At 43.4% G+C, this 72,089-nt stretch overlaps 1 protein-coding gene and 1 long non-coding RNA gene across 3 annotated transcripts; both read right to left on the bottom strand.

Annotated features, from left to right (window-relative positions):
* Positions 1-27,694: 27,694 nt before the first annotated feature.
* IGF2 (insulin like growth factor 2) lies at positions 27,695-49,882 on the bottom strand. 2 transcript variants are annotated; one of them, XM_053393913.1, is made up of 4 exons: positions 49,421-49,882; positions 37,627-37,789; positions 31,182-31,369; positions 27,695-30,385 (listed from the first exon to the last, which is right to left on the bottom strand). In XM_053393913.1, the coding sequence occupies exons 1-4, from the start codon at positions 49,865-49,867 to the stop codon at positions 30,143-30,145; spliced, it is 1,041 nt and encodes a 346-aa protein (XP_053249888.1). In that variant the 5' UTR covers positions 49,868-49,882; the 3' UTR covers positions 27,695-30,142. The 2 variants fall into 2 exon arrangements, with proteins under 2 accessions (XP_053249888.1, XP_053249898.1); XM_053393923.1 differs by having other exon boundaries at positions 31,182-31,348.
* Positions 49,883-51,337: 1,455 nt separating this feature from the next.
* Positions 51,338-52,043, bottom strand: LOC128402577 (uncharacterized). The gene is made up of 2 exons (XR_008327746.1): positions 51,910-52,043; positions 51,338-51,567 (listed from the first exon to the last, which is right to left on the bottom strand). It is a non-coding gene; the product is annotated as an uncharacterized LOC128402577 (long non-coding RNA).
* Between the last annotated feature and the right edge of the window lie 20,046 nt (positions 52,044-72,089).

The following is a 72,089-nucleotide window of genomic DNA, read 5'->3' as shown; positions in this document are numbered from 1 at the left end:
GCGTTTTCAAATAGTCAAACTTACTGACTAGTGCCAGGGCATGCTCACATCCTACTTTAGGGATAACTATTTGCAGAAGTTTTCTTAGTCCCCAAAGGACTATAAGGATTACAGAAGTGCTGTGTACATTTTTCCTTTGGAATTTGGTGGCTCTGAATGGGTGTAACTAGGAGGATTTGGCCAGCTCCTCAGTGTTCACAGACCCCAAGCTGCTCTGTTGTGAAGCAAAGAGTCAAAATGGCAACTGTTTCCTTACTCATGTTTTTAATGGGATGAAGGCAGCTGCTGTCAAACGTTGCCATGGCTGAAATCTGCCACCCAAATAAATTGTTAAGAAGCATGTGGCTTCTTGGGGAAGATTTTCTGTTGGTTAAAATTTTTAATATTTTAGCAAATGCTTAAATTTGACTGAAAAAGCATGACCATGTGTGAAATGAAGCATGCCCCTGCAGGGTAATCTGGAATAACAAATTGAGAATGAAAGACCAGGAATTGGATCCAAAGCAAATGTCAGGAGCTGTGGCAAATCAGATTCATAGTCTTGGGATCCAGAGGCAGATTTTGGCAATCCTTGATAATATGGCGCCCTGAGCGAGGCCAACATTTGGCACCCCCAAATGGGTCTTCTCAATTATGGATCTTCTCAATTTCGTGCTCCCTCGGCTTGGCACCTTGTGGGGAGGGGACCGCCCACACCGCCCTAAATCTGACACTCGCTGCAGGATATGTCCCGTGTGGTACCAGATTGTATGCATACTTGTATAAAATCTGTGTCCAGAGATGTTGCCCTGTGCTTGCACTTCAGCATGAGCCCACCACCACCACACAAAAAGCCCCACAAAGGGAGTAAATATATTGTGGGAATGTGGAGTACTGTATGAGTAGAACTTTGTGAGTCCACATATGTAAGATTTGTGTCACAGGGGTCTATGAAGTTCAGCTTGAATAAGTGAGGCTCCTTGGGAGGAACTTCGAACTGGTTAAAGCAACACTCACATCCTGTGGCGTGTGGACAGCCCTGCTCTCACTAGCTCCCTGAGTGATCAGAGTGCTTGACAGCTGCAACACCAACATGGGCAAAAGCAGAAGCAGCACCCAGGGCTGGTCCAAAGTCATGGTCTGAGCAATCAGAGTCCAAAACAAGGGGTCAGGCGACAGGCAAGGGCAGGGCAGCCTGAGGTCACATTCAATTTGGTCTATGGCCAAACAGGGGCAGAGGCAAGAGACAAACTTGGGGGAGTCCACAGTTTGGTTCCAAATTGACAGAAGGTCATGTTGCCATCAAAGCACAGTTCAGGTATGAAGATGTTGTACCAGAAGCTCTTCCAACCAGATACTGGGGGTTTTGAGCTTCAGCTGCCTGAGCCACATCCTGAACCCAGCTAACTCTTGTCAGCTCTCTTCATCCAGAGGTATCCTAGAAAAGTGGGTCTTACATCCAAGGAGGTCTTGACTTTGGAGGACTCCTTGCCTGCAGTGTGGCACTTCTGCTGATGGGATGGGTTTCTTACTGGGATGTGAGGCACCATCGCTTCCTTGGACCTCATTCAGCTGAGTGTCAGAGGCTGAACACCTCCATGTTGTAGATGACCCCCCTCCTCAATCTAGGGACCCTGACTCCTTAGTCCCAGATTAAGCCTGACCTATGGCTTGGTGCAATGCTGAGGCCTACAGGCCATCATCTGATGAGGAATCCTCCGGCTGAGACATGACAAGGGGGCATTGGTTCAGAAAGGTCTGTAAAGCAGAGTTGGTTTGATTCTAAGCAATCCTATCATGAGACATATGGGAGAATAACAGGGAACACTGGATGCCAAATGAAAAAAGTGAGTGAGCAAAGGACAGCAGTTCCTGATAACAAGAACTAGTGTGGAAGCAGTCACAGCCTGCAAGGGTGATCAATCAACTTCATTAATTTGAATTCTGGAGAACAGGATCTCTTCTGTAATTTTGTCTGAATAATTTACATTACCCATCTCCCTGATTATCATATTAACTGCATTTATCCTTTGCTGGTGCATTACAGCTAATCAGAAATGCAGGGGTGCAGAGTGACCTTTTTCTGCCAGCATAATCCATTACTCAGCAGCATGTGAGAGGTTGGAAAAAGCACAAGCCTAGTTAGCAGGGCTCGTCTTGCAGAGGCTGCTGCTGTGCTCAAAAGCTCCGATTTCCACAAATGTTTCCGGTCCCCTACAGCACTCACCTGTATTACATGTGGCCACTTGCTATAGCCCAGGAGCAGAATTCCACACTGGGAAGGGGAGGGGGAAGGGCTTCTTAGGACACCATATCAGTGACCCAATAACTGGTCCATGGGCCTGCTGCAATTGAGAGGTGAAATATTTTTTTCCCACACCCCTTCCGAGGAGTGCCAGGAAGCTGAATGCCAGCATTTTTGTCTGCTTGGCATTCGACAAGGGGATGGAATTTAGGACGAGACTGCAAGCAGGACACAGACCGGCCGAATCACATGGCTACCAACACAGCATCCAAAGAGCAGGCAGAAATGAGAGGCGGAAGGTACAAGCCCAGTTGCACAAAGTGAATGGGCGAGACAGATACATTAGCTAGCAGGACAGGGACCATCAGGGTTTCTCCAATTTACCAGCATTATATAATCTGATTTATAGGCTTGTGAAAACACTCCGCTGCCGTTATTACTGCTGAAACGAGAGCAGTCTGCAGCTTTCCCCCATCCTCCCACTTGTTCCAAGTGAAGTAGCAGGAAGTGTGAACAAGTGTTCCGAGTTATTAGAGGAAGTATAATTGCAAACATTGGAATCTCAAAAATCAGTACACACAAGCAAAAAAGCAAAAGCTCCCAAGAAATATAGACAGGCTTGTAACAGGCCAAGTAAATATGTTTAGCAGCTCAGTGCTAGTATATCTGACACTTTAAATGTTCACAGTAACAACTTATTAAACAGATAAAATAGTAATGTGTGGTCTCCAGAGTAGGTGATTAAGGCCTTTGTAAAAGGCGTTTCCGTGTGCTGCGCTGGTGCTGGCTCGCCAGAGCAGCTTCGTCACGCTGGCCACGTGACCCGGAAGTGTCTCTGGACAGCGCTGGCCCCCGGCCTCTTAAGTGAGATGGGCGCACAACCCTAGAGTCGGACACGACTGGCCCATACGGGCAGGGGTACCTTTACCTTTACCTAAGGCCTAAGTAATGTCATTTTGAAGGATTTCATATCTCTTTGGAATTTTGTTGATGGAATTTGTCACAGATTCCATAGCTTTGACTAAACAGGAGACTGGAACAAGTAGATTTTCTTCTATATTTATAATTATTATTTATTAAATTTGTCTACTGCTCTTCATCTGAAGATCACAGGGTGATTCACAACATAAAAATACAAAATCACCCCCCCACACACACACACACATTTTACCAAATTCTAAAAATCCCTCCGGACTGAAAAAGAGGACATATCTGGGGAAAACTGAATGTATGTCCATTCTATGGCAAACCTACCATAGAATGTTAAATCAGTCCAAGGCCAGGTTATAGAGAAATGTTTTCCTCTGGTTTCATCCTGTATATAAGCAGGTGAAGTGGGATTCTGCTCTGTTAGGGGCAAGGAGGAAGATGTTAGGTCCTGTTTTTCGAACACGTAACTTGGTCTTAAAATTTCATCCTATGATAGACCTCCTCATAAGACACATCCCTGGTTTTGGTGTTAAAAATATATTATTTTAAAGGGGGAAACGACTTAACAGCAAAATATGGTGTTTCAGCCTCTCTTTAGAAGCCACATAACTGAAATGAGGTTGCAAGCTTTGATGGCAACATGATAGAAAGAAAACTTCCTGAAACCAATTAGAAGGTGAATGAACAGTTTCTATGACGTCTTTGCCCTTGCATACAGCCAATTGGAACTCATATGCTTTGCATACAAATCACCCATTGGAATATTGGAACAAGAAGTGCAGCTTTCAAACAATAACATTTGAACCCTTTTTCCATAGACAGTTAAAACAGCATGCACATATTGCTGCAGCTGTTAGGGGACCGTATTTTGCGAAGGTGGTCGTGTGTGAATCATGGCTTATGATTCTTCAAGGAAATCTAATATCTAGAGAGCTTCCTCTAAATGGGCAATTAACCTGCTGTGGTGTGCTTTGAGACTGGGGGGAAGAGAGAGGCGCAACAAAGGCGTTTGCAGTTTGAATCTGGAGCAGAGGTAGAGAGAGCTGAGACTTTAACTGCAGTTGGCTAAAGGTGAGGCGTCTGTGGGCTGAAGTTCCTCCCTCTGAGAACCAAATGCACGATTTGGACCTGCACCACCTGTTTGCTAGGCGGCTGTATAGGCCTGAATACATTGCAAACAAAGTCAGGACTCGAACCAGTGGCTTCAAGTTGCAGGAAAGGAGATTCCGACTAAACATATGGAAAAACTTTCTGACAGTAAGAGCTGTTTGACAGTGGAGCTTGGGAGATTGTGGACTGTCCTTCCTTGGAGGTTTTCAAGCAGAGGTTGGATGGCCATCTGTCATGGATGCTTTAGTTGAGATTCCTGCATTGCAGGGGGTTAAACTAGATGACCCTTGGGGTCCTTTTCAACTCTAAGTTTCTGTGATTCTTGGATACTTTAATCTTCCAGTAATCATTCATACAAAAGAAAATTGGGCTGTGTACACACCATACATTGAAAGTATATTTCCCCCGCCAAAGAATCCTGGAAATTGTATTTTACCCATCCCAGGGCACCCTTAAACTATAGTTCCCAGGATCCTTTGCAGGGGTGATGTGTTTTAAATTCTATAGCAGTACAGCTGGACTTCTCACCAGTTGGGTTTGAACAATACCTGGTATATAAAGATGTGGTACATCAGAGCCTGACTGATTCACAGGAAGCATCAGAGTTGTTACAAGGTTGTGGACTTCCACAATAGACAGAAAGCTGTAAATAATAATAATAATAATAATAATAATAATAATAATAATAATACATGTAGATTTCCTCAATTAGTTTTCTCCCAAGTCCTAAAACATTTCTGTAAGCCTTCCTTTTCACACAGCACTATCAAAATCCCTGAGCATAAATGGAGCATTGCATTGATTTTGCCTCAGTGCCAGACTATAATCAGTTTTACAAGCTCAGGTCTATTTCCTTTCAGAATAAAATTGGTCTCCCTACCCCCCCCCTTTCAATGCTATTAAATTTTGAATACTAAAAGACTGCCTTCCATTGTCTCCTTGACTACGACTGAAATTATATGGAGAGGGATACAAGGAAGGACCTTATACTGAATCACATCAATGGAGCATCCAGGTCCACAAATACAAGGAGTCGCAAGCTTTCTGTACGGATCATTTGTCTTTTTTTTTTAAAGAATATTTATTAAGTTTTCCAATTTTTTTAAACAAACAAACAAACAAAACAAACAGAAACATTAAACACAGACATAAAATTCATAAACCATACTTTTAAATAACAAATTTCTCAGACCTCCTCATACTTCTCCTTCTTGTATCCCAATTAAGATTATTTGTTCAGCAAATCCTTCATTTAAAGCATTACAGCTTATAACATTACCTTATTTTTCAAACCCTTTCTTTTCCCCATCTATGTTCTTATATATTATTGCAGCTAGAAACCTCTCAGTTTCAATCCAACACCATCTAGCTTTCTTAAATTTTACAATGTTTCTGTAAATAGTCCTTAAATTTTTTCCAATCTTCTTCAGCCGACTCTTCTCCCTGGTCACGGATTCTGCTCGTCAATTCTGTCAGTCCCATACAGTCGATCATTTTCATCTGCCATTCTTCCAGAGTGGGTAGATCTTGCGTCTTCCAATACTTTGCGATGAGTATCCTTGCTGCTGTTGTAGCATACATAAAAAAAGTTCTGTCCTTCTTTGGCACCACTTGGCCGACCATGCCCAAGAGAAAGGCCTCTGGTTTCTTCAAGAAGGTATATTTAAATACCTTTTTCAGTTCATTATATATCATTTCCCAGAAAGCCTTAATCTTTGGGCACGTCCACCAAAGGTGAAAGAATGTACCTTCAGTCTCTTTACATTTCCAACATTTATTATCGGGCAAATGATAGATTTTTGCAAGCTTGACTGGGGTCATGTACCACCTATATATCATTTTCATAATATTCTCTCTTAAGGCATTGCATGCCGTGAATTTAATCCCGGTGGTCCACAACTGTTCCCAGTCAGCAAACATAATATTATGTCCAACGTCTTGTGCCCATTTAATCATTACAGATTTAACCGTCTCATCCTGAGTATTCCATTTCAGCAGCAAGTTATACATTTTTGACAAGGTCTTAGTTTTGGATTCTAGCAATTCTGTTTCCAATTTAGATTTTTCCACCTGGAAACCAACTTTCTTGTCCAAATTATAAACCTCCATTATTTGGTAATAATGAAGCCAATCTCGCACTTTATCTTTCAATTTCTCAAAACTCTGCAATTTCAATCTGTCCCCTTCTAGTTCCAAGATTTCCCAATATTTTGGCCATTTAGCCTCCATGTTAAGTTTTCTCTGAGCCTTAGCCTCCATTGGTGACAACCACCTTGGAGTTTTATTTTCCAATAAATCTTTATATCTAGTCCAAACATTAAACAGTGCTCTCCTGACAATATGATTTTTAAAATCTTTGTGTGCTTTCACCTTGTCGTACCACAAATATGCATGCCACCCAAAAACATTGTTGAAACCTTCAAGATCCAAAATGTCTGTGTTCTCAAGAAGCAGCCAGTCTTTCAACCAGCAAAATGCTGCTGATTCATAATAAAGTTTCAGGTCTGGCAGGGCAAATCCACCTCTTTCCTTTGCATCAGTTAATATCTTAAATTTTATTCTAGGCTTCTTGCCCTGCCAGACAAATTTAGAAATGTCTTCCTGCCACTTCTTGAAACAATCCATTTTGTCCAAAATTTGCAAAGTTTGAAACAAAAACAACATCTTAGGCAATACATTCATCTTTATAGCTGCAATTCGACACAACAAGGAAAGCTTCAAATTTGACCAAATTTCTAAATCTTTTTTTCACTTCAGCCCAACATTTTTCATAATTATCTTTGAACAAATTCCCATTTTTAGCTGTCATATTAATCCCCAAATATTTCACTTTCTTAACCACAGTCAGGCCTGTTTCATTTTGGAACTTTTCTCTCTCTATCGGTGTTAAATTTTTCTCAAGTACTTTGGTTTTTAACTTGTTCAGTTTAAATCCTGCCACCTGACCAAATTCTTGAATTAGTTCTAAAACTCTTTTAGTACTAGATTCTGGCTCCTGTAGTGTCAAGACTAAATCATCTGCAAACGCTCTTAATTTAAACTGTTTGGCTCCGACCTGTATACCTTTAACCATCCGGTCCCTTCTAATCATGTTCAGCAAAACCTCCAGGACCGAAATAAAAAGCAGAGGGGAGATTGGGCATCCCTGTCGTGTCCCTTTTTCTATCTTAAACTGTTCTGTAACCACATTATTTACAATTAGTTTAGCCATTTGTTCTGAATATATTGCACCAATACCATTCTCAAAACCATGGCCTGCCCCCATACCCTGTAGGTTCTTCTTCATAAAGCTCCAAGAAATGTTATCAAAGGCTTTCTCCGCGTCCACAAATATCAAAACAGCCTTAGTGTTTATATTCACTTCCAACTTCTCCAAAATGTCAATTATATTCCTTAGGTTATCCGAAAGATGTCTACCCGGAAGAAAGCCCGCCTGGTCTTTATGAATCTCCTCAATCAATACTTTTTTCAATCTCTTAGCTAAAATGTCAGCAAAGATTTTGTAATCCACATTTAATAGGGATATGGGACGGTAGTTCCTAAGTTGAGTCTTTTCAGTCTCTGTTTTTGGTATTAGTATAATGTAGGCCTCTTTCCACGATTCTGGTGCCCTTTTCCCCTCCATAATTTCATTACAAACTTCCTTCAATGGTTGCATTAGCCACTCTTTCAACAGTCTATAGTAGTCTGTACGGATCATTTGTCAATCTCGCCTGCTGCTGTCCACTTCGACTGCAAAAGCTCTTCAGGATCTCCAACAGGTCTCCTCTTTGACCACCCTATAACTTGAGACTCATTACTTTTTTCTTGCCAAACAACAACAACAAACACCTGGAGTTGCCAGCAATTAATCTGGGACTTTCTGCATGCAAAGCATTACCTCTACAGCCAAGCTGTAGCACTGGTTATCCAGACTGGCAGGGCTACCCTCCAGAGCAGCCTTCCCCCAACTGACTAGTGCCCTCCAGATGTTTTGAACTGTAATTCCCATGAGCAGCCCCAGCCAGCACAGTCATGTTGGCTGGGGCTGATTGGAGCAGTATACCAAAGCATCGAGAAGCTGGCCCAGCATATCAGGCAGGAGACCTATGCAACCCTCCTGGCTCCCTACTGCTTTTCAACAAGTTGGACCAATAGGATCACATACGTGTAAAGGAGTGGCTTGTGAAATTTGTGTTGAAAAGTGGTGGGCCCCCTAAGGCAGGAGTGGGCAGAAGGTAGGAAGAGATCAGCAATGATATCTGACCCCCCAGTTGCTTAACAATGCAACAAGAAAATCACAAATCCATACACAAAATATCCTGCTGAAAATATTTATTTATTGTTTTCCACAAATGTTTCATGGTGGTTTACAGGATGCAATCCAAACAACTTAAAAGAACAGTTCTATATACAATGGTACCTCAGTTTTTGAGCATAATCTGTTCCGGAAGACTGTTCGGCTTCCGAAACATTCGAAAACTGAGGTGGAAAGAGAAAATTGGGGAGGGGAGACTCAGCAGAAGCTGTTCAACTTCCAAGGCACCTTCGAAAATGGAAGCAATTGCTTCTGGGTTTACGGCGTTCGAAAACCGAAACGTTTGGCTTCCGAGACACTAAAAAACCGAGGTACCACTGTAACAGATAAATTTGTAAACAATACAAAGCAGACACATGGCAGAGAGTTGGGAAAGCTTTTCGGAGGATGGGGGAATGTCTTCGTTTCCAGAAGATGGAGATAGTGGGCACCTGTCATATCTCAACAGGGATGCTATTCCACAGAACAGAGGCAGCCACACCAAAAGCCCTGTGGAGTGGGCTCCTGAGATCTTTGGAATTTGAAGGAAAAGCTTTCCTGCAGAGCGTAGTGACCTACTGTGTACATAAAGAAAAAAGAAAGTTGCAGGGAAGGGAGTAACCAGGAGTATGTGTGGTAGGACTGTGAGCTCTGTTCTTCCCTGACCTAAGGTATTGCTTTAAGCACAGGAATATGGGTTATAATAGAATCTGCTGTGTGAAATTTGCACTTGTAGAGGAAAGACGTGTTCAATACAGATTTTCATTTCCCAGCTCTCCCATCTCATCTCTAGTGCCTCTTGTTCCTCCTTCCCTAGTACCAGTAAAACATAAAACATGCCCATGGGCATCTGCAGTACATCATATCTATTACCTACTCCTAGGTAATAGGAGTCACCCTGTTGCCTAGTCTCAATTACATTAGAATACATCATATCATATGATAGTTGTTGTCTAAGTTGTATTCTTTTAAATACCATATTTGTATGGAGGCTGATATAGTTGGCAACTTTATAGTCACACCATGTACACAAACCCTCCTCTAGCCGCTGTACTTCCCCCAGTGGTTGTCTACTCTTCAAGCATTACTGACAGTGCTGCCTCACCTTCTCTGTTTGGTCCCACCCAGTCAAAGATGGGGAATCTGGGCGCTGTGTATACTAATATTGGTGCCATCCTATCCCACCTGCTCAGGATTTATATCTGACCACCATCTTCTTGCTGACCCTGCCCACAGATGCAGCATGGCTACTGGCCTTAGTGTACTGCTGCTCATGCTATCTGACCCGCCTACCATTTTGAACCTTTTGGAATCTGCAGCCTTCACCCACTTGCTATTCCTCACCATCCCCTGTCCCGTTCAGGCGTGTCCTTTCCACTCATTATTATCTCTGGGAATATCTCAGGGAATGGCCTTCCCTCGACTCTATGCCTATATCGGATCCTGATGTCAGCTTGCGGGTAAAGTCATTTCCTCTCTGCCCCATGTTAATAGTTTCCTTCTTTCACGCCTCCTCTTTTTCCAGAATTTAAAGTAGTGGGGGTGGGGGAGCTGAACACACCCTCATGGGGAAGACAAGGAGGGGATATGAGCTCAGAAGTCTGGTGCCAACTTCATTCTTCTAATCTTTTACTGATTGCAGTCAGAGCTGTTTCTTTGTCTTGCCACTCAGTACTCAAAGTCAGGGTTAAAAACCTTGCTTCCTTTCAATCCCTTCGTCGTCCCCCCCCCCATCCATTTACAAATTCCAATGCAGGCACACTTATTTCTTCTTTATTTGTTAAGCTTATTTTCAAGCCATAAGAAGACCTCCCTCACTACCAAGAAAGCTAACAATTGTAATAGAAAGAGCATACAGCCATACCCTGGAAGTCGAATGAATCCGTTTTGGAGGTCCATTCGGCTTCCAAAACATTCAAAAACCAAATTATGGCTTCTGATTGGCTGCAGGAAGCTCCTGCAGCCAATTGGAAGCCACGGAAGCCCCGTCGGATGTTCGGCTTCCAAAAATAGTTCGCAAACCAGAACAGTCGCTTCCGGTTTTGTGGCATTCGAGAGCCAAAACGTTTGGGAACTAAGCTGTTCAAAAACCAAGGTACAGCTGTATTAAGGATACATCATACCATATGATAGTTAGAAAGCCACAGTATCATAGAAAAGGCCCTCCAAGTGTCCCTAGACCACAGGTTTCCAGGAAACATCAAACTGGTACAGCTTGTATTTTAGGAAAGCTGAGGCTTTTGAGTATTCTTCAGTGACAGCCCCATATACAACAAGCACATCATGGCAGTCTAATCTGGCTGTTTCCAGGGCATGGGAGGACATGGCCAGGTTTGCATAAGTGAGCAGGTGATTCTTAGACAGGCATTCTGAAGGCATACATTATTCAAGCAACATCAGATGGAGCCCTATGGAAGGGTTTCGGTAATGCTGGCCTTGCTTTTGATGAATGGTGACTTAATAATGAAAGCTGAATGAATCTGGGGAACCTCCACACTCCAGACTTGGAGTGATTCTACAGCTGTCTTTCATTAGCAGCTCTGATCTGGGCTCCAAATAAAATGGGCCTGGATTAAGTGGTGTGGCAAGTGAGAGCATTAATTATACTTCAACAAAATAATGGAAACCTAGCATTACCAACCAAGCAAGCAACTTGAATGCTTCCCAACCCAAATATTGATTCTTCTTGGTTACTGCACCTTCACAGCCAAATGTACAACCCACTGCACTGACGTCTTCATGGAGAGTTGGTTCTCCAGCCTTTAACAATAGCTAGTATGAAATTAGCCCACTTTAAAAGGCAAAAAGGCAGCTAATGAGGAACAAGTGACTAAGTGGCTATTTCAGGCAGAGAAGGAGTGGTGTAGCATCCGTATAGCCTGCATGAGTCTTCCCAAATAATACTGCAATGCCAGTGGCATATTCTGACTTGGAAAGCTGCACAGCCAAGAGTCACCCTATTACCTAGTCTCAGTTACATTAGAATTCTGTCTTAAACTTGCAGTTCTGCAGTGAGCTATTTTTGCTATATGGACTTCAAAACTTCTCACCTGCTTGCTTGGGTGAGAAAATGCTCCATGACCTTTCCCATATGTGGAACTTCAAGATTTTTTTTTAATTAATATTGCTTCTTAATATTTATCTATCAATCTAAAATGAATGGGTGGGTTTTCTTAAAACAGCAACAGCCAATAAACAAGATCAGCTTTTCATTTCCCGAGATTTTTATAAAGTAAAATTTGGCCCACAAAGCAGATCCTAATAAGGATCTGGCCCATGGAGCCAAAAAGATTCCCCACCCCTGGAATACAGAATTGGTCTCAAATTAGCAACTTCTTTATGTCTCATTTAGTTTCCATGAAAATTAAGTTTGTCTAGGGGTGTGTGTGTGTGTGTGTGGTCTGCCACTGCAGAACAGAACTGACATTTTGTTTGTTTGTTTGTTTGATTGATTGATTGATTGATTGATTAACATTTTGCCTCTTTCTCCCAGCGAAACCCAGGATGGCAAAACAGCAACAACCCTCAAGTGATAAAACAATGAAAACATATTTAAAACAAGTCCAATACAACTTTGCAGAGGCAATAGAGCAAATTGTGCCACTGGCACTCCTGGGCATGCCTTGTTTTAAAAATGAAATTTGAAATGCTATGTCAGCTTCAGAGTAACTAGCCAAGTTGACCACCAGAGTCCCTAAAGCTGGTGTTTTTTGCACTGTTCTGCTAAAGAGAAATGGAATAAAAATAGCAGAAGCTGAATCTTCTTTTCTGCCACCTCCCCCTGCACCCAGTCAAATGTTGCTCAGGAAGTTTGCATGATGCACGAGGCAGCAGATACCATATTAACTTACAGATGCCAGACATTATGCAACCTTCTGCTTTTCCAATTATGCTGCCCTTAACAATTCCTCTCTGCTTTCTCCACGCATGCATTACAGTACGTTACAAACATGCACATGATCCAGAGTGGTTTAACCTTTAATCTGTTAAAATTGAATGTTTCACTATTTGAAATAACCCTGGTGAATTTGTCCTGACAGGCTTAAAAAAATAAATAAATCACCTCCTGTACTGAGCGGGAGGAGAAGGGTTTGTAAAGACACCTTTCATGACCATCATGTCTTAATCTGTTTCTTATTCTTCCACTGCACTGAAACAGTTTAGCAGAGTGCAATGATAGCAAAGTTGCTTCCGCTTTTCACTGGTCAAAAATGAGGATTATTATGTTGCTGGTGTGCAGCACTTTAATAAAACAGCCAAGGGACAGTCATAGCTCAGTGGCAGAGCACATGCCTCGTAAGTCGACGGTCCCAGGTTTAATCCTTAGCCTCTCCAGGTAGGACTTTTGTAAAGACTAGTCCAACCCCCTGCAATGCAGAAATATTTGCCCACAGCTGTCCCTGGGTGGGTTTGAACCACCAACCTTCTGATTAACAGTCAGCTATAGTGTTTGTTTCAAATAGATGCTATGGAACTATGCATTCTTTCCCTTATACACAATGTGATCTCTCATTTTCCCTCACAACTGAATGTGTGCACCATCTTTGTTATGTACTGAGCTGAATCCTAGAACAATAGGATCCAGAATGCAGCAGTCTGATTGGTTTGCAGGAGCCACCCAATCCAGCTCCAGGTTGAAGTGAATCAGCGACCTGATTGGCCTGCAGGAGCAGCCAATCAGGCTCCTGGATGCTATTTCGTTTATTTTGCACATTTATAGTCTGCGGGCTAAAATTAAAGGAAAAGGAAAAATGATAACAGTGGCTAGTTTTAAAAAAGAGAGAACTGGCATTTTAAAAAGTATTTATACATTAGAGGTTTGCCAGGAGAGAAAGATGTACAGTTCATCTAAACGAGCCTATCTATTAGATTAGGCACCTCAAACTTTAACCAAGTTTTTCCTGGGAGGGGGCATCGCTGATAAAGCCTGATACTTGGTAGGAATGCCACAAGTTTTATATTCCTAGATCTATGAGCAGGAATGAATCTAAGTAAGAAGATGCTCCCTCAGATAAACTCTTTGAACTAGCATAAAGTAAGGTGCAATGCCTCATTCATTCACTGGGTGTTATAGTCAATAAGTGATGAATGTATGCACTGACTTTTGGTACCTTGGAATAGGGTTTAACCCTTTCAAATAGGCAGGATCTGTTAAAATAAAATAAAACTCTTGAGTTTCAGAAAAGGTGGTAATGTCTGGAGTGTGTGTGCAGGGTTAGTATCCAGAATAAAGAGCCTCCGCCGCAAATGGAGCTGAGCACTTCTTGACCAAAATTTTGAGTACAGTCAAACCTCAATATTCAAACATCTTGGCTGCCAAATGTTTCAGAAGCCAAATGCCCAAAACCCGGAAGTGAATGCTACCGTTTTCAAATGCGCCTCAGAAGTCGAAAGGCTTCTGAGGTGCGTTTCTCAATTTTCCCCTTTGAACTTGCTGACAGTGCTTTGATCCTTGGTTTTTGAACTTTTCGGAAGTCAAATGGACTTCCATAACTGATTACTGTCGTAAACCAAGGTTCCACACTTATTATGCTATTTTTGTGATATACAAATTACCGTATTTTTCGCCCTACTGGACGCACCGGCCCATAGGATGCACCTAGTTTTCGGGGGGGGATCAAGGGGGGAAAATGATCCCCCCCCGCAGCTCTGAGAGCAGCAGACAGGCTGCACGCAGCCTGTGCGCTACTCCAAGACCTTCTCCCTGCTTTTGTGGGAGGTGGCGGAATTCCCCCACCTCCCGCAAAAGCCCACAAGAGCCGTGCGCGACTCCTATGGGCTTTTCAACCAGGAGGGAAAAGGGACTGAAACGGCCAGTCAGTCCCTTCTCCCTCCTCGGGGAAAAGCGCCCAAGAGCAGCACGCTCTTTAAAGGCTGTGCGGCTCCTACGGGCTTTTCTATGAGGTGGGGGAATTCCCCCACCTCCTAGAAAAGCCAGCAGAAGCCGCGGAGCCCCTTTAAAGAGTGTGCGGCTTTTGCCTGCTTTTGTGGGAGGTGGGGGAATTCCCCCATCTCCCGCAAAAGCCCACAGGAGGGTTGGAGAGTAGCGGGAAGTCGCACACCTTCCCGCTGCCCCCCATCCTCTGGGGCTGGCGATAGAGGAGGCACTGCTTTCCCCCACCGTCAGCCTCAAAGAGCAGACTCTCCTGGCTTCAGCGGAAGCAACACAAAGCCTCCAGAGCGCAGGCTTCGGAGGCTTCGTGTTGCTATCACTGAAACCAAGGAGCCTGCATTCGCCCCATAAGACGCACACACATTTCTCCTTCATTTTTGGAGGGGGAAAAGTGCATCTTATAGGGCGAAAAATACAGTACATGAGAAAACTTGGTATACTTATTTGTGTATCCTTATTCTTGCTTATAAAACCCAAGAAAGAAAGAAAGAAAGAAAGAAAGAAAGAAAGAAAGAAAGAAAGAAAGGAAGGAAGGAAGGAAGGAAGGAAGGAAGGAAGGAAGGAAAGAGAGGTTCCACTGTACTTTAAACAGGACAATATTCCTACATAGGAAGATCTTCAGTTTAGCAAATTACATGCAAACTGTAGGATTATGGGACACATGTATTTCACTGAAAGCATGTAATACAGTGGTACCTCAGATTACATACGCTTCAGGTTACATATGCTTCAGGTTACAGACTCCACTAACCCAGAAATAGTGCTTCAGGTTAAGAACTTTGCTTCAGGTTGAGAACAGAAATCATGCTCCAGCGGCGCGGCAGCAGCAGGAGGCCCCATTGCTTCAGGATGAGAACAGAAATCGTTGAGCAGTGGCGCAGCAGCAGCAGGAAGCCCGATTAGCTAAAGTCGTGCTTCAGGTTAAGAACAGTTTCAGGTTAAGAACAGACCTCCAGAACGAATTAAGTACTTAACCTGAGGTACCACTGTATATACAAGTTTTGGAAAGGTAACATTTCCCAGAGCTCCCAAGTGCCTGCACATACAGTGAAACACATGTGCAATTGTTGCATGTGATCTGCACATGAGTTGCATGCAGCTCCCTATTTGGACATAAAACCAAAACACATTGTTTTTAAAAAATGCTTCCATCCAAATCACCAAGATGCCAGATTTGCTGATGCCAGTAGCAGCAAGACCATATTAACCTCTCTACATGTTGAAAAGCAACTTGAGGCATCTGGGTAACCTGTGCATAATAGGGGTGGGGGAAAACACCTCCAACATACATACATTAGAATTTTAAAAGAACTGGACTAGTGAGTGGGTTCTGACCACAGAGCTAAGTTTACCCCCCCCAAAAAAAAAAAATGTATGTAGGGTTAAAATGAATGAAGATATTTCATGTTGACCAGTGCAAAACAAGGGTGGTGTTAGATATTTCAGCTATCTGCAGCTTCTTTTCATCAAAGCTTCCTTTCAGGAAACAGAATAATTTAATGATACAAACAGGAAGCATCTGCTTTCTCCTATATGATAATAAAAGTAAGCTCCTTACTGCACATAGGAAGGAAAAAATAAAGACCTGAAAAATTCTCGATTTTTCAGTTCCTTTTGCTCTATAAGCTCTTAGTGTCACTGAGGGCCAAATTACACAACTCCATTAGCTTAATGTAGTTTGAGCAGATATACGCAGTGTTTGGCACATGCTGAAACTGTGTATTACTTCACCGACTTGCAGCTCAAATAACCTTTATTTGGTCTTGCTAAATCCCCTTAAGATTTGTGGCATGATAAATTCAGAGTAACACGCTGAATTCACAACGGAACATAAGAAGCCACCTTACTTCAAGTAAGACTGTTGGTCCCTCTGGCTCAGTATTGTCTATCTACACTGACTGACAGCAGCTGTCTGGGGTTTCACGCAGGAGAGGCCAAGGAGTGGATCTGGGACCTTTTGCATTCAGAGCACATGCTCTGCCACTGAGCTATGGCCCTCCCCTGTGAGAAGGCGCTGAAGAATGAAACAGTCATATACCTCCTTTGTACAAAACATAATGGATCCACTTTCGCTAAAAGGTGTTACTTCCAACAAGGCCACAGGAAATAAATCCTTTCCAATGAGCTATGACAAATGTATCATGAGCTATGCCTAATGCAAAAGCTAATTTGAGGTTTCCTACTCTCTATAAAAGCCTCTAAAGAAGAGACCATATTCTGCTATCCAGTCCATTTCTTAAACATACAATCTCACTAAGACTTTGTCAAGCTGCTTTTCAGAGCTGCTGTAGACAAGGGCCACAATCAAAAGAACTCACAGTGCACATCGATCAAGGAATTAACTAGGGGAAATATACGAAGGACTGCTTTTTCCTTTATTTATTTGAAAGATTTCTATGCTGCACTTCGGGGTCAGGCAAAGACTTAGTATTTTATCCTAGGCCTCCCTGTAGTTCCAGTATTTTAAGCAATTTTAAACATATTTAATTAGCTAGTGCTTAATATTGTTACTGAGAGTTGTTTGGTTTGACAGGGATTTGTGTGTGTGTGTGTGTGTGTGTATTGTTTTGCTTGCCGTGTGGTTTCCTTTGTTAATAGTTGCTTCTGTGTGTTTTGATATGATGCTACTACGTTGCATGTCACCTACAGAATTTTTCTGCACTGGTTATTCATAAATGTAATTAAGTAATAATAAATAAGGACCTTGCACATATGAACCTGCCCCTCATTAAAATCTTCTTTGGCTTCAAGGCTAGCCCAATGCATACTACTGCTATCCTCTCCTCTCCACCAGTGTCACCCTGGGCTCCTTCAGGATGAAGGGCAAGATATAAATTCAATATAAAAAATAAACTGTTGGTGGGCAACTTCAGGTGCCACCCCCTGCTCTCCCTTTCTTTGTCTTTAAGGAAGACTTCCACTAGTAAGCCCTTCAAACACTTTCAGATAGAGAGGGCTTTCCTCTTGATAGCCCTTTGAAGAGAGGTCTATCTTCTGTAAAACCATTTACAATGCAACCCTATCAAGAGGACGCTAATGTTCTTGATATCAAAGTAGATTTCAGAAGCAAGGAGAACATAGGCCTGCCAGAGGAGACATGCCTCAAAATATGGTCAGAAAAAGCCATGTTCTTTCCTTTGTCTCTGGCTCCACATACAAGTTTGGATCTACCCATAACTGGAATGTGTTGACCAAGAGGGCCCTTAACAGCCTTGGTGCTTCACCCTTCGCCTTGGTCAATCAGTGTCAGAGCCAGCAGTTGTGATGTAAGTCTTGGCAATAGCAACTTGAGGACCCCAAACTGCAGTATGACAATTGGCCCTTGCCATTTAAGAAAGCACGGGTTCTGCTTGCACATATCCTTTTAACTGAACTGGACAAAACCAACAATGTGCAAAGTTAATCTCTAAACAACAAGCATCTGTTAATTTAATAAACCTTTTGGTGCTAACCAGCTGACTTGTGACAATGCATGGCTTATATTAATTAAATATACTGAAAGGGCAGGAAGCTCAACTTTGCAACTTGGCTTGTTTGTGGCACCGAAAGACCAAAACCAGCAGGCTGGTCTTATCACAATGTACAATTCAAGGAAAGTTAAAGGGTATTATTCATGAGGGTGGGACATCTGACTGTTGATTCACTATCCCCACCCAAAAACATTCCTTTTATTTTTGTTTTAAGTGCTACGGCTGCTTTTAGATGGGTCTTCCCCCCCCTTTTCTTTTACAGTTAACAGGACTACTTGGCCAACAGAGTCCTTGCCTGCCACAAGTTATTGTTGAGGTCAATGGCTTAGATTTATTTAAAGATTAGATCTGCTGGTTCTAAGAATAGGATCTGGAGTTACATGTGCAGTCATAAAGATTATAAAGCCCAAGAGTCAAATGAAGTAAGGCTCTACTCCACCCTTCCCTGTAGCAACACAATCCCAAAAATGTTTTGGTTTCTTTTCTCCTTTTTTTGTCCCAAGGATTCTTTAAATTTAATTTTTTTGCTTTAGCATCAAAAGTGTCCAAGATATGTGTAAGAAATGAATTACCGGTAGCCAAGTGATATGGACTTCACTCATCATTTCTGCTTTCTTAATTCATAAGTCACTGGGATTTTAAGTCTTTCAAAACTGAAGGGAGCTGGCAAGTGGTGTTAACAACATATTTGTTCTCCGGCAGTAGTTTATGCCAAATACATGGAGCAGAGCTGTCTGTTTTTTTCTGAGATGATTTGGAAATATTTATAATAGAAATGGTCGTATTAAATTATCTCAATGTGTTCCCCAACCTGTACTAAATGGGAGATGTATAAATTTGGTCTATTTTTTCCCTTATTGATGATGCAAGGGACACAATTTTCCAACATTCTTGAATCAATAGAAATATATACTTTGTCTGATCTTCACAACACTCTGAGTTTGAAACACTTTTCCTAATTGCACAGTGGAACAATCCATTTGCAATGGTACGTTATGCAATTTCGTTTCTTGGAGGTGTCAAGGAAAGGACATATAAGAATGGAGTATGGTAGCAAGCTAAAAGACAGAGGCGTTATATGTTGATGTTAGAGAAAGAGTGCCTTTTCACGATACCCACAGAGTCTTTAGTATGCAGGACTGACACTATTTGGGAGACCAAGTGTGTGTCAGTAGCTCCTACATCCAGAGGATTTGAAATGCCGCATGTGATTAATTGACCTTTGCATGTAATCTCCAAGATTTCAGTCTGCTTTGGCAGGATGCGTTTGGATTAATTTTGTATCACCTGCATATTTGGTGACTCTGCTTTTCACATCCTTCCCAGGTCAGTAATGAGTAGATGTTAAATAGCACAGGTCCCAACACAGAGACTTTGTGCATCCTGCTGTTTACCTCTGTCTATTGTGAAAACTGGCCCTTCATCTCTATCCCTGGCTTCCTATCTGCTTAACCAACTGCTGATTCATGAAGTAAAGGGCTTTCAGCCTCCCTTGTATTCCAAAACAGACCTTTGCTGGAGAACACTTTCAAAGTTGCTCCAAATGGAAAGCTTGTTGCATTAACCAGTTTGCTATTATTCCAATGAATATGGTAATGGAGAGCTTCATTAACTCTGAACCCCAAGTTGTCATGGAGTTACGCACAAGGAATGTACCTGCAGTGAACATGGCAAGTGTTAATTAATAGCTGTGGTGAATGGTCTCAGGTTGCAGTTTTGCATTTCATTTCCATTAGACACCATTATTTATATGCTTTTCTTCTCTCTACACCTGTGTGTGTGGAAATACGAACACATGCTAACTATGGCTGAACCTACCTGAATTTGGTGAAGTGTCCACTAGGACACAAAAGTTTATGCATTATTGGTTTGTTAGTCTCCAAGGCAACACAAGATTCTTGGTTGTTTCTGCCACAGCAATAGACTAACCTGGCTAGTCCACTGTAAGTTGTTTGGTTAATGTGAACCCAGTTGTGGGCCTACTAGGCTGCTGAAATGGTAATGATGTATGACGATGTATGTTGGTCTCTCACTGTCTGGATTATTCTCATCTATGAAAAGGTAGCCTAAGCCCACAGTTTTTATGTGGTCTTCATATTGGAATCGGTGCATTTTCCAAGGTGGTCTCACATCTGAAATTGAATGTATGGCATGATATATACAATTGTGCAGAACTGGATCGTCATAGCACGATTTGTAGCAGCGAGTTATTAGTAACATCAGATACTACCCCAACTATCTGCCAAATGGAGAGTTTGCATGAAAACTTTCTCCAAGGCATAATCTTGGTATATTCCTTTACCCTACATCAGCACTCCTTTACTGGGACTTTATTTCCTTTTTCTTTTCCGCCTGCTTTTTCTGCCTGGAGGCATTGGAGGATGGATGGCAGCTAACAGATTGAGGTTGAATCCTGACAAGACAGAAGTATTGTTTTGGGGGGACAGGAGGCAGGCAGGTGTGGAGGACTCCCTGGTCCTGAATGGGGTAAATGTACCCCTAAAGGACCAGGTGTGTTTTGGACTCACAGCTGTCCATGGAGGCACAGGTCAATTCTGTGTCCAGGGCAGCTGTCTACCAGCTCCATCTGGAACACAAGCTGAAACCATACCTGCCCGCAGACTGTCTCGCAAGAGTAGTGCATGCTCTGGTTATCTCCCGCTTGGACTACTGCAATGTGCACTATGTGGGGCTACTTTGGAAGGTGACTCGGAAACAGCAATTAATCCAGATTGCGGCAGCTAGACTGGTGACTGGGAGTGGCCGCCGAGACCACATAACACCAATCTTGAAAGACCTACATTGACTCCCAGCACGTTTCTGAGCGTAATTCAAAGTGTTGGTGCTGACCTTTAAAGCCCTAAATGGCCTCGGCCCAGTATACCTGAAGGAGCGTCTCCACCCCCATCATTCAGCCTGGACAGCCTGGTCCAGCGCCGAGGGCCTTCTGGTGGTTCCCTCACTGCAAGAAGTGAGGCTACAGGGAACCAGGCAGAGGGCCTTCTCAGTAGCGGCGCCAGCCCTGTGGAACGCCCTCCCATCAGATGTCAAGGAAATAAACAACTACCTGACTTTTAGAAGACATCTGAAGGCAGCCCTGTTTAGGGAAATTTTTAATGACTGATGTTTTAATGTATTTTTAATATTTTGTTGGAAACCGCCCAGAGTGGCTGGGGAAACCCAACCAGATGAGTGGGGTATCAATCATTATCATTATCATTATCATTATCATTATCATTATCATTATCATTATCATTATCATTGCTGCTGCTCCTGCCACATTCCTAATCTGAGATTGTATTACTTGTTTGTTGTTTGTTTGTTTGTTTGTTTGTTTGTTTGTTTGTTTGTTTTTAAAGGAACTCAGACAAAATTCCTCAGAGGACATTTCCGCCAGAAAATTTGGGAGATTTTTGTTTTGTTTTACCTGCCTCCCCCGCCTTGCACTTCCACAAGAAGGCCACTTTGCAGAAGTGTCTCCAAATACTCTCCACTATTGCCGTTTCCTCACCACTATCAAAATGCCCTAGAATGAGGTTGGATCCAGGTTGTGGAGGATGCAAAATGGTAGTCAGACTGTGAACACTGTTGCCGTTGATGTGATTTGCATTGGCGCCCACCTCCCTTAGGAAAAGAAAGAAAAATGTTGCGCTATTGCCACTGATGCTAACTTTCTAACGCTGACAAAATTTGGTGAAATGGTACCCACAAATTAACTGTCTACAAATAGAGTATAGAATTTCAGGAGGTGATTTATGAACCGCTCTGGGGTGGGGGAAATGCTTATCCACAGAAGCCATTAAGTGCCAAAATTTGGGGCTTATGGCACAGTGGCACAAAGCATTTATTGTGCAACATTGCAGCCTTGAGAAATGATCTAATTGTCTTTCCCTTTTTCCCCTCCTACACCCCCAAACAACAAATTGGCAGAGAGGTTTGTTTAATTATATAACCGTAGATAGCCTGACTCATAAACAGATCTCTGGAACTGGTTTTATCTTCTCTTATTATGGGTAAACAATAAATTGGACCCAGCTGACACCTTGGTGCTGCTATAAGAGGAAAAAGCACATGTATTGGCAAAAACAAGGTCTTTGTAACAAGCTATGGCCCGTACTCTTGGTTCATGTTAGAAACCAATTGTTTCCTTTTAAAAACATAAAAGTTTAAGAAGCGGCACAGTATGATAAAAGTTGGTAGTAGGTTACAAACTATGAACATGTTTCTCTTAGGCGATTCCAAAGATCTACATCTCAGTTGTTCTCCATGTCAAAGCAATATCACATTTATTGCGCTGCCACGCTAAAGAGACCAGGGTAAGATCAGCAGGTCCTCAGAAGAACATGGCAACTTTAAGAACCCCTGCCTGACTTTGCTTTTTCCACTCCTCTCTCTGCATCAGCAGTGGCTGGTGAGGCAGTGTTGCTCACCTGGCTTCACAACAGGGAAGCTGATAACCAAAAGTGGGAGGGGCAAGGCAGCGGAGAGGCAGGTGTGGTGCAGGTGTGGTGGCAGAACCAATCAGATACTCCAGCCACTGCACCTGCACCATGCTGACCTCCCTGCTCCCTCTCAGTTACTGACAGTGACCTCCATGTTGCTGCTCCACCCCAATGTGCCCTGTTGACTGCTACTGATCTGCATCCCTTTTTCATTTTGTGGTGTGCCTTTTCAATTGTAAGCCTGGGTGCAGGTATTATTTAAATTGTTGTTGTTGTTCTAGTAGCAACCCCGGAAGCCTTTTCGGCATCTAGTTATTGTAGTTCGCAATTAAGTATCAAGTTAGCAAGCTACTATTTCTCAATTTTAAATATTTATTTTTGGACTTGGTTGGGAATGACCCAGTATTTGTTCCGATACGCGAGATTGAACTCCAGGCCAAGACCAGTCAGCCCCTATGGAAGGGAGAAGCCTTGGCCAAAGAACATAAAGAAGAGGATAAAGATGAAGACTGCCAAAATAAATTATTGAACTATGCAGGACAAATTATTACAAAAAATGGCAATTGCTTAAAGCATATTTTTTAAGCTTTGTGTATAGATTTTTACATTAGTATAACTTGTAAAAGTCACTTGTAATAATACGAAGGAGCTTTTAAAATTGGATTGTTAAATATATAAGGTTTTACGGACGTGCCTAAACAAGTATATTATAATGGAACCAAGAGGGGGAGTAGAGGGAAGTCGACCAAAATTTATGGTTTAATTTGGTTATGGTTTTTTTTTCTGGTTTGTTTTTTTGTATTGTTGTTTTTGGAAAATCAATAAATTGTTATGAAAAAGCAAAGCAAAAAGGGAATGACCCAGTATCGCTTCTTGTGCTGTGCTTTCACCAAAGTTTTTCCTTGCATTGGGAACCTGGGAAGGGGGAGATATAAACTGTGACAAACTGTGCATGCACCAGTTCTAAAATTTGTTTTAGAAATTCTCCAAATCATACTAGAAGAGAAGTGGAAGAGAAAGCAGGGTAGAGTCAGCCTACTAAAGAGTGATGAATTAGAATGGAGAATCTGGAGGAGTTGTCCTTCGGTTCTGCTTGTGGGTTTCTCATGGGCATCTGGTTGGCCACTGTGAGAACAGGATACTTATCTACATGGGCCTTGGGTTCTGATCCAGCGGGGTCCTTTTGTGTTCTTATGACATCTGTTTGTATCTAATTTAGTAGTTATCCAATAATTCACTAAACCTCTGGAAATATGAATGCAGCATAGTGGGCAGTAGTTATTCTAAATACAGTGTTGGACCTAGACAATGTAAGACCCTGGACATAATGTTGTTTGGAGGACTCCATTTAAACAGCCATGGGTATCCTTCAATTGTGAAGCAAACTTTTTAATTCATACAGCTGCATAATTGACAAAAGCATTGGATTTCTTGGCTTTTAAAGTCTGTTGATTTTATGAATATTTTATATCATTTTATGCAAACTGCTTAGAGGTGGGGTGTTTTGTGTTTTTTTTAATTAAGCGGTATATAAACTTCTTTAATTAATTAATTAATTTCTCCCACAAATTATTCCAGTATCTGTTTTCTGTTTCAAGCCATGAGCTGAAATTTTGCAATAGGACCAAGTTCCACATGATTCAGTAAGGCCAGCTTTGGGGTTATTCTGCTCTGTGTCCTGGAATATGAGGAGAGGCATGCCTGTATTTTTGCCATAGCCCTAAACAACTATTCCCCCCTACCCTCTCAGGACCGAGTCTGTCACCTGGGAGCTCAAACATGGCTCAGCTCCATATTGTTCTTTTAAAAAAAAAAATAGTAGGTGTGATAATGTGCTCTGTTACCTCTCTGGCAAATCACAGGTTAGTTACATGCTGCTGGTTGTGCAAAAAAAGGCTGCACGTTTCACTTTCCCCAGGCCTGGGACTAGACATTTTGCTGCCTGAGGCGAAGGACAAAATGCCTCCCTCAGGCCCCATTCTGGGTACAGAAACCAGCCAGGCTGGCAGCTAAATCATACTTCATCGCTGTTGACAGGATAGTATATACCACCGCATGTGAGGGTAGCAGCAGGCTAACTCACAGGGCACAGGGAAGGAACACACAGCTCTTCCCTTTAACTGAGAAGAACGGCTGGAGCATTGTCAAGGGGAATTGCTGCCCTCAGCAACTGCCACCTGAGGCAGTTGCCTCACTTTGGCTAATGGTAAGACCAGAACTGACTTCTGCCAATGAGTCTTCTGTTTAATGCATTAAAGCTTTTAAACTTTGCTTAGGAATCAACAGAGTGTCTTGAACGGCAATGTTTCCCTCTGGCAGCCTCAGCGTGCTGCATTTTCTTAAGGTGGGAACAGGCCTTTGATAAGCCCACTTACCAAGACATGTGAAGCCTTGCAATGGGTGGCCAGGCCAGGCCACCACCATGAGATGCCACAATTCCCCGGTTGGCATTTGTCACAGACAACGGCCTAGAAAGGTGCGATCTCACCACCACTTACAACCAGGTTAAAGAACCTTTTTCAGGTGGAGAGGCACATTACTTAATGGGCAAACGCCAAACTCTTTTCTTTTTGTGGCGAGGGGGGGTGCATGCTATTGGTGAGTGGGGCCAGAGGCAAAGTGGCCAGAGCAATGGGTGGGATTCTTGTTTTTGTACAGTAGGCTAGATTTCAGCCACACAGAAGTTAAGAGGCTTCTACACAACCACATATACATCTCCATCCTCCATGCAGGCAAGCCAGAGGCATTATGGCAGGCGAAAGACACAATGTAGCCAGGCAAAAGCACTTGTTGGGGAGGTACACAGCAGGACCAATGGATGATGTGGCCAAGGGATGGGCACAGCCAATGGAAAGTCCCAGGGGTCACATAGAGAGGTCTGAAGGGCTTTGTTTTGCTTCCAGTTCCAAGGTTCCCTAGCCTGCCTTGCAGTACAACCCTATGCATGCTTGCAATGGTGGCCAAAATGAATCAAAGAATCATTCAGTCCAACCCCCTGCAATGCAGGAATCTTTCACCCAACATGTGGCTCGAACCCACAGTCCTCAAGAAGAAACACATGGGGTGGGGGAAGCAAAAACAAAATGAGGGCACTAACTCAATTTTTTAAAAATACACATGCTAATTTGATTCCCCCCCTTTTCTTTTTCCTTTTCCTTTCTCCTCCTGTGATGAGGCTGCATTTCAATATTTTAATGTTTCAATATTTTAATTGTTGTATTTTAATCTTGTTTTTAAGTTGTATTCATTAAACTTGTTATTATTATTGCTGGTTAGCCGCCCTGACTGGGGAGGGCGGGGTATAAATAAAAATTATTATTATTAATTGTTGTTGTTGTTGCTGTTGTTGTTATATGTATAGGTGGGAATTCAGACATTGCCAAACTGTAAATAGAAATGCAATCCATTTCACTATAGTGAAGGCAGCTGTAATTGGGTTGACTGCATGCCTAGTCAAGTCTGTGGGTCCAGATACTCTTGAGGGGCAGCTTCCAAGGCCCCTGGCTCTCCATTTTAATGGTTATCTTTAAACCACTACTTAAAAGGCACAAGAACATGTCAGGCCAGTAAGCCAGCCCCAACAAAGGCCTGAGCTGTTTGGAAGAAGTGTGGGGCGTGATCCGCTGCATGGATTAAAGAGAAGACCATTTTTACAGAAAGCCACCTGAGGCGGAAGAACATTGTAGCCGATTGCTTTATTGATACTGTATTACAAATGAAAAGTACAATAGGTGCATAATCCGGGCAGTTTGACTCTTGCATATTGAGTGCACACAAGTGAAATATTTCAAGATACATCAACACCCATATCCCCCCCCTTCCCCACTCCCTCCCCGCCATATAAAACTTGAGCAGACAATAATACATATGACAAAAAACAAGAACATTTTTTTCTTTTTTTAAAAAAAACAACAAATACAATTCTTCCCTTCATTTAGTGCAGAGGCAGCTAGGTCCATCACCAAAAGTCTGAGCCTTTGCAAACAGGCAGGATGAAATGGATGAAGCTCTTTATGGGCCAGTAAGACTGTGGAACCAGTTGGGGGAACCAGACTCCCTCCCTCAAGCATTGTGGCTTTGCACCAGAGGTTGGAAGAAAACAGACCAGTATGTGTTTCAGCAGTGTTTGTGTGTCCATTTTTAACCCTCCCCCCCAAAAAAAAACCACCCCAGAACAAAACACTAGTTTGTAAACGACAAATGCCCCAAGAATCAGTTGTGTTACACCGATAAAGGTATTTTTACATCTAACTCCTAGCGGGTTGTGCTCAGACAGGCTTCTACTATGAAAAAAATAGCCATCCTTGATTTGATTGCTCTTCAGCAGGGGTCCATTTCCACGATTACGCTTGTAGGGAAGAGCAACCTCACAAAATCAGTTACACTTTTGCTCACTGCAACAGAAGGCTTGAAGACATCAATACCCATCAACCACTCATTCAAACATTACATGCCTTAGTACAGATTCTGTAGGTCTCTTGGGTCAGCAGGTTGTTGAACAGTGTTGTAAGTTTAGTAGTTCCCAAGGCACCTGGGTGATTCGAACAACCAACTGAGTGTTCCATAGGGTGTACTCAACTATACCAGTACGCGAACACATTTCCTTTGGTTGCATTGCCACTATTTTTGTATAAAGCAGGCAGACCAAGGCCTATGTATGTTTACTCGGAAGGAACCAAAGTATGCACACATAGGAGTGAAGCATTAAAGAGAGTGCATGCAAGCCTGGAAAAAGAAAGCCCAACAGCCAAGATGCTATATAAGTTTTGATCATGTTCGGGGAAAGTCTTGTCTATATAATACGCAGCTCTACTTCCTGTGCACAGTTTAGGCTTGGATCCAATTCAAAGAAATCAATGTGGGAACTCACTCAAAAAATATGCCTCTCTAGAGTATACCAAAATTCTAAACTTCCTGGGATTTATTATCCTGGAATTTGGGCCTAACATGTTGACTGATCGGGCCCTGAATTTACATTTGCCTTGCTTTTTGAAAAGTTTTGGCAAGGTATGATAAAAACGCTTACCTTTACCAGGTACTAAGGTAAATGATTACACAAGGTGGAGGGGGAAGAAATCAACTGTGAGGGGGGCAGTGAACCAGCCTGCAAGACGCAGGTGTTCCAAAGCCAATTTATAAACATACACTTTCCTTCACGAAACATTTACATGTGCCCCTTCACTCAGTGTTGTCTGTTGAGACTCCTCGCCTCCCACCCACAAGTTGACAAGCATTTGAGCATGTATTAACTTTGTGGACATTCCACTGACTTGGACTAATATGCCGTAAGCTCAAAGCATGCAGGTACTTAACTGCTTTGCAGTATCTGGGCTTGCTTTGTTAAGAACTCAGCCCAGACTATATATAAAATTCCCTTTGCTCTTTCCTCACTCTCAAAAAAAAAGATCATCCCTGTTCCCTCTACCAAAGCATATATAGAAAGCTATAAAGGCAGCTTGATCATCTTTGAGCGACTATTTTACTTGTCACCTTAAAAAAACAAAAATCAAAGGGGGACTTTTGGTAAAGAGCTTCTATGAAAGCTTGTGTGTTGGAAACTTTTTTTTTTAAAAAAAACCTCTTTTGTTTTCCCCACTCCACCCCACCCAACCCCAAAACATTTTCATCTGAGCTGTGTATTTCCCCGCTCCTTTGTAAATGATTAAGGAGCATATTTTTGTGGTGTGCAGGGCCATGGAAAACAAAAAAAATCCCCAAATGTTTCATGGCTCAAGATTGCAACAATTTAAAAACTGATAACATTTTTTAAAAAAAAAAAACCTTACCCTTTCTTAAAAAAAAATTCAAGTAATCTTTATGTTCTTTAAATGTAGATATATAGATATAAGGCAAAGCAGGTACAGCACTGATAAGATGTTCCCCTTTTTCTATGCAATTTATATATGTGGCATTGCTTTTATGGTTCTAGATAAGCCAGGTGATTGACTATAGAACATTTGATTATTATTTTTTTATACCACCTTCTTCATACCTCTCCAATTAAGCCTTGAGTTTTGAGCAGATAATTGGGTTTTAAAAGTTCCAGTCCTTGATGCATCAACTCTCTCCTGTCCCTCAGGTCCTATGAGGCAGTGAAGAACAACCTTTCCTTCAAATTTGTTAGGTTACCTCCTTTTCCTCTGGAGTTTTTGTACTAACCCCCTCCCCCCAAAACTTCTCCCTCACTCTAGCAGGGAAAGGGGAAACTTGGTGCTTTAAGTGGTTGTTATTGCTGTCATTATGGGATGGCGCAAGAGAGCCTTCAGAAGAATTGCACCTTCCCCTTTTGACAGGGAAGAAGGAAGCAGAAGCAGAAGCAAGATAAGGAGATGGTCAATTGTTTTGAGCCATTTCTCCTAATAAGGCTAGATTGGGCAACAGCAAATCTACGTTCTTGCCAAACCTGATAGATGCGAAGAGTCGCTTTCCAGAAAAATGGCATTGCATCAGAGAGAAGATGGCAGAGGTGGCCAGAAAATTGATTTAAAACACCTTGGTAGGAGGATGGTGACTCTCAGGCTGCAAAAGCGAAAAATGAGTACTCTATGTACAATGATTGCTTCCATGGAACAGAATCAGGTAACTCACAAAGCACATGCATATGCCTTTGCACTTGGCATGCTCTGGGTATCAGGGAATGAGTGAAGGACTTAAGAAAAAAATATTTTGATCTAAAATGCATATAGATGTATTATTGTGTTTCTGCATGTGCATGCATTTTGTGTATATGAGTGAAAGGCAATTAGCTCATATGGTCATGACCAAGCTATATTTCAGAAGAGAAAAAAAAAGAACACACTTTTCACACTTTCCTAAAACGAAAAGCTAAAAAATTTCAAGTTCAGTATTCGAGATCTTGTCCTTCCCACCCCACCCTCTTCTAATTATCTGGGTTCGTTTTCCCCTTTTCCAACTTACATTAGCACCATAACAACATTTAAACATTACAATCCCTCTTCAGTTACTACATACACACATACACACACACACACACAAAAATGGTCCCATTAAAAATAGTGCTTTTTCTGCCAAAAAAAGTTATATATAATATATATCTTATATAATTCAACTAAATCTGTGGCAAATGTGCAATGCAGACGCCTCCTCCATTAAAGTGAACTTAACGTTCACACACTCTCACTTCATCGGTGATTTTTAAAGGTGCAAGTACATTTGGAATTGTGTAATTTAAAAAAAAGGTAGTGGGCCTCATCATTTCTTCTCTGGTTTTTAAAACATGGAAAAAAATGAAGAAGAAGTCTCAAACACATACTGTAGACTTGTGATTTCCAAAGGAAAAAAACTAGTGGGGTGAAAATGAGGCCAAAATTTTAAACCTTCAGATATTCCACTCCAACCCCCCACCCCAACTTCATTTTTATTGTCAATACAGACATAAACTGGGCTTCTTTCAATATCATTGTTTTCTCTTTCTCTGTCTTCATTGGTTGGTAAATTGACAGGCAGTGGCCCAATATTAAATAGTTCAAGTGCCTTAACTGTCCCTTTTAAGTAAAGGCTGAGAATACTGGGTAGGAAAGGAACAAGAACCAGCAAACAAAAAATACTTAAAAGACAATGCCACAGAAATGTTGTTGCTGCCACCGCCAACGTTGTAATCCTGTTTCTCTTTCTATGTCAGTTGTTTGGTGTTAATGGTGCCCCTTGTGGTTACTCCTTGGTGTGAAAGGGCATTTGCCCTCACCCCTCCACCTTGGTTTGGGAGAGAGAAAAGGGTGAGGCCAGGCCTAGGAAATAAAAAATAAAGAGTCCATTTTGGAAATTGTTCATCACAGTTCACTTCTGGCTGCCCAATGTTTCTGAGGTGGTGGTTTGCACAACAAGAGGCTTCTGGGTAGGCAGGACAATCAAGGGACGATGGATCTTTGACTCCTCAGACTCTTGCAGTCCTTCAGTTTGCCATCGATACCGGCGGGCCCGGTGGATGTTGGGAATCCCTCTCTGAAGGCGCTGTGAACTTTTCTTCTGCCATATGTCATATTTTGAGTACCTGGCATGAGAGGGCTTTTGAAAGGGATCCTTAAAGGAAAGCAAGAGGGGGAGAAATGGAAGTGGAACATCAGTATGCTGCATCAATGAAATAGAGATATCCACAGTTTGAATTCACCATAAAATGTCACCCCACTCAATAGCAGCTACAGTCATACCTTGGTTCTCAAACAGAATGCGTTCCGCGGGTCCCTCCAACTCCCAGAACTGTTTAAAAACCAAGGCACAGCTTCCGATTGGATGCAGGAGCATCCTGCAGCCAAATGGAAGCTGCACCAGATGCTCAGCTTCCGAAAATCGTTCGAAAACCGAACAGTCACTTCCGGTTTTTGATCGTTTGGGAGCTGAAACGTAAAAGTTCCACGTTGTTCAGCAACCAAGGTATGACTGTACTATTTGATTGGTACCCACTGGGCCAAAAAGACCTGGCAACCTTTGGAAGAGAGTGTGAGTGGCTGACACACTGGCACCCTGAACAGGAGAACTCCACATTCGGAAGGCTGCTCAGTAGCATTTCTCCCATAACCTATCAACAAGTGCTCACTGACAGTAAAAATCCTGTGCATATTTAGAAAAAAAGGCCCTGCTATCTTTATGGTGTATATAAAGGAGGAACAATGATACACACATTTGCTTGATATTATTTTTTTTTCTTTCCCACCCCCAGCAATTTCTCGATCTGCTTGTGTGTAAGACATTATCTGCACCTCACGCAGAGATAAAACTGTTTTGCTGTAACTGCAAAAGCAGCAGATGCTAAAGATACGGGTTCCTGGTTGTCCAATGCTAAAATGCCTCCTGTTACTCAGATAGCATCTCCACTTACCTTGTTCAGTGCTGGTAAGGCTACAAGAGAAGATGACGAGAGATCACGCTCCGATTTGACAGATTTTGCGCAGTAAGTTTCCAAAAGGTTAAGATCGCAGCTCCGGAAACAGCACTCCTCTACTATGCCACGGTTGAGCCTTCCTCTGTTTCTGCCCACAGGCCTACCTGTAATAGCAGAAATGCCACCTTAAAGTTAGAAAACAAATTAAGAGCATTTATTTATTTGCACATGGCACATTTTTAAAAAGCAACCCTAACCTTGAAAAGACAGCAGCAAATCCACCACTACATCCAAAGATCTGGCAGTTCATGCCAGCCAAGGCAGAAGGTGTAAATGGTTGGTGTTTGTTTTTGTTACACCAGGTTCAAGCTGGCATGGCTATGGGGCTTAGGGAGCAGGATCTGCAAGATCTGCAGGGCTTTGGACACAGCAGTTCAAAAGCCACTGGTGTTCTTCCTCCAGTCATCCTGTTCTGGCACTTTCTACTGCCTACTACCAATGAGAACCCCCAGTAGTAGCTTCGCATCAAGCTGGGCAAAGCTGTGGACTCTGCCACAAAGACAGCCCCCTCCATTGGTAGCACTCCTCTCCACTGACAGAGGCTGGCAGAGAGGTAGCTATACACCATCCAGCCCCTTCTCCCCAGTCATCAGCATGGGGTGCGTGTTGTGCCCTTGATTAGTTAACACAGAAAGGGAGGGAAAGGGGACCAGGGTGCTAATCTTCTGTTGTTGTTGTTCTTTAAGACTGGCCTCACCCAAGTAGTTCACAAAAATATTTATTTATGAACCACTTTGTAGCCTAAGGCCATCAGGGCCAGAGCAGTGTACAAAATAATGTTACAGACAATCCCACATTTTATAGCAAAGTATTGGCATGCCATAAAAGTGTGGGAAGCTGCAACTTCAACTCTGCAATGGCTGCTCATCAAGAACTCACTGAACCTCTTTTTGCTGCCTGCCAGAGATAAAGATGACGACAACAACAACAACAATAGCAACAACAGTAGCCAAATATCAGAGTGGCCAGGCTCCTGAAGCTTTAACAGTTGCACAGAAGAGTGAAATTTCTTCTTCTACCCAACTATTAACTGTAGGAGCCTCAGGGCTAGCCCAAGGCATTTTTGCCCCTGAGGTGAAGCACAAAATGCCCCCTCCCTACTAAGAAAGAAGGAGTGAGTAAAGATCTACATCAGGATCTCCTGCCCCTGTGGATTCTGCCGTCTGAGGCATTGGTGTCACCTTGCCTCATGGGCGAGATAGTCCTGAGGGAAAAAGACCCTTTCTGTGCTTGTCTCTGTGTACACATTCCCTTTAACTCTGCAGCCAGTGCACTCACTCTGCTGGTTTGTGAAGCTGTGTACATATGACACCAGCCACATCTGTCCTGAAATTTCTTGAGAAATACTGCATTTTGGTGTGTTTTCCTCCAAACCAGCTTCAATTGGATTTGAAAACAGAAGCCAATGGAAGACATTCGTGCCCATTCTCTGCTCATTCATGTGGACAGAGAGCAGGTGATTTGGAAACACATTTCACCATACTGATGTGTAGACGATGTGCCAATGTGATTTGAAACACAGCAAGGGAAAATGACCTTGCTGGAATTTTGGCTGCTAATGGATAAGCAACTTTCAGCATTCCAGGAAACAAGATCCTTTCATTTTAATGTACAGTATGTTGCATCAACATGCTAGAGTTAAGTGACTCTTTGCTGTCCTGACTCATGCTCAATTCTGTGTCCAATGTTCTGCAGCTCAAAATATAATGTGCATCACGCCATTTCATGAAAAATTCCAGTATGCTTTCTATTACGAGTGTTTGTTTCTGTCTTCCTGGCCTGAAATGAATTAACTTTTCTATATCTGTCATCTGCTATTTTCTCTTTCATGGTTACTGCCAAATATTTCCTAGGATAGGCCACATTATCCAATTATCCTGTTAAATAATTGGACAGGGATTTGACTGTCCAAAATTCAGTATATCCTTCCATTCAATGCAAGACTCCCACCCCAATAAAAGGGGGGGGGGAGCGAGCAAGGATATTCTATATCAAAACTATTTCTGCACACCATGAATGAAAGCAATGCACTTCTAGTGGGGAAAAAACAAATAGCGCTGGTTAGTTTGAGCATTCATTCCAGAATGCAGTCATGTATACACACTGTCAGGCGGTGAGTTTCCCAACAGCTTAGTCTGTGATGCAAGAGTCACATGCAGACAACTGAGATTTTGCTGCTAACTAGAGAAGATGAAACAAAGCAAGTCTATAACACGAGCACACAGTAATAAAAGTACTTGGGCAATCATATATACAACTCTCAGATGTCCAAAGCACACTTGCACCAATCCAACCATCCTCACAGCTGCCCTGTAAGGTAGGCCAGCATTGTCACCCCCACGTTGCTGACTCCTTGAGACTGAGAGAACTCCTCCTTTAAAGCTGCCTTGCTGCTAAAATGAGATCTGACCCTGGGCAGTTTCTGCTCCACAGCTTAGGCACTAACCCACCCTGCCAGCTCGCATCAGAGAGTAGGTGGCTGTCTTCCTTTAAATTGTCCCTTCTCCTTTCAGTTGACTCACCTTCATTATGAAGGCTGCTTTTCTTATTGGAGAGGTGTTACTGGGGCCCCGTACAGAAGGAGGTCCCCCAGCCAGAGATCACTCAGGCTCAAGCTGGCTGACTTTCAGCAGTAAGCTATATTTGGGCCCCTTTGGTCCATTCACTGTCATGCAATCTTTTGAGCTTCCTCTCAGGAAAAGACCCAGGAGGTCACATTCAACAGCACATACAGCCTCTGCATCCTGCACCCACACAGCAGCAGGCGACAGACACGGACACAGTGGCTAGACACTAATTTGCTGAAGAATCAGAGTCCCCCTTGCCTTCTTGGGGTTTTTGTTTGCCCCCACTTCCCCCCCCAAACAGGAATCGCAACTAGCCTATGTTGTGTTTCAAAGTTGTTTGGGATTGTATTGCAAATGCACATGTGCGTACCAAGGAAGAAGTGTCTTGTGTATGTGCCTGCATATAGGGACTTATGTGCCACACTTCCGAGTAATTGTAAGATCCAGCAAAACCTGTGCCCGCTTTCCTCGCACGCCCCCTAACCACCACTTCTGGCTGATCAATCAAGCACCAAGTCAAGCGGAAGAAGACTTTGGGTGTAAACAATCCTCTCTTCCCCTGTCAAAGGAATGTGGGCACCAACAAGTGGTCCTTTGTCAGATGGCTGGGCAGCAGCAGCCATTGTTCCAAACCCCTCCCCCAAAATAGCTTCTCTCCCCCCTCCCTATTTTTCCTAGTATTATTCTGCAGGACGCAGAGAGAGAGAGAAAGAGAGAGAGAGAGAGAGAGAGAGAGAGAGAGAGAGAATGTGCTTTGTCAGCATAAGTGGCTGGAAAGAGCTAAATTCTTATCAGCTGTTGGAAAGGAAGAAACAGGAGCTGTTGTTTACAGAAATCAGACGCCTCTTCTGTCCTAGTCCATGAAGGAAGATTCAGGTCTCTCTTACCAATTTCTGAGAGGGATTTAATTTTTTGGGTGGGAGTGGAGAGGAATCCCCTCAGAGCTAAAATGTTTATTCCAAGTACCAGCCACTGTTCCACACGCCACACTAGGCTCCTTATCTGGGAAAGGTGGGATATAATCAAACATACATACATACATACATACATACATACATACATACATACATGCAAGAACTCCTTAAATGCTGATCAGTGTTCTGGATTTTGTGTCTATGGTTGATGTTGGTATATGGAAGCAACAAGAGCTGTTCCGCCTGCAGCATCTCCCTTCATACATTTTTGCAGCAGTTTAAGTGACTAGTTTTGCAAACATTGTGCAAAACAAATACTAATTAGGCTTCTTGTGGAGTATCTGCTTCCTAGCCCTACCCAGAGAGTATTTTTAGCTCTCTAGCCCCTCTCTCCAGCGCCGCCACCAGCATCCCCACCCCCACTAAGAAAGAAATGGTACTTAAAACATCTGAGAGCCAAACTCTCTTAGGACTCAGTGCAAGCCTGACTTCAATAGGACTATGATGAATTGCCTCAGCTGGGCTCCTGACCTTTGGGGCCTTCGGACATAGTGGTAGATTAAAGAGCCTAAAAAGCAACTTCCCTTCTAAAAATGTTTTCAGAGGAGACTTCAGACCACCTACTACAACATGGGAAGTAGGGGAAGGACATCTTTTGATGCCAGACAGGACAATGAGCCGCACAGCATTCTTACTATACAGACTCTGGTAGATACTATGCTTCCTGTCTAGTTTATGGCAGCAAACACTGGCAGGTCTTTCTGTGCTGAAGTGCTCCAAGTTACCCTCTGTTCTCCTACTGCAGCAGAACACTTGGACCTCACTGACGAGCACTCTGTAATTTTCTGTATCCTTGACCACCTCCCCCCACCTTGCCAAAAAAGCTTGTCATTTCTATGATGATAACTCTAGAATGAATTATACCCAGTTATTAAGTCAGGGATCCATGTCCTGGAACCCAGATTCAGTTCCAATAGTTCCGTCTTGGGAACATATGAAGCAACTGGAGAATGCTTCTGGTTGTGTGCTGAGCATGCTTCCCTCACTGATTTGCAACCAGAAAGCAATATCACATCTAGGCTTAAAAGGCAAGGTGTCCCAATCAAAGTGGGTGGGCTTGTAGGCAAGCTTTGAGCTCAGTCATTGATCTTTTAAAATGTCAACCACTAGCTCCAATCCATGCACTTCTAGAATGCAATGCAATGCAATGTGCACACGCACACACACACACACATATATAATGAGGCTATGTGGGCTAAGAGTGGCCAGTCCATGAAAAGGGCTCTTTGCGCAAACTGATGTACCAATATACCATGGGGGGAGCACCCTCATTGTTTCCAATATCGTTTTCATCATTCCCAGTGCACCATGAATACAAGAATGCTACAGAAGCATAGAGGTGCAAAAGAATGCAACGCAACCGGATTCCCACATAGCAACACATTTTTTTAATCCTCTGTGTCACTAAAAAACAAAATGCTTTACAGTGGCCAGTTTCTCATCAATCACAAACGATCTCACGTGGTAGTTGCAAGGGGGAATGACATAAGCAGCGCAGCGCATTGGTGTTCTGAGAGATAAACCAATCTATACTGAAGGAACACTTGCACAGACCTCATCATCTTGTGTGCTGGAGGGACTTGTCCTTGGGCAAGAAAACTCTTTGCTCGCTAAAGACTTCTCATTGGGAAATTAGGTGATGGTTTCAAAAGTACTGTTTTAAGGATGGTATTATTATTAGATTGTATGTGGCTACCCATCAATGTAAGTTTCTGGTGGTAGTGGGCACTCTTTGCTGGGTAAAGAGTTCAACTTTGGCTGAATTCAAGGCAAAACTCTTCTGAAACACAGGTAAGCTGCGCTTTTGCTCAAATACAGCTCTGACTCAAAATGGTACAGGGATCTAATCTCAGATAACCCCCAGTCCCATTTTAGGTTAAGCAGTTTAGCTGCAGCATCCATGGGATTAGACTTCATGTCTCACAGAACTTCTGCCTCTCCAGTCAACAGCAAAGCAATAAAGCTCAATAAAGCAGGGCATCACCACCAACAGCACTGCCAGGGGTAAACAATGGGCGGGGATGGAATTGCTTCTCGTTTCTTATTTATTTTATTGGATTTATATACCACCTTCCTGAAAAGACATCTAAGGGCATTTACAACTTTAAAACACTAAAAAATATATGATGTAAAATGTAGAGTGACTCCAGAGACAGATTTAAGGGAGCTCAACCGGTTCAGTTGCACTGGGCACAGAGCCTCAAGGGTGCCACCATTATGATGCCGAATGGAAGGTGAGAGGCGCAGGGTGTGTGAATTTGAGACCCCAAAGTCCGCCACTGGTGACTCTCAGTTCCACCAGGAGCCCATTGTCTGTGTGCTCCCTGGCTTGATCTCCCTCACGTCTGCCTTCCCTCAGGACACATAGGTCTTCAGCAAACAAGGGAAGGAAGGGCCTTTTACAGACTCATGAGCTGTAAGAGGAAAATGAGTGCAGGAGAGCTAGAGAACTAATAGCACAGTCCTGCACATGTCTATTCAAAACTAAGTCACACTAAGTTTAATGAGGCTTAGTCCCAGGTCAGTGGACAAAGGATTTCAACTTTTACGTTTTATTCTCTCTCTCTCTCTCTCTCTCTCTCTCTCTCTCTCTCTCTCTCTCACACACACACACACACACACACACACACACACACACACCAGTTATGAGGGAAAGACTTGTAACTTACATATGATGAATACAGGTTCGTTCGTGTCACATTGCCCAGTAATAGGAAGATAGCACTGGCCTACCTTATAGGGCTTCTTTTGAGATGGTATTTCATGTATATGTTTTCAAAACTTGAAATACACCACATAAAAACAACATCAACAAAGGCTGTACATAAGGAATATACTTACTGAAGTAAAAACCTCGGTCTCCACAGACAAACTGCAGTGTGTCCACCAGCTCTCCCCCACAGAGGGTTTCAGGAGCACCATACGCAGAAACAGAATCCACTGTGTAGGCCAGGAAGGTGAGGGCAAGCAGCAGTATCCTCCTGGAGGTGCACATCTTCTGCACCTAAGAGACACATGTTCAAAGGCATTAAGAATGGCTACAGAATGGTTCCGTCTATATTATCCAAACAGCTGTGAAATGTTGAAAACGGAATACAGTAGCAAAATAAGTGTGTGTGTGTGTGTGTGTGTGTGTGTGTGTGTGTGTGTGTGTCTTTGGTCTTTTTTTATTCTGAAAACCAAAGCAATCCCAACAAAGCATAGGTAATTAATATTGTATAATCTATATTAGTATTAACTCTGCAATCCATACTAAATCATTTGCCTGAGGCTTTCCCCACCATACCTTTCCCAAAATTGAGTTCTTCCAGTGCAAAGGAAGAAATGACACCTTGCCTTGCTTTGAGAGTTAATTAATTTTGAGCTCAGGTCCTGAGCATCAAATTGCCACAAGTGACTTTCCAATGAGATAATGGCCTCCCTGGTTGTCAGCTAAAAGCAACACCTCTATATTGAACAGAGAGGCAGCATAGAGAGAGATCTCTTGGTGGGAAAGGGAATGCCTCCCTCAGCTCTTGCAGATCTCTCTGGATGGCCTATCAGGAGTCAAATGTAACAGACAAGATTGACAATGGGGATGAAGAGACACGCGCCAAGGATAGGGCAATACACAAGCAGCTCACATTACAAATACCATAAACAGGAATGGGGAACCTGCAGTTCTCCAGATGTTGCTAGAATACTGACTCCCATCAGCCCAGCCACCAGGGTGATGGGAGTTGGAGTCCAACAACATCTGGTCACAAGTTCCACATTCCTGCCATTAAACATACGTTGAAGAAACCAACATAACAAAGCTCACTGCAGCCACTTCAGTTCACCTTGTAAAAACTGAAGCCAGGCAATGAACAGTTGTTTCACTGAAGGACTCAAGGCAGGGCCCCCAAGTCCAGATACAAGGCAGTCCTGTCTCCACTATATATTTAAAGCAGTATCACATCAGTTTAACAGTTATGGCTCCCCCTCCCCCCAAAAAATATCCTGGGGTGTGTAGTTTGTTAAGGGTGCAGTGAGTTGTTAGGAGACCCCGATTTCCCTCATAGAGCTACCATTTCCAGAGTACCCTGGAAAGAGGGAAGCTCTGTGAGGGGAATAGGGGTCTTCCATCAACTCTCAGCACCCATAACAATCTACAGTCGTACCTTGGTTGCCAAACATCTTGGAACTCATACGTTTCGGCTCCTGAATGATTGAAAACCGGAAGTGAGTGTTCCAGTTTTCAAGCGATTTTCGGAAGCTGAATGTCCGGTGCAGCTTCCAATTGGCTGCAGGACACTTCTGCAACCAATCAGAAGCCGCGTTTTTGTTTTTGAACAGTTTTGGGAGTCAAACGGACTCCCAGAAAGAACCAAAGTATGACTGTACTCTTCTCAGGATTATTTGGGGAAAGCTGTGACTGTTTCAAGTGGCATGATACTGCTTTCAATGTATAGTTCAGATGGGGCCCTGGCTAGGACAGAAGTGCTACCTGCATTTTCAAACAAGAGAGAGTGTAAAAGCTTGTCAGGGTCTAGACCCTGTGGTGGAGGTACACCATACTATAAACATTTGGCTTCCCCTCCCCCAAAAAGGCCACAAGTTTCTATGCCAAAAATAAAGGTACTAAATATATATATATATAATTAGTGCCATATATTGACTTTAGAGTCTACTGGAGAGATATACAAATATAAACAATAACAATATATTGTACCATATCAATAAAATACAAGTACATAATAGCACAAAACAACCATATTACGATAATAACTGCACAATCTGCATAACACAATCAAATGTGTTATGAATATCATGATTCACCAAGCATGTGTCAACTGATAAAAGTCTTTAGTGGCATACAAGTAAAGAGGGACATCTCTTTACTTTTGAGCAGGACCTCTAAAGTGTGTAATTATATTTGTGGTATGCTGCAAAAAGTTATTTTGTACAGTTATTTAAAAAAATGAAACAATCTGTTGCTCTTTTAAAGTTAAAGTTGCTCTTTTACCTGGTAAAAACCAATTCAACAACAGCTTGTCCTCAAACAATACTTGGTCATCTATAACAACACGTTGCTCCTCCTGTTCAGTGAAATCAGGGCACCTTCTTTGTCAATCATAAATTTCAAAAGTGGGTATTTTGACCTATCAAATATAGCTCCCCTAATTGCTAGACTGTTGCTCTGGACAACTTTAAACCAGACTTAACACTGCCTTCAGAGACAGCATTGCTGTTCTTTGGAAAGTCTAGCTAACGTATGGTCATCATTCACAACAGCACAAGGCAGACAGGGTGACCTTTCGTAGAGTTGGAATGAATCCCACCAGTGATCTAGTTCAATCTATTCCTGGCTTAGCCCCAAGCTTTCTAATGTGACCCTAGACAGAGTCCAAGGCCGGCTTTCTATCCATTAATCCATACCACCTATCCTGGATTACCAACTTTCTAGTAACTTACAGTCGACTCAGTCCCCAGTGGAGGAGTCCCACAATGCAGATGCAGGGAAATAATTGCTGTACTAGGCAGGAGCAACACAATGATGGCCCAAAGGTAGTTTGGTATATTATTTCAAAACAATTTGATTTGGTCTTGAATCAAGTGCTGTTTCATAAGATTCACCTTGGAATTAAAAATCTTAAAATCTTTTTTTTAAAAAAATATATCTTAAAATGCTTTCCCCTTTAGACCCAGAATAATGATATTAATAAATTGGTGTATGCGTCAACTTGTAGGTCATGAAATCTATTAATGAAAGCAGTGTCTGTCCAAAGTATTTTAGGATCACACAACTAAGCTCCTTGAGGGATAAATATATTTGTGATTATTTTGGTACAGTATGTTAACCTTTGCAGTTCCCCTATTTTGCCTCCCATATAGTCTGGAAGCAGCACAATGAAATAATGGTTTAATGTGTGCATGCTACCAACATCTTCTGCCTCTGTTAATGGTTAACACTGCACTGAGTCGAGTCTAAACCAACACCACCTATCAGTTTACAACACATGGTGATTTGATTTTCCTTCATTATTAGAGAGCTGCTGTGATTTGGCATGCAGTGCTGCATGCAAGCATCTGTGTGGCTAAGTGGCCTCTCTAAGTGATTTTTGTAAACAGAGAGAGGCTCAGCTTGCTCAAAGCAATTGGTCCAAATCAATGGTATAGATTTAGCCTGTCCTATATTAATTCTGGAAGGTGCAAGTATTGCAGACTATCCAGGCTTCTAAACAAAGAAATAACCACAACAACCAGTAACAAGGTGTTTGCAATGCACTATTTTAGCGTTTTGCTATATTCGCCCATATTACAGATATGATTACTGTTATCCTCTCCCCCTTCTAGGGATTCAGCATTTCTTAAAGAAAATAAAGGAGATATTGTTGCAAATAGAGATCTGTGAGCAGGATCTCCTGTGTTGTGATTGTAGCTGTGGAATAGGGGAAGGGTGTTAACTGTGCTGCCAGGAAAGAGAGGGCTTAGGTCTCTGTGCCATTTTCCTGGTTAAGAACAAACCATTGCCCCATTCTGCATCACAGAGCAAAACATATGGGTACCTGTAAGTGCAGCTATCACCAAGGACAGGATTTAGTTTTCAGAGTACCGTGTTGCCTTTCCAACTGTCCATGGGAACATGCCAGAAGTTGAAATCCTGAGTGTGCCGGTGGGTGCCACAGTTGCGAAGCCAACAAATGACTTGGTGAACTGCCCAAAACTCAGAGGCTAAGTAGAGGCAGAAATTCTGCCACGTGGTCCCAAACGTCCCAGTGAGCTACAAGTAGTGACCTGTGCTCCCTAGCCCTACCTACGCTGCATCAGATGAAGCTAAAGTCCCGCCAGCCTACCTGGGCTCATCTTGTAGGCCGCATGTGTAGGCCACAGTCCTGTGTTCCATTGTCCATAAGGACAACCAAAAATCCCAGCTCCCAATTAACTTCTGCCTCATGTTGTTAGTTTAACCACCTTGTCATTGACCCTGGTCACAGTTAGTCGCCCACAAGCAGTTGCTTAATTCTGACAAACTGGCTAAACAAGTGTGTGTGTGTTTGCCAGGAAGCCTCAAAACTGGAATCCGCGTCTGAAGTTCACAAGTTATTTGGGGGGGTTGGAAGGCATCTCTGCAGACATACATTGTAACCAATAGACTATTGGCCAATAGACTATTAGCCAATCCCACAGAGTGCTTCTTTCAAGCCTAACTTGGGAGAAGGAAAGACCCTGTGGGCACCAGAGAAGACCTCTGGGCTCACCTGCAGGCACCACTCTGGCCATCCCCGCTCTATCCCTCCATGCTATGTGGGCACTGCAACGACAGGAGGTAGGTGATGTGGCACTTCAAATGGCTTGGCATGTCAACAATGCAGACACCCACACACATAACAATATCTTGGCAAAACTCAGAGATAACGGCATAGAAAAATGCAAGTGGGGAGATGCAAACCCAAATGAAGAAACTATTTCACCCCCACTTCCTCACTTCTCACCACGTATTCTGTCTGCTAGCTTATCTCCACCTTTCTCTTGAAGTGGAAGTCAATGGTACTTTTAAGTGAGCAGCCAGAGAACTCTTCCATGGTTCTAGGTAACCAACTTTCCACTCTGTCCTTTGATCCCATTATTAAACTATTCTCTCCTGCCCAAGCCACAGCCCAGGAGCTAATGCAGGCACCTTGAGAGGAGGAAGCAACTGTTTTGTCATCAGCAGCAGTAATTTCAGATAATGTTCAGACTGAAATTAGAATGGCTTCCCCTCACCACAGAACTCATCCATTTTCCATTTGAATAGAATTCCCTCTTCCTCACAATAGCTGCTTCCCTTCCTCCCCTTAGGCCAGAAGTGAACAAGCTACACTTACATTATTCTCTTGCTGGTGGTTTCTGTTAGGAGAGCCATTTCTGAAGCATCCTGAAATAAACGCTGCGCAAAGGGGAGTTTGGTACTTGTACTGTAACCTAAGCCAGCACCAAAATGGATGCCCTGCATGATCCCATCCTGTGATCTCTCCTCCCACATTTAAATGCTGCGCTTTTCAGATACAACTCAGCAATGTTCACCTTGGGCAGATTTCCTACCCTTCCCCCCCCCTTCCCTTCTTCACCACCAGAGGCCGATGTAATAGGAGACCAGGCTGAGAACAGCAAGGGAGCAAAAAAACACCCTTGTTTACAGGGTGCTGAACTCCCTGCTCTTTCCCATCCCTAGATGAATCTTCTGCAAACAACCTTGCATCTTTGTGTTTACTCCACAGGAATCCAGAGACAATGGGGCAGCAGAGATAACAGGGGCTTAGTAGCAGGCTTAAGAGCCAGTGTTGCCATGTGGCCTGCTTGCTGCCAAGCTCTCCTGCTCCTCCCAGCAACAACATGAGGACCCCGTGGCTTTCTACAAGTTGCTGGGACTCCATCGTCCATCAGTACCAGCCAGCATGGCCAACGATTAGGGATGCTGGGTGATGTAGTTCAGCAACATCTGATGCCAGGTTATTCACCCCTGCCCCTAAGCACTCAGGCCAAAGCCCACACTCCACTCCCTTGGTTGTTTCGGGGAGCAGGTTGGAATCAGGGTAAGCACCTTGGTAAGGGTTCAGCATCAAAGACGAATGGCCACAGCTTGTCAAATGCCTCAGTTAGATATTTCCAACCTTGTGGATTTGTCTCAAGTGGATACACAGGAAAGCCATCAGGTCCGGGCTGATGAAAGGTGGAAATAAACACAGTTAAGTTCCCTCCCGTGTGCCTGAGGCCACCTTGAAAGAGAGGGCTGACTCTAAGGAAGGGCATGGGGAGAGGGCAGCACAGCCACATGGGAACATTCCTCAGTAGTACCTGGATCTCAGAGCAGCTTAATGTTTCTACATGCCAAGTGATTTCTATACAATTCACAGTGCAAACCAATACCAGTCCACTCAGAAATAAAGCCCATTAGGTTCCATGGGTCTTATTCCCAACAAAGTGGGTACAGGGCCTATATTACTAGCTGTGCATGCCAAAATAACACATCCCTTTGATTTAACCAAAACAAAGGGGAGCAAAGGGGGCCTGTTTGCCTCATGATTGGTAACACTGTAATACATTCATTTCGTTTTAAAATGTAGCAAATGCTCATAAAAGCGGCAACTTTTTTTTTACAGTTATAATTCAGATATACTCAAGAGCTGACTTGCTGAATCTTGCATTTGAAATTGTCCCCCACAATTGAATTCCACCCCGCTGTTAATATTATACTGCCCATGTATATTAAGGGGCCTACTTAATGTCATGGGCAGAGAGTGAGTTGTGCCAATTCCCTATAAAGCCATTGGTGGGAGGGTTTAAAAATCACAGGAAGAGGATGGTGGGAAGAGGATGCTTCAATTATCAGCTGTTTTTTTCTCCTGGTAGAGGTTCTTCCAGGTTCAGCTGGGAGGAAATGGAAGAAGCTTCTTTTTTGGGGGGGGGAGAACATAAGTGGGGAAAAGATTCTCTAGCTTCCCATTGTATGCCTACAGGTGTTTCTCCACCTTTTTAGAGTACAGCAATGGCAACCTGCTCCTGTCACATTGGCCTGCTACAGTTACATCTAGTTGCCCCTTAACTCTTGTACTTGTATGATCTTAATTGGTTAGGTGCACACAGGAACTTCAACAAAATGTTGTAGTGCAGGCTGTTCCTGTTTGGATTTCCAACCCTTCAATTCCAGTTCCCTTATAATTTATCTATTTATTTTAAATTCTGATTTAGCTACATAAGGAATAGCACTTGAATAACTGAATTCCCCATTGTGGGTGGGTGGGGGTCTCTCTCTCTCTCTCTGTGTGTGTGTGTGTGTGTGTGTGTGTACACACTGCCAGTACAGGAAAGAACCTTTCCATGTGTTACAATAAAAAAGGCAGCTTTGAAACAGAAATTCATTAGCATGGTAAGGATAAAAATAAAAGGCAAGAGGCACAGAGGTGTTAACTTTTATTATGTATCCCTGGATTTCAGTATGTTGGAGTGTGGTATGATAAAGCTCCACAGCAAAGCCACATACCCCAAAAGCATAATATCAGAAATTAGAGGTCTAATTTATGTCTGCTGCTTCCACTGGACACTTCTCCTCTAGCTTACACATAGCTGTTTTCCTTGTCACCAGCATCCCAAGTCATAATAGCCTCCAGGCAAGCTGGCATGGATGTTATGGTGGTTTCAGGTCATAAATGCCAGGTCTTTTCAGGTCACAGATGCCATAAATTATCAATGCAGGCATATGTGTATACCTATCAGACGAGGCATCCCTCCTCCTTTCTCACACAGGAGGGAAAGCCGCTTCTGAGATGGTGCCTGGAGTGACATGTGTGCAGCCTCTAGGTTTCAAAGTCTAAAACTAAGAAAAGAGCTAGCTACTGTTTTAATTCCTATGCAAATTATATAGTTTTAAACCAGACAGAAGCTCATTTTGGCATTAAGCAGCATATAAACTAATAAATCAACATCATCAAAATAAAACGAGTAAAGAGGTCATGCTGTTAACTGACCAACATTTCTCCAAGTAACAGCTCTACTAGGAAGGTCTGTGGACTGATTTGCAAGGCTGCTTTAAGTTGCCTTCACCTGAGCTGACTTAAGGGTGGAAGACAGAGGGCCATCTGTCATGGATGCTTTAGTTGAGATTCCTCCATTGCATGGGGTTGGGCTAGATGACCCTTGGGGTCCCTTCCAACTCTACAATTAGAAGATTCTATGATTCTATGAACTGTGGCCCTCCACCTGTTGCCCTTGAGCCTCAGCCATCAGGACCAAATGGTCAGGGTTGAGGTCCAGCAACAGCAAGCGGGCCACAAGGCACCTCCCATTCCTGATCTAAGTCCTATCTGAAGGGCCTTCAAAATGCCATTTTAAAAAAAGGTGAAAGCAGGTCATGCTGGAAGAACACAGATTATTATTTTTGCTTTCAGGTGTGGAAAGTGTTGGGGGTTGGCTCTCTCTGCACCAACACAAGCTACATATATGTTTTCATTCAATTATATATAACTCGGTCCTTCTGTGCAACCTCTCTCACACATACCCCTGTAGAACCAAAGCAAACTTCAGCCACCCGAGTCTGATGAAAATGAGTTGTTATTCATAGAATCTTAGAATTGTAGAGTTGGAAGGGATCCCAAGAGTCATCTAGTCCAACCCCTTGCAATGCAGGAATCTCAGCTAAATGGAAGGATGCTCCAAGTAGTTCCACTGAAATTAATGAGCATGTCTGACTTGAGTCCATTTGTAGTCTCATTAAACTGAGGTCACATCCAAAACATGCCTCTGAAATTCTTTGGTTTTCCACCAAAGAATCCCGGAAACTCTAGTTTGTTAAGGGTGCTAAGAACTGTAGCTCTGGGAGGGGTACCCTACAGTTCCCAGGATTCTTGGGGAGAAGCCATGAGTTTTAAATGTATGGCATGGATGTGACCTTAGTTGGACACAACCAGTCTTCAGTGCATCTTGTCAGATGGTCCTTTGCTTTAAGACAAGATAGTGGGGAAGGGGACTCAGCTAGCAGAAAGCTCCCCCTTCAGCCTCCTGTGCCACAAAGGAACATCATATTCAGGCACCAAGCCTCAATCTGTGTACATTTACCACTGAAATAAGAGTATTGCTTGAACTTTGGTGTTCAGCCTGGGGGGGGAGAGATTTAGTACATTAAATAAAAACAGGAACAATCTTTCTAAAAGCATCTGGCAGGAGACAGGAAAAGGGAGATTTAAAAGTCAGTCTTCACCCAGGTGACTGATCAGTTTCAGTTGCTCAGGTTAACAACTTTCTTTATTTCCCCCCTTTCCTTTTCTGCATTTGCTTCCAAAACCTGAAGTCAATAAGAAAAGGGGGGGGGATACGTCTCTCCCTTGCAAGCAAAGTCCATGGTGAGCTGGAGTCAACTGGCACGCAATTTGCCCCCAAACAGATTTCAAATTGGCTCCGTTTCCTGGCAATTCGTAGCTAACCCTCCCAAGCCCTGCAAGAAGACAAAATTCCCGCCTGTTGAAAGCTTCTTGTTTCACAGCCTCCTCCTCCTGCTCACTTGACGAAACAGACTCTTGCCGAGAAAACGTCTTGGCACAATAAGACAGCCAGTCTAAAAGCCGCCACAGCACAGAATTTCAAGATAGTAACAGCAAGTTAAAGCACACAAGTCATTCTCTCTCCCCCCCTCCAGCCCCTACTCCCCGCAGGCAATGCCTCTGTTGTACCCATTCCACAGACAGCTTAAGAAAATATTTGCACCATAAAAGATGAGTGCTTTTTGGCTGCCTGAGACGGCACTGTAAACTCCCCTTGATCTCCCTTGAGCTGCTGTAGATCACTCAACAGGTCAGAAAGAACTATTCTAGTAACAGCCTTCTGTGCAAACCACAGGTAAACAGCTTTTCACTTTAAAGAAAGTTGCGGAGAAGATGTCTCTTTCTGCAAGAAGCTACGTTGCATGTTCCCCAGTAAAGATCTGGATATTAGCAAAGGGAAGCCCTTTTCCCTCACACACCCCTCAACTCAACTGTCTCCCCTCGAGACAGTATTTTGTGCCATGGCTGGCTAAAATCTCTTGGGGTAAAAAGAAAAAACCCGAAACCTGAACAACTGTTGACAAACACTAGTGGTGCTGAAGTGAGTTGTAAACAGTCGTCTACAGTAGGGCAGAGTGAAGCACCAGCCGCAGGGTTTGAAGCATCGCTCTCTTCTCTCCCTACGACTATCTCAGCTAAAACCACCAATGCAAACCTTCCCCCGCCCACTCCTCCTTCCTCCTTTCCTTCTTTTTAAACACTCAGCATTCTAAGCCACAGATTAGGAACCCTGTCAGCGTACTCCTGGCTGAAAGCGGTTCAGACACATCTGCTGGTACAGTTATGTTGAAAACTACAGTTTCCTCAGGTCACCCAAATCCCTCCAGCTCAGCAGAGTGCTAAAACCTTTCCAAGTTTCTCAAAAACAATTACTTCTGGGGAAAGCAGTTGGAAGAAAAGAAAAGGAAAAGGAGAGGGAATAACAACAAGAATAATCTATACAAAGTAGAAGGCCATGTGCCAGCAGTTAACTCTCGGTCAGTTTTGGGCTTTATTTTCCAGTTTTCTCCCCACACCCCTCCTTCTCAGTGTTTTCATCCCTCAGAGACCTAACATGCTGTAGTGTTTTTTTTAAGAAGTGAATTTAACTGCCAGGACTAAGGAACTGTGTGTTCTTCATACAAAATGCACAAATCTTCAAACACCCCCTCCCCACTTCTAAGCAGCTTGAGAAAAGCAGGCAATAATTTTGTAATAATAATACCAGTAATAATAATAGCACGACTTAGTGTTCCGTCCAGCAAACAAGTACATGACCTCACATGTCCCTGTGCACAGAATTGCAATCCAGATCTCCAAATCACATGTAGGAGGACTTACGCCTAACTTCATCTAGACACTTCTCCACAGGCAAAATACAAAGGGCACCTTCGGTTCTCCACCCAAAAGGTCCACATACAACCTGAGAACTACCGGCTATTTAATTTCAAAGCACCATAAATGCAATTAAGACCTTTGGCATACAAAAATGTCCCTCGGTTGCTTTTTTAAAAGTAAGAACAGTAATAACAATGACAAAGGGCAGAAAACGAGGCGCAGAGCTTTTGCAAAACAATTTCTGGCCAGCAGCAACACCTCCATTCATAAAAGTGACGAAGGAGTGGAGGGTTGCCTCCAGTCTCCTTTGACAGATCTAACTCTCCGTTGTGTATTGTGCAGCCCCGCGCCTTCAAGTGAGATTTACCAGCCCCTTCCCCGTGAAATTGCCTCCCGTTTCATCGCTCTGGGTATTAAGAGTCCTGCAGCCCCCAGCCCCTACAGCGCAGGAATGTTCCCGGAGCTGGACGCTTGCAAAAGCTGGAAGAGTGCAAACCTTTGCAAGGAGTCCAAAACAGGGGACTCTGACCCATCCCTCGGGGTCCCTCTAGCGTCCCCAGGCCAATATTGCAGAACGGGGGTCTTAGGGGGTTTGTTTTTCCTGACTGCTCCGCTAACCCGAAGTCTGTCCACCGAAAGTTGTGTGTGTTTGTGCGGTATGGCTGGTTTTTTTTTTTTTAAAAAAGCATGCAAACTCTCACTCCGTGCAGCCGGTCCCCTTTGCAGCGCGAACTTTCTGCAAAACGCTTTTACAGCCGTTGCGAGAAGGGGAAAACCGCCTCATAAAAAAAAAAAAAAGGTGTGCAAGGCGGCGGGGCGGGGAGACGGACCGCACAACTCCGAGGCAGAGTGCGCAAAGTTGTGGGTGGCCAAAGGAGCCCAGGACTTGGAAAAGTGCTCGCGTCCCTCTCGGGAGCCGAGCGCAGAAACTTTTGTGCTTCTTCTCCAAGACGGGCTCCCCATCCCCGGCCGGACTCCAGCTATTGGCTTCTCTTTTTCTGCAATCGGTGTGTCCTTCGGTGAACTCGAGAGCCCACGGAGCGACGGGAGAGAGCGAGAGAAAGAGACGGAGCGCGCAAAAATAAAAGAAAAAAGAGCATCCCAGGGGAAAAAGCCGCACGAATGTGGCAGCTTTGCTCTCGGGGAGAGCTGCTACTCCGAGATGCTGCTGCTGCTGCTCTGCCCTCCGCGCCCTGCACCCTTCCCGCTCGCTGCCCTCCGTCCGCCCGGCTGCTTTGCAAACGGGAGATAAGTCCCGGCTGGTTTGCTTTTCCCCTTACCTTTGAACTGCCACAGCTGCTGCTGCTGCCGCCGCCGCTCTCAACTTCTTGCGTGCAGATTTGGAAGAAGGCTGGGTGGCTGTAGCATTCATCCATGTGGTTCCTCTGCTCTCTTGACATCGTGAGGCTGCTTTGCTGGGTTCTCTGGCTGTATTTGGTATAGCAAGTCCCTTTTTTGAAAGAGAAATCTCTGTCTGTCTGCATATATTTAAGAGGTTTCCTTTCCCCGACCGCCACCACCTCTCTCTGTCTCTCTTTCTCTGTCTGCCTGTCTGTCTTTGCTGCCTCTTTGCGTGGGTCTGGTTTCCAGAGGCAGCGCTGGTGGGGCTTCCCAGTAGCAGCTAGAGCCTCAATTAACTGCTCCACAGCTGAGGAGACAGACTGAGAGCGCTCACTGTCCCTTCTTTTATACACCCATCCAATGGGCATGCTCAAACTTCCAGCCATCAAGGTAGCAGCCAATAAAATTGCAGAGGTTATCTAACCCCTCTCATTCGCCCCCTCCTTTCTTAACCTCCTCCCTTTTAATTTTTTTTAGCTCTCCTGAGACTCCCATTTGGAAGACAAAAAAAAAAGTTCCAATAGTATGGTTGGGGGCTCTTACTTCATGGAGAGCATTCCTCGTCCTCCCCCCTCACAGGAAAGAGGGGGAAATGTGGAGGGTGGGTTTGCTTGTATGCATGCATGCATGCATGCTACATAGATATATAGCTATACATTTCTTTGGTGAACTAAATCAATGCTATTGGGATTGAGAGATGTCAGCACCTTCAGGCTACCCAATGTTTAACAATGATTTGCCTTTCATCTCACTGGTTGAATTAATCCTCCTTTTTAATGTAATCAAAGCTCAGGTCAAGGAAAGAGCTCTGCAGTCATGCTCCAGTCACACTGATCTTGTTAATCAATGACTATTGCTCACCTATCGCTTCTTGTTTATCAGTGGCTATTGCCCACCTAAATTGTTATATGTAAGTGCAACTAAAGAAAGGCCCTGCCAACTTGCTCTGGGGAGGGGAGATCAACCCAAAAGCTCCTGACCTCAAGATCTTACTCAAACTCACTGCCCTAGGAAGAGTGGGTGCAATGTTGAGGGGATCTACTTCTCCCAAGTGCACCTCAATTTCTATAGGAGAAAAGGCAGACTCAAGGGGTGATCTTGGGCACTGCCACACCCACCCACCAACTTCTCAATCCCCTACAAGAGGCTCTCAAGGTGTTTCCTCTATGAGAGATGTCCCAGGGTGCTTGCCAGTTTCTTAGTATGTTTACCCAGCCCCACACTATCCCTGTCTAAAGTTGTAACAGCCTTCATGTGGATTTAACAGAAGCAAGGTAGACGCCGTTTCAGATGGGTTCTTAGTCAGCATAGCAGAAAGCCATAAAGGAACGGAAAAAACAAAACAAACACCAGTCTCCCACAATCCAGTAAGGGAGCCCTTGGGGAAAAGACCTGCCCTCTTGTCCTCTAGTGGTGATCTGTTGTAGCCCCACAGAACCTGCGAAGGGCAGCTTAGTTATAGATTGTTTCTATGGGCTGTATCCAACTTAACACAATTAGGAGGGTTTTTGTTTTTTTAAAAGGTGCTGTTAATTATGAATGGGTTTTTCTCCTTGAAATTGACAGTTCAGTTTTCTTTTGATCAATTGTCTTATTTTCCCATAAAAATCTAAACAAGGGAGTCAGTGTTAAACCGATAAGCTTTTGTCATTTTTTATGAAAAATGTAGGACAATCTTCTTCTATATCAAAATAGGTCCACGATGCTTGCTCCCCACTTTTTTTTCTGGTAACAAGACAAAACTTTTATTAACCTTTGAAACACCAAATTTAGGAATTGGTAGAATTGTAGAGTTTGGCACTAGCTGGATAGAGCTTCTTCTTCTCAGCTTTGGTGCTGCCTGAGAGTAGCAAACCTTGAATTATTAACTATCTTTATTTTAATGATACATCTTTAGTGCATACAGAACTTCAATCACTCAGTCAGCCTAGCTGAGTAACACACCATTAATATATAGCCTACATATTGATGCGGTTCCATTTTTGAAATCCGGTGTAGATTAATCCATGGTGGGATTGGTTCCTTGTGACTGGCATCCTTGTAAATCATTCATAACTTCATTAACATCGCTGTTGATTTGGCTCGCCTGTTCAGAGAGACATAGCATGATCCTTATATACCTTGAAAGGTACGCTGGCTCCACATTCACATGTAAACAAGCTTTTGCTTATGAAGCTCTTGATCCTGAGCAGGGCTTAGTCACAAACACTTTTATCAGCCAGTGGGGCTCTTTCGCCTGTTAAAAGTCAGCATGAATGGGGTCTAATTTTTCCAGATGTTTGAAGTTAGTCCTAGCATGAATGGGATCTAAATTGGCTAGTAATGTTGCCCATTATTTGCCACAGATCAAATGGGTTATGCTGCAAAAACACACAATGCAAAATCAGAGGAGCATCACCAAAAACACATCCATGCTGTAAACACTTACCTGCCAGTATTTTTCATTGTCTCCAGGATCAATGTCTAAGAGACCGGATAATCTGAAAGTAGGTGAGAGGGAACCGGGTGACCTAGTGTCTCCAGAATCAGCATCACAACACTGTTTTCCAAATACGTACTTCTATGCTGGAATATTTGTGACATTGAGAAGATATAAATGTCAGCAAAATTAGGACAGAGGGAAGGGGAAATTTTACATACCTGTTTTCCTTTGGTCTCTGAAGCCACTGTCACTGCTTTTAGGAATGCTTTACTCACAAGTTAACCTTACTGCCCAGAGGGTGACGATGATTTTAAATGGATTATCATTCCCTAAAACTATGTCCAAAATTATAAGGCGCCGGTTATTTATTCACTTGGTGAAACCCATTAGCTAGCTAGAAAGAAAGATTAAACTTCTTAACAAATTATAATCCAATATAGGAAATGATACGGTGAATGTCCACATATGGGTTTTTTTTTCTGTACGTAATGTGTATAGATAGATACAGATGACAAATACTGCGTAATGGAAAGGGTCCTTTGGTCTGTAATCTGTGGTTAATGGCTAATGGTTTAGAGAGAGAGCTGACCCATTGATTCTCTTCCCCTCTGCCCATTGGAGGCATCTCCCTTGAGTAGATAAAGGAAATTTATAAAGGGTGGGGGTTGTGCCCTAAGGAAGACAAAATAGGCTTGTAGCTAACAACTGAAAGCAGAAGGATGGAAAATACAGCATAATATTTCTAACCAAACGGAGACTCTCCAGAGTGTGATAGTTTCTCCAAAGCTGTAAAAGCCAACCAGCACTGACAAGTCTCCGCACCAGTCCAAGCTACATAACCAGCGTCACAAGCTGCCATTGGTGTGCTTGTGTTTGTTTCTTTGATCTTAATTGCAGCTTAGCTTTCCCTGAGTGCAAGTAAATAGGACATGCTGGAGAAGAAAAAGGCACAAAGGACAGAATGGCCCAAGACAAGAGCTATTGATCACAAGAGACAGGTTGTTTTCCCTTCCTGTTTGGAAGTCTGTGTCTGACAGTGGGCAAGAATCACATCAAAACTTTGAAGCATCACCACCCACAGTCAATACATGGTTGCATTTACATTTAACCATTTCATCCAAGATGGCGATTTTAAAAATACTGTATCAAGCAAGCTCTGAAACCACATCTACAAGAGCAAAATCAGGTGCCTACTCCATCCATAAGAATGAATAGAAAGGATACAGGCATGGAGAGGGGGACAAATTCATCTCTTTAACCACACTGGCTGTGAGAAAAGGTTGGCAGTTAAAGGGTGGCAAAATCTGTTTTTATTTCTGTGGATTGGTATGTACTCTAAGTACTTGTTTTTTATTTACAGGCAATCCTCATTTGGCATTTGGGTTACATTCTGGGCCCCCATGCATGTCAGTGGGGCCCGCATAAAGCACTCTGCCCCACCCCCACCCCTTTCTGCCCTTTTAGTGGTGCTTCAGTGATGTTTTCTGGTCACTCCTGGGTTTGGCGTCTTGATCACATGGGTGATTGTGTGTTGATCAGGTGCGCGTTGATCAGTTGTTGCCTTTATTTATTACATCCATGTGCCACCTTTTCTTCCAATGAGTTCAGGGTACTGTCCATGGCTCTCCTCACCCCCAGTTCATCTTCCAAACAACCCTGTGAAGTAGGTTAGGCTAAGGGATGGTGACTGGCCCAAGGTAATCCAATGAGCTTCATGGCTGGGTGGGAATTTGAACCCTGGTCTCCCAACGTTCAAACCAGTATACCAGTTTTTCTCAAGTTGTTCCCTAGCTCCCATCATTTTGTAGTTAGAAGTTACCCTTCAAAACTAATTTCTAAATTAATTTGCATCCCATACAGCAACTAGCCAATTCTTTAAGAAAGTTAGCACCAGGAGCCAAGGCATTCTGGTTGATGAGGTGTCCCAGGAAAAAGGCCCCATACAAACACACCACTAGCCATGTGGGAACCTCTTCCCCAGGAGTAGAAGAAGCTGTGTGATCACTGGTTCATTGAAATCAGTACTGTCTACTCTGACAGTTTGCAAGGGTCTCAGTCCGCGGTCCTTTGGTGCAGCCTAGGGTAACCATTTATGCAAAAGAAGACATTTGTTTCCATGTGCACATGCTCATTTATGTGTATAGATGCGAACTTATAAACAGTTACTATAATTTAAAAAGAAATATAATACATTTCGCTGTAGCGGGGAAGATTGTGGCATCTGCAACCCTGCTGCTCACAACAACCGTCATGGACGGTGCAGAATGATTGGGCTGATCCTAACCTGATGCTGCACCTGTTCCAGCTAATGGCCATGAGACTTACTTGGGATCCTGCAGAGCCCAGCTCAGCGCTCTCCCAGCCTTTGGGATCCCCTATTAGGGCCAGCAGCACCTCAGCATCTTCATATGCTCAGAAACCTATATTGGCATCTCTGCAGGTAAATTAATATTGTGTTAGCAGCACCCACGAATGGCTTACCATACAAAGCAGCCTCCACGCAGTGGAAGAGAAAGAGTGAGGAGCTTCATTTATGTGTGGGTGGCTCACCTCTCAAGCAAGGAGCAAGAGGGGATCTATTCCTCAAGAGACCCATGTATACAATTGGTGTGAGTTGGCTCTGCTGGACTGAGGCCTTTTCTTCCTGCACTTTGTTATTCAATGGAGGCTCTTGGATTTATCTGCCAGGGCATGCAGGGCACAACTGGGGCAGGATGTGTATATGTGTGATTAATATTTTGCAGATCTTGGGAGGTTGTGTTTTATGCATTTTATGGAAGACATACATTTTTAATTTTTTTAATTTTTTGCCGTGAAAGCTGGGTGTGGTGGTGAGAGATACATCTGGGTTGTGAAATTAATGGCTTTTTAAAAGCAGAGCATGTTTGCTAAAATGAAATACCTCGGAAAAGCTCTGGAATGCCAGGTATGCATCTGTAAGATATTTTCTTCCCGTGTTATGTGTTGCTGTTATGTGTGGGGTAACACTGAACTCTTGACAGCCCAGCCAGCAGCCACATATATTAAAATTGCACCCTGCAACGCACTCCAGAAAACACAGCAACATCCCAAGGTGGGAGGGGGTGGAGGCAGATAAATCAATGTGAGAAGTGCTCTCTGGGAGTAGAAAGTTTATAAAAAAAACCACCTCTGCTGCAGATACTTAATTCTAGGTTCTTTGGATTTTAGTTTGGAGACTTGCTATCTGGCCAGACAAGGGGTGCCTCCAGATTGTCATTATTTTGTGGGAGGAATTTAAGTATATGCCCTCATTTAGGGTTGCAGAATTAAAATGGATTTAAGTGCTCTATCACCTTAGTGCAATGAATCTTACACACACAGAGAGAGAGAGAGAGAGAGAGAGAGAGAGAGAGAGAGAGAGAGTGAGTGAGTTTTGGCAGTTAAGAAATTGACAGTTATATGCACTGAAAAGTGTGAGATGAATGCATGGTTAATGGGAAGACACAGAGCTGGCTCACTCAAGAGGCAAGGTGAGACGACTAACCCGGATGGCAGGATCCACAAGGGCAGCAAATCCAGCCTCCACGTAGTGTATTGCCTGCTGCTGATGCAGTGACAACAACAGCTGTGAGATGTTTGCCAGAGAGTGGATCTTCTTCCTCCTCAGCAGCCCCCTCAGTGCTACCCCAAGGTGGCCTCTCAACGAAGAGGTCTCCTCTTACCCCCAGGGAGGAAGTGGCAGGGGCTGCCCTCTGGGGTCTCCTGGACTCTGCACCCACCCAGCAGGCCCCTTCTTCCCTCCTCCCTGGGACGCCCTTTGATTCCTACTTCAGCCACTGGTTAAAGTTGATTTCATTTCCCCCACCTGTTCCCGACGTTGATCTTCACTCACTTCTTCTTCCCTGGCAGAAGGCACACCATTTTTGTGATTCATCTCAGGTGTCAAAAGGTCTTGGGCCAACCCTGGGGGGACATTTAAACACCCCAGGAGCAAATCAGGGTGAATGTGGGAGGAAGGCTCCTTCTCTTATAACCACGCTGTAAACAAATGAGAGAGAATGCTTAATAAATGTTAGACATAGTGTGAGCTTTGAGCAAGGAAATAAAGATCAAACGCTCATGGTTGTTTAACCTCCCCACAAACAAATCAGAACAAATGCTCAATAAAGACTGGGGAAGTCTAATCTCTAATAAAGTCTAATGAGCAGGTTGTCTGGAGGAGCCTAAGTAATCTACTGGGTGGGTGGGTGAAAGGGGGGGCATTTTATTGATCGCTTTTACCTGACTTTTCCATCAAATATAGCTTTGCAGTGCTAGTGCATAAAATATCCTGTACCGTTTGTAAACGGATGTTCTCAGTAAATGGAGAAGTAGTGTAGGAGGAATTTGAATGATTTGTTTTTCCCATTTCTGACACACACAAAGCCCCACAACATGGGCTCTCTCATAATCAAGGTGAGGAGCCAACAGCTCTTGGCAAATAACCACAGAGGCTAAGTGCATTTTGTTGTAAATGTTTATATTCTGCTGCTGAAAAAGTATGATAGGGGATCGGAGAGAGGGAGCAGGGTGTGTGCGGCATGGCATCCAACATGTGTACTTGTCAAAAAAAGAAAGTGAGTGTTCTGAGGTGAGCCTCTGCAATGTTTTTCCTTTTGGAAAATAGTGTGTGTTTGTGTGGTCAAAACAGAAGAAAATATTTGACCCCAGGTGCTACCAAGGGCCCTGAATACACCTAAAAGGTGTATCAGTGAGGACTTTTTTTCTGGCAGGGTTTCTGCCACTCTTTCAGCTATATGACATGCCAAATCTCAAGAGGGGCAATCTTTCCAGGAATGGAGATATCTTAGGTCCTCACCCAAAGATGGTGGTACCTTTGTGTCAACCATTACATGCTTCCTCGGCCACCGCTGTGCCTCCTACCTCTCCTTAGTACCACCTTGAGCACCTTGGAGGAAAGGTGGGATATCAGTGTAAGAATGATACTGGTAGCCTCTTCCGCCATCATTCCCTCTTTCAGTTCCCTGTGCAATATGCTGCCAGGCAAATTCAAGTTCTGTTGCATGCAGCAAGGGGAGGAAGTTAGGTTGTAGTTCAGGTTAATCAGAGAGGCAGTAATGGGACCAGATGAGCTTCATGGCCAAGTGGGGCATTTGAACCCTGGTCTCCCAGGTCTTAGTCTGACTCTCTAACCACTGCACCGCTCTGGCTCTTGGTGGAAAGGGAAGGCAGCTAGGAGTGCCGTGCTGCCGTCCAGATGTTTTGGGACTACAACTCCCATCATCCCTAGTGGTCAGGTATGATGGGAACTGTAGTCTCAAAACATCTGGAGGGCCGAGTTTGCCTATGCCTGATTTAACTGTACCAGTGAAATGCCACCTATGTCTTTGCCTGATCACTTATATTTCTATTATATGGTATACAAAGCGTAGTAACAGTAATCAAGAGGGGGCACATAAGAAGCAGCAGGAAAATAAAGAACATGTATTGGGTTTGGGGGGGTGTCTTGGGCAGATTCCCTTTGGGTATCCCCACCTCCTCTTCACTGGGGTTGTCGATGCCCATTTGCTTGCCTTCTCCTTCTAGGACCAATCAGTAACACTAGCCAGAGAGAGAGAGAGCAAGAGGCGAAGGCAAGCCAGGGTTTCTGATTTTCCTTCCTGTTATCTGTGGTTGCATGTTCAGAGAGAGCAGGTGAACAAGCGTCAGTAGCAAGGAGGGAGAGCCATAGGGTCAGGGGGCTCTGGGGGTTGGTAGTGGAACTCCTGATGTGGTGCGGACCTTGGCTAATGCCCAGCTGTTTCAGCTGCTTTGACCTCAATGTTGTTGTTGGAAAAGGAGGATACAAATAGTAAATCAAATCAAAATCGCATCAGATCAGACCACTGATGCTGGCCCGAACTTGGTTGAAAAACAGATTTTATTCCCCTCTTCAGAATTCCCTACATATTTCAACCATGCACATTCTTCCCGAAAATGCTACACCATTGGGAAACTCAGGCCACACTCAAGGAAACTGAATGAAACACTGAGTGCAATCATTGCAATTGGGAACTTCCCAAATCTGAATATTACACACCTTGGGTGGGTGCCATGCTGTACAACACAATGTTCATTTTTTATCGCATTTTTTATGATGATTATTTTTTAGCTGGAAGGATGATGCACATTTGTTAGTAATTTGTAAATGCGTACAAGATTTTGCAAACAGCCCAGACGCTTTTGCTCAAGATTATGGTTCTGTTGTGGGGATATCACATTTTCTTGGCACCATGTGGATTCTTCTTCTTTTTTTAATAAGGATAAAAAAACAACCCTGGAAAACTGCAACTGCTGTTGTGTTTGCAATGTGGAATGTGGTAGTGCAAGTGTCACATTAGATACTGCCCCTGACAAAGTTAGTGATGAGTACTCAGCTCCCTCTTATTCCCACATTGTGAAATAATTTTGTTGTGTGAACTTGGTATCCTTAACCCCTTCCCTGCTACAGCACAAATAATTATAGCCCTACCACCGCCACCCAACATATAAAGGAGAGCAAGATCACCCCCTTCCATCCTCTGTTCCCTTCATGCATGTTGAGGGGTGATTCCCACCCTGTTTAAAATTATTTTTATTCTTTAAAAGCTTGTACTCTTCCATTGAGCCTAAGTTATTGACCTCATAGAAGGGAGCAGGGGAGTCATCCCACTGCCTTACTGCTGGAGTAGTGCCTCTTTTGGTGCTGAGTAGGGACTATGGAGGTGTCACACCAACAAGGAAACATAATTACGGAACACTTTTTTGTTTGAGCAGAAAGTCTTTCTGAGTCTTTGCTTGACCAATTAACATTCCGGTGGTTCCATTATTCTAGGGCTGTTTGGTTGTGGCTATGGGGCCATAAAGATCCCTCCCTGTGCCTTCTTATTGTCTTGCAGGAGAAGAAAACTCCCAAAGCGGAGTGGAGGACAAGCTGAGCTACTTGACAGCCATCACTGAATAGTTTCTTAATATAGTGGTGGCTTTTTTTTTACAAGCCATTTAGAGGGTTTATCACCCCACCCCACCATTGAAGTGCCTTGTAGGTGCTTTGCTCAAAAATTCAGGAGAGGAGGCCAGACTGAAAGGCAAAAGACCCCACCCGCTAGGTAGCTCCAGGGGCAGTTTGTCTCTCTGTAACTTGCACTCCAATCTGCATGATGTTATTAACTGTTTCTTTGTTGGTTTCATTAGACCCCTATCTCTCTTGAGTAAATGGAAAACTTTGCAATCCAAGGACTACTGCAAAGTATGACTTTACAGGTGTGTATGTGTGCTGTCACTTTAAATTGCTCCAACTGCTACTGATTGAATTATTTTTGTCCATATCAATGCGGACACCTTTTTTCTTTTAAAGCCATTTGCAACAGCATGGTGACCATAGCCTGATCCATATGAATGGCTTATCACATGGGAACAGTCACCTTGTGAAGCAATCTATGCAATGGGGCAGTCATAACATTGGTAGGCTTCATTTGGATCAAGTGATTCATGCTGTTGGATCAAGTAAAGAGAAGTTGAAAACAAGTGCTCAGCCAAAACGTGGAGGGAACCAATACAGTTTCTGGGTGGGGGTTCAGGAATTGCCCCTTTTTGGTCATTTTTCATAGTCTTGCAAAAGAGGGCGAGAGAAGAAAAATGTCCTGGTTGCCAAGACAATCAAGCTGAGGCTCCTTGTGTTGCAGCAACAAGACCACCACAGCGCAGCAGGGCAAAACAAAAGCATTGGCCCTGTTGCCTTGGCCCTTGGTAGCTAAACCATGTTGGCTACAGGTGCCACACATGACGCCATGGTGGCTGATGCCCAGTGCGGCTGGAAGGACAGAAGGCCAACAACAGATGGAACCAGCTAATAATGATAGGTGGAACCAGCTATCCTTCTCCCTGCTGAGTTCTACAAGGGCAAAACTGAGGCTAGGGGTGAGGAAGCCAATAGGCAGTACCCTCCCTTGAAATGGTTGTATATAAGAAGGCAGGCAGCTGAGAACTGACTGAGGGCACACTGAGGTTGGTGAGGCAGCACCATTCTCCCTCATGGACCACTGCATATGTCATTACATCGCTTACATGTCCCCCGATTGGCTGAGATCGCTTGAGATTAAAGAAAACAAAATGGTGCCAAAGTGGCAGCAAAGGAGGAAAGCGGTGGTTGGGAACAAACACAAACACTGTGTGTGAATGATTTGGGGCTGGGGGGATTGTCAAATCAGCAGCAATTAACTGCCGCTTCACCCCTCCTGTCAAAGAACTCATTCCTTTAGTGACCACCTGGACAGGAAGGGTGCCAACTTGAATAAAATATTGGGGGGGTACCTGCCCCGCATGATTAATCACATGATATGGTGCGCACACACCATTTGAATGGCAATGCCCATCAAATTGGGGGGAGCCCCCTCAAATATTTTATTGGAGGGGTGAAGGGACCTCGGCCCCTCGGAGTTGGCTCCTATGTTATACAGCTTTCATGTACTTCATTTTGGTTGTTTCCTCCTTCTCACTCCAAACCTTTCTTCCTATTAGATTGCTAAGACTTTCCAGCCAGGGCTTTTGTTTTATTCTTTGTCCAGCGCAGAGCAGAATGTTAAGCACGGGAGAGATAGTGGTGACCATGTGGGTTTTGCTTATTAAGAACATTTGCTTCCTCGTATGGGCTTTTATCAGAAATTGTAGAGCCGTCAACCACTTTAGGCACCTTTATCAGTGGTGGATTGGGGATTTAGTGCCCTTCTTTATGAAGTCTATATTTATGGCATGTGCTCGTACAAGGAGCTCAGAGTGGTGTATATGGGGCTATCTTATTTTTATCCTACAGACAGCCCCTGTGAGGAGGCATTTTGGCTTGTTCAAGACCACCCTGAGAGTTTCATGGAAGAGCTGAACTTTCTGCCTCTTTAAACTCAGCCCCCATTCTGTTTTGCCACACTGGCTCTGTAGGGCAGTTCAAGAAAATATTAATCTTCCAGAGTTTTATATAATCTCTGTTTGACAATTACATAATTCTAGAGTCCTGTCTCCCAAGTTAAAGATGGCCATTAATTTCACGAAACCTCCCTGGACTCAAACACCCTCCTCCCCCAGATCTTGAGACTGGATCTGTTTTGAAATGGATCTGAACAGGACCTTAAGTGCAAGGATGGCTAATCTTTCTTGGTCCAATTCACCCTTAGCCAATCTTCCGCTTACCACATGCCAGTGGCAGGAGTGGCCAAATGTGGGCATGTGCGCGCTCGCGCTCTCTCTCTCTCTCTCTCTCTCTCTCTCTCTCTCTCTCTCTCTCTCTCTCATATGCATGGCATACATACTGTATGCCACACAATCAGGACACACAGAACAAACAAACAGGATACAGCCCTCTCTAGGGGATTAGTTTAGGAGGGTGTTTGTGGGGGGATGTCATATCTACTCAGTCAATAGAGCATGAGACTCTTCATCTCAGGGCTGTGGGTTTGATCCCCACCTTGGGCAAAAAATAGCTGCAGTGAAGGGAGTTGAGCATGGTCCCTTCCAACTCTACAACTGTATTATTCTATGATTTTTCCTCCAGTCGCCAAAATTGTTTGGGTGTTGGGAGTGTCCCATAAAAATTGCTATGAATGGCCCACCATGAGTTAGCAACACCTGCTTTAGAGGTTAGGCTATAGCACAAAACAACATTATTTGGGGTCAAATCCCCCATACCACTAATTCAGTCCCTCACAAATGCCCATCTTTGAGACCTAATTAAAAAAAAAAGAGGGGATGCAAGCAGACCCTATTCTTGGCATGAAAGAGTTTTCTACGGGCCCAATATGCTTTGCACTGATTATGTCCTCACCGTTGCTTAGGACCTAGGAGCTTTATCTGCGTATGTAATTCAAATTTAGAGATAATTACAATAATTAAAATAGAAACACAATGTGTTTCACCATAGTGGAAAACAAGAGTGTGACCAAGTGACAATCTGTGTTTCTACTCTGTTTGCTGCCCAGGTGCTATCTGCTGGTGGGAAACTTCAAGATCCAGACCCTTCCTTCTTATGGCTCTTTAAATTGGACTTCTGATGAACAGCCCTTTGAACAGAGGACTCCTTCAAACTGAGATGTGTGTCACCTGTAAAATAGCACACATGGCCTAGATTTGGACAAAATCCGGAGTCTGAGCAACCCATGTATAGTAAAAATCGAGTCCATATAATGGACAGAAGAGTTTTCTTGCTTTTGTGCTTTAAATCAACACATCATGGTGCAAGAGGGTTTAAAAGGAATAAGGAGAAGCAGTGACTTCTAATTAATTTGAGCTTTTCACTGACTGAATGAGGCATTGCCAGTCTCACTCATGTGTGCAAGGAGTCCAAGCACTGAGCCGTAGGGCATGGGGAGAGTTTGCAAGATCTTCTTCAGAAGCCCCACTATGAATTTCCCCACTAAATGAAATGTGGCAGGTAACTACCATGGAGAGGACCTTGTTGGTACTTGCACCCTGGTTATGGTTCATCTGCCACCTTATGGTAAAAGTCTTTCTCATTCACTCAAATAACTTAAATCTTATGGTCTGGTCCTCTGAGATTTATGGATTTTAACTGTGTTATTGGTATTGGTATCTTCAGTGCAATTACCCATGTTGTTTTACTGTCACAAGAAGGTTTGTAGACCATGGTAATGAAAGGGTCAAATGGGATTTTGAAACCAGGGTGGAGAACTGGAGAGAGAGAATTCAGGGTGGGGGGTTCAGAAAGGAATCTAGTGATATCATAGCCATGCTATTTAAAAGCAAAGGACGGTGGAATTCCTCACCTAATCCAACATCCCAACAGCTTAAAGGAAAACTATGATGTAATAAAAGATAACACTCGATCTAAGTACAAAGAAGATTGAAGCTGTACTTCATAAAAAACCTCTCTATGCAAACTACACCCTGTGATCCAGTCCATTAACATTTCTCCCCTAATGCTCTCATTTAATGCTGGTGATTCCTCCATAGCAATAAAAAGAGGAGCTCATCATCAAAACCTATTGAGAAACAAACATTTTCACTAAATCCTGGTGCAAAGTGATTTTGCAAATAATATATATGCCAATCATTAACCATTATGAAACTTGCTTATGACATTTTCTGTTTAAATCATTTCTGACAAAGAAAAATAGTTCCCACCCACCATACTGGGCAGGTTATGAGGCAAGCTGTTGCTCAAATTCATCCCATTTTCACTACATCAATGTTTTTGTGCTTTTGTAAAACAAAACAAAAATTTCCTCTGTAATTATGTGGGCTAGACATTTGACTTTAATAAATGCAAGATTCTCATACAAAATACCTTGTGATGAGCATATGATCTACCTCATTGGATCGAGAGATTTGCATACAGACCCTACAACTGTCTTGGTCACAAGTTCTCAGCATCTGTCATCTGATTAATATATGGTTTACCATACAACACCAAACATAAAAACATAAGAAAAGCCTGCGGGATCAGGCCCATGGCCCATCTAGCCCAACATCATGTTCTCACAGTGGTCAGCTAGATGCCTGTGGGAAACCCACAAGCAGGATTCAAGCACACAAGAACTCTTCTCCTGCTGTGATTCCCAGGACCTGCTACACACAAGCATCGCTTCCTCTGACTGTGGAGACAGAGCATAGCCATCATGGCTAGAAGCCATTGACAGCCTTCTCCTCCACTGCTGGGATTGCAACTCAATCTGCACACCTTGGCTGGCTATGCAGATGCAACTGTCTCTTCTTTGAGGATGACGACAGCATTGATCTCATGTTGTGGAAGAGGGGAGATGGCTAGGACCAGTCTCCAGCTCATCAGAATAAATGAATCTAAGTAAAGCTACAAGAAAACGTAACAGAAACCCAATATATTTGAAACTCTTGACAGTCTTCTCTAAGAGAAAATCTGAAGTCACTTCTGGATGACCCATTTGTTGAACATCCATCTTTATTTGTTTGCCATGAGAGTAGATGTTGTTGGTTGTTTATCGAGAATTCATTCTAGTTTGTTTTCAGAGAAGTTAGAAGACAATTGTGACAAGCGTCATCCCACACTTGCCATTGCCTCTCCTTGCCACTTTCCTTATTGCAACAAGTCCAATTTTTGGGTGGAAATGGGTTTGTTGCCCAAGACTTCCGCATCAACTTGAATTGTCCATCCTGAATTTGGAGGTTTATCATTGAAAAAATAGTGACAGTCTGAAAGTGTCCTGCATTTAGAAAAGGTATGTCTTTTATAATTGTGCAACTCAGCTTGCAGAAGAGGGGTTTGCATGGGGTTAAGACAAGGTGAGGGACATCAACATGTAAACTTCCCAGTAAACTTATCAGCTTACTTCCCTAACTCATTGTTGCTTAGACTGATACTTCTTAGGTTGCACCCTGGTTACCATTTCCTCTTCCTCACACATCTTCCTCCGATGTTCTGGTCACGTTACCCATTTTCTTCTTTGCTGCTCATGCTCTCTTCTGAATTCCTGTTTGGATATAAAACAAGAAAAGAGCCCAGTGGTACCTTAAAGAATAACAATTTTTTAATGGCCTAGAAGCATCTATTGCATGAAGTCTTATCACTTGGTGCTTTATCTTTATCTTTCACGTCACATGCAGAGGATTTTTAAAGCATCCATCAATAGAGGGAGGGGGAAATAGGGCCATATCACCATGAAATGAGAAAAATGTACAATTCTGTATCAAGCTGGTGATAAGCAATGCGATCATTCACAATAGCTGTAACTGAGGATAACACAATCATCCCACCAGAGATTTCTGAGCTATCACCCATCCCAATGGCTGTGTTTGTGTCATCACCCATTAATGCAGTTGTGAATGGTTACTTTGCCTATCTTAAGCTTGAAAAGAATTTGTCAAAGACTTTAACTTTTTGCACTTCTTTGTTATTTTGCCCCATTCCTCCCCATCTATACCTTTGTATATGTATGCATGCAAACACCAGTTGTGGATAATACTTACAATTCACACATCTAATGAAGTGGATTCTGGTCCACAAAGGTTTGCGCTCAATAATTCTGTTAGCCTTTAAGGTGTTCTTCATTGTTTAGACACGGCTACTCCCTTTGATTTAGGGAAATAATACTGTTCATGGCAAGTTTCCCACCAGGGGTAAAACTTTCAATCTGGCTAGATAAGACCCTCTTCCAGGTGGGCAAATTTTTAGATGTACAATCCTTCCCCACTACATGGTTGTGCTGGCAAGTCTCAAACACAATTTCACATAAATGCATAAATACAGTGGTACCTCAGGTTAAGTACTTAATTCGTTCCGGAGGTCCGTTCTTAACCTGAAACTGTTCTTAACCTGAAGCACCACTTTAGCTAATGGGGCCTCCCACTGCTGCTGCACCGCTGGAGCACGATTTCTGTTCTCATCCTGAAGCAAAGTTCTTAACCTGAAGCACTATTTCTGGATTAGCGGAGTCTGTAACCTGAAGTGTATGTAACCCGAGGTACCACTGTATGCTTTTATGCTTTTCCTAGGCAAAATGTTCAGAGCACTTCCAAAGAAGGTCAAGAGGTGGTTTCTTCAGAATTTAGAATAGCTCCCTGAAGATGACTTTAAGAAAAGTCATTGCAGTGCCTGGGGAAACCAGTTGGGAGATGCCATAATGATGATCGAAGGGGTAGCAAGACGGAAGCAGTGGAGACAGGATGTCAACGTGAAAGTTGAAGTCAACAGGGAATGGGAATAAAATGCTGTCATAAAGACATGCATTGGGGTCAGGAGTTAATGGTGAGAGGAAGCTTAGGGAGGTGATGTGTCATCCCAAGATGTGGAGTGGGGGGTGTTCTGGAGGGGAAATTTTGTTGTTGCTTCTACGGATAGGGAAACAGAGGGATGGTGAAGTAGGTGAGTTGTTCAATATCACACAGGAAGTATGGCAGCAGTGGGTGAAAATGAGGAGGATATATGGGGAAGGGCTACAGCTCAGTGGTAGAACATTCCTTTGTATGCAGAAGGTCCCAGTTTCTATCCCTGGCATCTTCAGGTAGGACTGGAGAGGTTCATTGTATGAAATTCCAAAAAAGCTGTTGCCAGTCAGTGTGGACAATTCTGAGGTAGATGGACCACTGGTCTGACTCGGTAAAAAGCAGCTTCCTATGTCCCTACACAGAACGCTCAGCATGTAATAAACTGTTCCTGGACTATACCATTTCAGACTGTATAAATGTTTCCCTACTGGAGGGTGCGTATCCTATATATTGAAGGCCTAGGGGAGAAGATTAAGCTATATCTCTTACTCTCTTTGAATCTAATTTTCTATGTGATGGTAGTTTTTAATTTGGAAGAACATTCAACCATTCAATCTTTTACCTGCAGCCTGAAGTGGTACAGTCCAGAAACACTTTAACTACAGGATGAGCTGTTTATCTAGACAACTAGGCTTGAAAATAGGTGTTTTTTTAATAATTAAAAAAAGAGGAGGGGGGAGAGAGAAATACCCCTCACACTTACACAGCAGCAGCAGTCTGTGGGGGGAAATGTGCTGAGGAACTATAAATACCTGTGCAGGGAATGTTGACATTCAAGACTCATAGGAAAAATACATATGCATGGACACATATTGAGCAAATCAAGTGAATTAATATAACATGATGGAAAAGTCATTTAAAAAGCTTTAAACCAAGCTCCAAGGAGTCTACAGATTTCATACCACTGGTGTCATTAACTGAGCCAAACCCCTGTCTTTAGTGCACACTTATCTGAAGCTGTAGGAGGCAGCTACTTTATCACTTCTGGAGGATTGGATAATGGCTGCTTCTTCACCCTAAACAGATGCATTCAGGGACATGTGCCTGTTGTACACATCTCAGTGTACAAACATGCAATTTCTCTACACAAAGGAAAGTGTGTCTTGGGATTTTTGTGTGAAATGTGAAATTTGTGTGAAATTTGTCTTGGAAATTTTGTGTGAAATGACTCTCTATGATGATAATTTTGAAGAATATTCTAGACAGTTCATCATAACAAGAAGGACACGTGTGTGTCCAGGTTCGATCACGGATGAGCCCAGTGGAGAATTGACATCACTTCCTTGCGTGTTGCCATCTTTAAACGGGACACGGGGCTCAGGAATGCCTTTTTGTAGGTGCACATTCTCTGAAGTTAATTTGTCCCTCCTTCATGGTCATTCTTACACCAGGCATCCCCAACCTTTGGCCTTCCAGATGTTTTGGACTACAATTCCCATCATCCCTGACCACTGGTCCTGTCAGCTAGGGATCATGGGAGTTGTAGACCAAAACCTCTGGAGGACCGCAGGTTGGGGATGCCTGTTCTTACACCATGGAGCAGGGAGAAGGGAAGAGAGGCAGAGCAAGTAGAACCATCCACATCAGCCTCTTTATGCCATTTGGGTAACAAAGGACTCAGTAGACTTGGGAGAACTCTGAGGGAACAAAGTAATTCCCTGCTTAAACAGAGGGGCTAGAATGGCAGCTGTCCAACTCCTGTAATGGTTTCAGGGTCTGAAGATTTGGGGGGGGGGAGAGACCTTGCTCCCTCCCCCTGTTCAACCCTGAAACCATGATGACGACTTGTCTTGGGCTTAGGGAATGAACACAGCGCATTCATCCCCTGGACTCAAAGCCCAACAATGAAATCAGGATGGACAGTGATACCCCTGAGGCCATCACAGAGACCTGGCCTGGCTGAAGGGGAAAAGGCTTAAAAGGGGTGAGGGAGAGAATTGGCTTCAGAGGATGCATGTCCAAAGGCACGCGGGCCTTACGATTTGTTGACCCTCTCTCTGTTCCTCCAAGGTTGTTTCCCTTGAAGCATAAAGGGGCAGCGCTGGGCTCAAAGGGGGTGTGTGTTGAAAGTTGCGTATCCCCTGGATGGACCCAAGGCAGCAGCTGTGGGCTCATGGATTGTGTACTGCTCTGTGCTGCCAGACAGCATGAAGGCAATGCATAAGTGCAGCCTTGGCCCTCTCTAAAGTGAGGAGGAATAGGAAGAGGAGAGTTTTCCCCTTCAATAAAGCAATGTTTTCTGCATACCTCTGAGAATTCCACCCCGCCCCCCGCATATCTGCAGGGACCTACTCTGGCCCTTTCCTATTGCTTGTTTGTGCCTATCACTTTACTTAGGGGATAATGAGCTTCTTTGAAGCAGTCAAGGTGAAAGCAGTTTGTGGTGCAGAAAACAGCAATCACTTCTTTTCTCAGAACAGAGAGTGAGCCTGAAGCTCTGCACTGCCATTGCACCCTGTAATAATGCTTTCCACACCCCCTTTTATAAAAAATATTCTTTATAAAAGAGAGAGAAAGGAATGTGGGATCTGGGGCCTGGCGCTGAGGCTCAGGGCCACATGGGTTGCTCCCTAACACAATGGTAGCCAACATGGTTCCCTCCAAATGGCATTGGAATACAACTACCACCACCATTGACTTTGCTGGATGGGACTGGTGGGAGCTGCACTCCAAAAAGATCTGGGTGGGAGCCATGTTAGATACAGCTGCCCTAAGAGCACCGTTGCCCTCAGGCACTGAGTGGTTTGGATGTTAAGCTGGGCTTTTTACAAGTTAGATGTCAAGAAACATCTCTTTTTCACCGCCTGTATATAATAAAGAGATTTCTCTCTCTCTCTCTTTCTCTTTCTCTCTCTCTCTCTCTCTCTCTCTCTCATGCGCGCGCACACACACACACACACACACACCACACGTATTGTACAAAAAGACAGTTTTGTTTCCCATAAAACGAGAAAAAGCCACAGAATGACTGAGTTGGTTTTGTGGCCTTTCATGGGCTTCTAATGTGCCTTTTCACCTAGTTTAGTTACATCGTTCTTCTCCCCTTCAGAATGGATATTGTAGAATTTCCTTACCTCACAGGAATGCACAGAAGACTTTTGAGGAACTATGCTGTTGGGACCTTGGAAATTCCAGCAAAACATTTTATCTGTATTTTATCCCTGCAGTAGCTAGAAAAAGCAAATACATTTGATTGACTGAAGGGCGGGAGGACAAAGAGAGAGAATCCCAGTTCTGCCTAGAGACTTTCCACAAACAGAAGCTTAATTCATCTGGTAAATTATTGACTAAAGATGATCCTCTCAACTGGAAAATTGACCTAATATTCCCTATACCTTTTGGGATAAAAATAGTAAAATAGCCTTGATTTTCTCGTTTTCTTGGGGGGGGGGTTGCACCCAGAGGAGCCAAAGATCAGAAAGCAGTCTTATACAATAGCTCAGTATCATCTGCACCAGGAGTGAAGGCCCTCCAGATGCTGGACTCTAGCTCCCAACAGCCCCAACCAACATGGCCAATGGTTAGGGCTGGTGAGAGTTGTAGTCCCCCAACATTTTGAGGTCCACTGATCCCTGATCCCTGAGTGTCAGTGGCTCTCTAGGGTTTTATCTACCTGGAGACACTAGGGATTGTTCTTGGAACCTTCTGCATCCAAATCATGCACTCTGAGCTTTGGGTTTCTGAGATCCACATAGACCAACTTGATCTTCAACATTGGCTCCCTAGATTGCAGAGGATCTCAAACAGACATTTCTCTTTCTTTTCAGAGGGCAATTTTAAAAATTAGAAATATGCCTGCTTCTTACTCATAAAGAGTTTGGGGATATATCTTTCCCGAGAAACGTCTCAGTCCCTTTCTGCTCCTCAGCCCCATCATTTCCTAAATTATTGGACACCCATTTGTGTGAAATACTTCACACGCACGTTCTGGATCTCCTAGGTTTAATTTTAAAATAATAAAATGAATCAGGTTGACCCTTCCCAAGTAACTCAAAGTGATACCAGCACATGATCGATGATTATATTTCCACTCATCTCACCTGATGGTTTGTTTAAATATTATTATTATTATTATTATTAATTTATTATTTGTACCCCGCCCATCTGGCTGGGTTTCCCCAGCCACCCTGGGGAGCTTCCACAGAGACCAAAAATACACTAAAATGTCACACATTAAAAACTTCCCTGAACAGGGCTGCCTTAAGATGTCTTCTGAATGTCAGGTAGTTGTTTATCGCCTTGACATCTGATGGGAGGGCGTTCCACAGGGCGGGCGCCACTACCGAGAAGGCCCTCTGCCTGGTTCCCTGGTTTAAAAATTAACAGCATGATCTGCAGTTAAGATCTGCAGTTAAGAGGTAAATGCTTTTTAAGGAGTTGATTGGAGATGCTCCGAGATACTCATTTTGAGTCAACATGGGAGCTATGAAATTTCATTGTAGTTTGACTTGAGCTTATTCATTGCCGTTGCCAATGGGTGGTTGCCTCAGTTAAGGAACACTCAACATGACCAGCAGAACTCATAATTTTGCCCTGACACCGACACACCAGCATGGCCAGTAAATGTCATTTTGTACTAGGGACATGGATGGCGCTGTGGTCTAAACCACTAAACCTCTTGGGCTTGCTGATCAGAATGTTGGTGAGCTCCCATTGCTCTGTCCTGCCAACCTAGCAGTTCGAAAGCACACCAGTGCAAGTAGATAAATAGGTACTGCTGCAGTGGGAAGATAAACACCATTTCCATGTGCTCTGGTTTCCGTAACAGTGTTCTGTTGTGCCAGATGTGGTTTTGTCATGCTGGCCACATGACCCAGAAAGCTGAAAAGTGAGATGAGTGCCACAACCTCATAGTCGCCTTTGACTGGACTTAACCGCCCAGGAGTCCTTCATCTTTTTACCATTTTGTACTGGAACTTTCCTTTGCAAAGTTACAAAGTGAAATTGATTGCCTGGGATGCGTTACGCAGTTGTGAGACATTGGCTGTTAGATAGCAGAGCCAGTTAGCACTACTTGTACCCACAAGGCATTTCTCCCTCCACTGGGGCAGAGTGCAAGCACAATTCTGGGGTGAAGGGACTAGCTCCAAATGACTTTGAGTGAGCTATTTTCTTTACAATATCATTTTTCCTCCAGGCCAGTTAGTCTGATGTCATGAATATGATGAAAGTGACTGGAAAGCGGCTGTTTTATCCTTGGATTTGCCACTTTCTCTGTATCTCTCTCTAAGACCTTGGCTTTTTCTTTATGTGACCTTTCACAAAAACTGCCCAAGGTCAGATTGTTAGCACCCCCTTATTTCCACATCCTCAATCAAAGATGACCAGAACTCTGGCAATCAGGTATTTCTTATATCTGAGTATCAGGTTTTTTCCTGTTTTAAAGTTGAATAATAATGCCACTAGCTGCAAAAACAAATCTCCACATGAGAGATGCAACGTTACAATGTAGAATATCTTTATTTTTGACCAAATGCCTTTCTTAACAAAATTGCTCAATGCTGCAGCTTTGAGGTCACAAAATGTGCTTCTACAAACAGATATGGTGTGTTGTCTGTATCCTGTTTACCAAACTCCAAAAACTGCTGAATTCTTTATCTGAAGTACTCCGTGAATTTATGTGTAATTCCCTTCATTATTCAGGTTGTTGCTAGTTACTGTTTTGCCTTCTGTCCTTGGTGCTAGCACTTTATGCCGTCTCTTGCGCAAAGCGATTGTTTTAGAGACACCTCCAATGTACATTTTGATTTTTGTTTTTGACTGATGCCGTAAGCATGGTGCAGCAACAAGCTGACTTTCTCACGGGGAAGCCAATGATAATGATGTTTACTGGCCAGAGTTACAAAGGGTAGGCAGAAGAGCAGAGGTGGGGGAAGATAATTGTGTTGCCAGGCCGGCCTAATCCTAATCAGAAGATCGTAATCGCTTTGCTTTCCAGGTCACCTTATACCCAGTGGCTTAGCAGAGAATAGGGGGCTGAGTGTATCATGAATCACTTATTTCTTAAAAGAGTTGAAAGTGCTTTAAGAGAGGCATCACTTCCTTCAGTGTACACACACATTTCTTTTGTCCCATTGTTGCCTCTGATCAAACAGATTTTGCAGAATCAAAAGGTGTGATGTGCGTTGTGCTCATCTACAGGTCTGTCCTAAAGGCATTTCTGCCTCCAAGGAGTGATCTTCTTTGCAAATCTAATAAGACATAGTTAATTTGCACAGGTTGATATAACACAGATATAGTGCCCTTCTAGACTGGCGTGCGTTTGCAAGGGTATTCTCCAACATGCCATCTATACACTAAGGGCTTGTTCACACTTCCGCTTGTCCCTTGCCTAGGAAGCACATGTCCAAGTGTTTCCCCCCCTTCCTTGCTTCTTTCCTAGGGGAAATCCACTCTTTAGTGCTAAATCAGAGCAAACGTTAGTCTGGAAGGAAACCCCAATTGCTGTTTGCTCTGATTGA

This window comes from Podarcis raffonei, chromosome 1 (assembly GCF_027172205.1).
Source record: "Podarcis raffonei isolate rPodRaf1 chromosome 1, rPodRaf1.pri, whole genome shotgun sequence".
Lineage (NCBI taxonomy): Eukaryota > Metazoa > Chordata > Lepidosauria > Squamata > Lacertidae > Podarcis > Podarcis raffonei.
The sequence above is the reverse complement of the archived record's forward strand: the minus strand, read 5'-3'. Positions and strand labels throughout refer to the sequence as shown.

Coding starts and splice junctions, on each gene's coding strand:
- IGF2 (XM_053393913.1), bottom strand. CDS start 49,867: ATGGCTGGAAGTTTGAGCATGCCCATTGGATGGGTGTATAAAAGAAGG. Junction 31,370..37,626: donor AGACCGAGGTTTTTACTTCA/GTAAGTATATTC, acceptor TCTAACTTTAAG/GTGGCATTTCTGCTATTACA. Junction 30,386..31,181: donor CCTTACCAGCACTGAACAAG/GTAAGTGGAGAT, acceptor CTTTCCTTTAAG/GATCCCTTTCAAAAGCCCTC.